This window comes from Dermacentor albipictus, chromosome 1, assembly GCF_038994185.2.
Source record: "Dermacentor albipictus isolate Rhodes 1998 colony chromosome 1, USDA_Dalb.pri_finalv2, whole genome shotgun sequence".
Classification (NCBI taxonomy): Eukaryota; Metazoa; Arthropoda; class Arachnida; order Ixodida; family Ixodidae; genus Dermacentor; species Dermacentor albipictus.
The window spans coordinates 192,927,700-192,991,142 of NC_091821.1; the positions used below are offsets into that span (position 1 = coordinate 192,927,700).

General features: G+C 46.4%; 1 protein-coding gene across 6 annotated transcripts; it reads right to left on the minus strand.

Annotated features, from left to right (window-relative positions):
- Positions 1-7,352: 7,352 nt before the first annotated feature.
- Positions 7,353-53,707, minus strand: LOC135898018 (homeobox protein Nkx-6.2-like). Of its 6 annotated transcripts, none has more exons than XM_070530701.1 (6): positions 53,667-53,707; positions 49,613-49,895; positions 44,341-44,482; positions 41,713-41,926; positions 14,206-14,375; positions 7,353-9,015 (listed from the first exon to the last, which is right to left on the minus strand). In XM_070530701.1, the coding sequence occupies exons 2-6, from the start codon at positions 49,618-49,620 to the stop codon at positions 8,794-8,796; spliced, it is 756 nt and encodes a 251-aa protein (XP_070386802.1). In that variant the 5' UTR covers positions 49,621-49,895; positions 53,667-53,707; the 3' UTR covers positions 7,353-8,793. The 6 variants fall into 6 exon arrangements, with proteins under 6 accessions (XP_070386802.1, XP_070386800.1, XP_070386801.1 ...); XM_070530699.1 differs by having other exon boundaries at positions 41,713-42,121; XM_070530700.1 differs by lacking the exon at positions 49,613-49,895 and adding an exon at positions 48,714-48,738 and having other exon boundaries at positions 41,713-42,121; positions 53,667-53,702.
- Between the last annotated feature and the right edge of the window lie 9,736 nt (positions 53,708-63,443).

A 63,443-nucleotide genomic window follows, 5' to 3' on the forward strand; every position in this document is an offset into this window, starting at 1 on the left:
AGCGTGGGTACCGTTCTGCTACGATAGGAGTTGTGCTGTTATACTTTGACAAGCGTTCAAACTGTTCGCTGCAGGTTACATTGCGTGACTATACTTGGTTCGATGGATGAGGTTTCCGCCCCAGAATAAAATAGTTTGGGCAAGTAATAGCAGCATACCTTACAGTCTGAATAAAGCTTGTCCAGCAAAGGGACTGTTTACGAACTGCGCGAGCGTCCTAAGCAGTGGTATGTGCTGGATTACATATATCTTTGTTCTATATGCCGCATGGTCCAAGCATACGGCATCAGTGGTTGTATATTTATAAACGTTGTGCGGCGTGACTATGCGAGGTCCTACTGCGGCGTTAGCCCGTTTTATATTGCTTTTTCGAGAAAGAGGATGACAACCGATTTTTTTTTTCGGTTGCGTTCGTTCCGTTCTCTACGACGCACTCACGTATTACGGAAATTTTGTCCTCAAAAATAGGCACCGCATTCTTTTTATGCGATCCATCTCATATATTATGGCTGTATACAGGCCAAAATGGCAATGCCGAAGCGCACAGCTTACGTGTGTATCGTGCTGGTTCACCGAACGCACTAATCGCTGTGTTGAGCAGCGCCATCGGCCTCATGCAGGAAGGCTAGCGTAGACATATGGTAATTTGAAGCCTACTAGCCTTGAAATGCGCGAGAACGATGCCGGTGCATCAGAAATATTTGATAGCGCTGCCGCTTAGATGTTTCTTAGTTGCCTTAGGTTGGCCGTTCACGAACGTGCGCTCTTATGGTTTATGTTTTACTCCCTATACACCAAGCGAGCAGATACAGATTTACCATTTCATGCTGCTAATGCAGAGACACCGGTTTTCTTTGTTGAATTAAAACCGATATAAGCAAAATAGTTTACAACACATGCACACCGCGACTGATAATGTACGTACACCGCGGCTGATAAAGCGCGTCACATTTTTGCGCCCCCAAGAGATATTTCCGCCTACTGTAGTTACCGATGCACCGAAAGGCTTCCCTGACGACCTTATATGAACGGACATGGCGTAAATTTCACAAATTACAATCTAAAACATCTCGAAATCGTTCCGCAGCACGCGACAGCAATACCTTCAAGCAGCGCCGCGCCGGATCGCCCAAGCCAGAGAGGAGGAAAGGCTTTCCGCGCGCCCTATCCTCATCGCCCGATGAAACGGTCTATAGTCGGTGAAAAGGGTCTGTAAACTATAGCGCTCACCGCGATCGCTGTGCGCATACGGAACTATAAAGTCGCATGCATGTTGAATGACCACGGATATGGATGTGATTTCTTCGGTTAGATTTAACCTCTCCTTTCCGCACCATCTCTAACTCGCGTTTTCCTTACAGTTCGTGAAGCGTACAGTATATATAGCAGATTTAGCATGTCATGTCTACGCCTACATTGTCTTGAAAACAAGTCCTTTCGACCTATTTATTTTGCGCTATAGTGCGCGTGTGGGGTGTCGAGGACGTAATCTGCACCGACGCCCGCGGTTCAGTCTCCGGTCCCAGGTCGAGGGCCGCATTCAGGTTCGCCGTTTCCGGCCCTTGCCGCAGCAGAAAAGGGGGCTGCGCGAGAACGGGCCCATCGCGCCGTCGTACCTTGTCGGACACGGCTCGACAAGGACGATCGCGCACCGTGGCATTCAAGTGGCGCCAGGGTCCAGATGGGGGCACAACGAAAAGAAAAAGAAATAGAAGTGGGAGGGGGGGGTGGAATTGCTTGCGCTGACATGCGATCCAGAGACTCAAAAGGAAGTCAATAAATTTCAATGAAACGCCTGGAGGGCTCGCCATCGCGCCGATATCCTCTCGAGAGGCGAAACCCAAGGCGGTGCCGGAGACCCCGGAGCGAGCGGCAGCTCGCGCGGAGGCCCCGCTCCATTGAGCAACGGCTTCGCGCGCCTTGCTCGGCACAAATCAAGGCTTTCTTTTCTCTGCGTCGCGCGCGCGAGCTCCCCGCCGCGCTGTGTGTGCCCCACACCCTCCTCATCGCCGTCGCCGCGTGTTTGCGCAGTCTCGTTCCATTGAGCCGGCGCGCTCGGCTGGGTCCGGGGCCCTTTCGGTTCCTCCTCGCTCCTTTCTCGGGCCGGAGAGGGCGAGGGATTAAGACCGGGGAGCGGTCGTTTGTCAAGCTAAAAGGCAGAAATGTCATCGAGTATTTCGGCCCATCGGAATATAATGTTGACTCGTTTGAATGGAAGGTTGAGCCCCTGGGCGATGGCCGCGCGCGCGCGCTGGCCGACGTTGCCCCATTTAGCGCTCGCTGCCATGCCCGCGCCTTTGTTATTTGACTTTGGGCTTTGCCAGAGTGGCCGCTTTGTTAAGTGGGTGTCATTGTACGCCGTGTTGCACAGGCAGTCGCCCCAGGGCCCGACCTCGGAAACCCGGTCCGTCCGGCACCTCGCGCCGCTTCTTCCGGCGCTCTCTCCGGCCATCAGTGTGGCCAGTCAGATTTCTGACTGCCAAAACGCGCCGCCGGCGAAGCAGCCGGCAAATGTGGTTGCCGATTTCTCGCTCATGGATAACTTTGTTTTGGATGTTAGTTTCGCTAACGGCCCTATAGACTGCGGACCATGGGCCGGTGTTATGTAGTGATTCTATCCCAATTATTTTCCTTTTCGTGCGCCATCAGTGGTTTCAGCAGCGTTCCGCCTACGTTTTCATCTCAATCCGCTCGCCGTGAGTGGTAGATGAAACGAAGAAGTAGAATCGAGTGAAAAGAATCGTTAGGTTATACAGGCTGCGAGTTCTCTGAAAACCACCCTATAAGCTCCGTTACAAGAAGTTCACGGCCAATATGCTACGCCCGTATTTCTTGCGAGTAATGAAGACAGTGAACCTACTTATTTAATCGTATCCTGATATCGCTCACGCTAAACGATTACACCTGCGCTGAGCCCTGTAAATAAAGAGAAAGGCAAGAAAATAAGAGACAAACTAACAGAACGCGGCGGATGTGACAACGTTCTGTTCTGCCGATCCGCTTGACGAGTCAGCGCATGCCAGCACTACAGTGTGCGGAGTGTTCCTTCGCCTTCCCTGCACGACGGCGAAAGCGCCTCCTCAGCGTGTCCAGATGTCCCCAGTTCTCGCTTGCCGATCGCGGGGCTCGGCCAGCCAGTGTGTACAAATTTTGCGGTATTAACTCGAGCGGCCTTTCAAGGAACAGGCGGCCATATGGACCCAAGCGTGACGCGACAAAAAAGGGCGGAGAGGTAAGCGCGGGGCGGAGGGCTCCGTTCCGAGCCGTGGGTGAGCCCGTCGGGTCCTTTGAGACGCGGCCCCGCTTAACTCGGCCTTTTCAGGCCGCGCTGACAGCCGTGCGTGCTCACCGTCGGGGCGCAGTGGTCGTCAACAGCCGATGATCGGCTGCCCTCCTCGGAAGTCAACCGGGCTGACACAATGCGGCCTGCGAAAACCACCGGCATCTCTTAATAGGCCTTAAATATAATGGGCCCGAGCGGCGGTCAGTACGCGGGGGGACAACGATTAAATCTTTTCACAGGCCCCGGTGCGTGCACGGAGCGACTCCGCGTTGAACGGCTACCAACAATGGACCCAGCCGGCCCCCCTCTCGCACCTCGCGCTTTCAAAGGGCGGCGGGGAGAGAACGAGCGCAGAGGCACGCACGCGGGGCCCGCACCAGCGATCGTGCTCTGTCGTTTTGTTCTGGTGCCGTTTCACGCGGCGACAATGTGCCGCAAAGAGGAAGCCCGGTGAACTGCCAGCGCCGGGCACGCCGACAACAACCGCTCGCCATTTGTTAATACCCGCTGAAGAGTCAGAGAGAGCTGAAGATTTATCAGTGACAAAAGTGCGTGCTCGCCGGTGGCTTTCTTTTGTTGCACAGGATGTTGATAGGGAGGCGATGAAAAGACGATCGCGCCGGCGGGGACACGCACACGCACTGGAGCTCGAGAGATATTTCGATTATGTGGTCAACCTCCTTTGTGCCCGCCCTGGCACTCAATTTGTTATGCAAGGAACCCGTTGGTGGCCAGCTCGCGCGCACCGCAGGTCGCGCCCCTCCACGTTTCTCACGAACGGCATCGCGCGCTCGCAGTGAACTGTGAGAGCGCACGCGGAGCGCCCGTCTGAAAGCGCCGCTATTGGTGCGCCCCTCGTATTACCTGGATAGTCGCAAAATAAGCTCCGCAGCGATAACCAACTCTCGTCATGCTTTCGGGCTACGTTGCGCGTAGTTCCGGCATAACGCCCCATTGTCTCCATTTTATATATTTCTTTTTGTCGCCTTTCCTTTTCGAACACGCACGCTTTTGTGTAATCTTGTTGTTTTCGATTCTTGATAGGATATCACAAGGGGCGCTTATCTTTGCAATTGCAAAGATAAGCGCTTCTATATTCTATAAGCGCTTCTGTATTCAATCTTTGTCATTCTTGTGAGTCGATTGCTACCTGAAGTGGCATGATGAGTGATGATTAATTTATATAGATAGGCGCGCTCTTACTAGTTCATGACCGCAACAAGATGGTCGGCAGAGAGTGTGGTCTCTAAAAATTGCCCAAATACCAAAAGGCGCATCTATACTTAGCTTGAATGAAAGTATAATAAACAGCTATAATGTTGGGCAGCCAAAGTATAGCGATGCCTTCCACTCGATTCTATGCCACTCTTGTCATTCACCTTCCACGGCCGGCTGATCCCATTGATAACGTGGAAGGGACGCCGCTCTGACCACTGAAAAAGCGCGAAAATGAATAGAACCTGAAAAGGCATCACTTCAAAATCGTGGCCGTGAGAATGAGTTATTACTCACTTTTAAAGGAGGGTTCGGAGTGTAGATTCTGAGTTCGTATGAATTATTGCGTCAGCTTCACTTCGTTCAATCTTTCACAGCACTTCATAGTCGCTGGTTAATTAACTGACCAAGTCATAGATGTGGCGGTAAGAATAGTTTAACTCAATACTTGCATAAAATCTTGGCTAAAGTAACGCTATTGGCAGCTTGTGCGGGTGTACTCCGTCTGGACTACGTCAACGCAGTGCGTATCTGTATAGCGTACCACGCACTCATTCCTAAAGCTTATCTCGACATTTTCTTCAAAGGCTCGGGTTTACATACTGCAATCACTGCTCGAGATAAAAACCGACTGCGTCTAATTAACCACTGGTGCTCCACCTCGTGCTACATTCTAATAGTTTTAATAACCAAGTTTAGTACGATTCAAGCTCAGCTTCCGCGTTTTTTTTTTCCAGCTTGTACAACAATGTTTATGGTCACTTCAGACAACTGTTAGTCCATATATTTTTTAAATTTGTAACTAGAACAGATCGGAGCTATCTGCTTTTGCCCCGCTAGCATCGGCTTGTCAATGCGGTGTATACTTTACAGGTGCTTTGTGTATGTTATTTGAATTTATATATGTTATTTCTTTTATCAGAAACGCTGTGGCAAGACTAACCTACGGGCACTGTAGTGCGCACATCTGACCCCTCCACGGGTGTGGTCGGCGCCACAGACATGCAAATGAGTGGAATGTTTAGACACACTGTATACTCATATGCTGTGACAGGAGGCTGAAACGAGTCGTATCTCTTCAGAGGAAAAGAACAAACTTTTATATGCCTTGGAAGATGCCATTTTTTATTGTTCTTATTGCTTCGGCAAAAAAGACACTGTAAATAACACATTTATGTTAATATACAGAACCAGCACAAAAGCCCAGTGGCGCGTGCAGATGCGACAGGAGAGCGACACTGGCTATCACGCCATTAGTTTTGATCCACGAGGGAGAGAGAAAAAAAATAAAATAAAGGAAATTACACAAACGTTCAGAATAACTTTGCATGGCACACACGGCAAGAATGCCACGATTTTCAGCGTACTCCAGCCATGTACTTTGGACGCCAACTGTATACATTTTCGAGATCACAAGGAACGCCGTTGTTGTGTAAAGCTTCGCCGTATCATCTAGACACGACAGTAGCTTTCTTAATGGGGCCTGTTGGTTTCTTCGTCCAGCGAGAAACATGCACTAATCATGCACTGAGGAAAAAAAAAAAAAGAAACGAAGACACGGAGCACCACGAGTTGTGCGTAGGGATACTTTTAGCTTTAGCGTGACGCACTAAGTCACAATATTTTGAATCGAAGACGTCCGCACGGCTTACGTCAGCAACTTCTGCACAACGCTCGGTGAACACAACGATCAGCACAAGGTTGCGAACTAGAACTACTGAACTTAAATATATTTTTAAACAGGAAAAAAAAGAAAAAAAGCGTCCTACCTCGTCAAGAAAGTTGTCACTTCCTCTCTTTTCCCAGTAATTATTTTTTCTCATGTCTTGAATGACATATCCTCATTTCAAGAAAGATGACGAATGTTCTACATTAGTTTCCTACACTAGAGAGTAACCATCCACGTGCAAGCTTAAGTCACAGCATCTATTTACATGTGCACGCTGGTACACTCGAAGCCATGTAAACAAAGGACAGAGTGGGAGACACATAACACGATGCTCGCCTGGGCTTCCCAAACGGGGTTTCACTCACGCTGTGTCCTATGGGAAAAGGGTTACAAGTCCGGCACAACCGACAGGGACATCACGCTATTTGATCTACAGGATTCCGCTGGGTGACGTTCCTCGGGCGTAGGGTGCGCTAACAGCAAGTCGTCGTGACTAAATGAACGGCTCGATTCTCACAACACAGCTTTTATATCCGCTTACTCCCTGAAGGAATGTTCTATAACCACTGCTGAATGAATTCACCCACAGTGAGCGATCAGATTCGACCTTTATTGAACGTTTCGACAATGGCAGTTGTATTCGCCAGGAGGTGAAGACAGTGCCCTGACAAAGACAACGTGGGCGAAGACAAGTCATAGCTAGCCCCGACGAATGCAAGTTCACTTGCCGAAACGGTTGTCTTAAGCTGACTGCTTTTTGTTTTTGTTCTGCCGATTGTTGATCAATCCAAGCCCCATATATCTGTGACCCATTTGTCTTGTTTGGACTTCAACGAAATAATTCCGGAGTTGCGGATGCTTTGTCACTGCGTCGGCTCATACCTTGAACACATAATCTAAATTGCACTTACTTATAGAAATATCTTACATTACTTTCGCAACGATCTGTAAAAAATTACACCACAAAGTACTTAGTCACATGCAAGAAAGTCGCATTCATGCATAACAATTTGTCCGCAGGCCCTTCACATGTGTTGTTCTGTCACACTGTTTGTACAGAACACATGAGTGTGCTGTCACGCTTGAGTATTTCGCAGTACCGCCATTTTCCTCTTTCGTGACGCTGTCCCTGCCTTCAAATATTCGGTTGTATTAAGTGTCCTTTGAAATCCAAAAAAGAATCAATAGCGCAATAATTTAGTTTATTAATCTCCGGAAGAATGTATACAGTGGTGCACGAACGCAGGGAAGAAACGCTAGTAGGCATTTCAGTTGGAGTTAAACATTGAACAACGACGCAACTATTGCAAATACATTGAGCGCTGACGAGTCATTTCAAGCAATTTTTCATGAAGAGAACATAGTGTTGAGCTTTCGTCAACAACAACTTCAAGCTTGTTTTACATCTTAACATTAAAAATAAATATTTAAATAGTGTTCTTTTATATGCGCACATATTGAGAATACAATTAATCATTCTAAAAGTATCAGCAAAGATAGCGTTCCTTCATTTTGCTCACTCAATTATCAGACCCTATTTTACCTTTCTCTGGTTGCACTTATACGCTGGTGCACGACAACAACGGAAAGCATGGACAGTAGCGCAACTACTCGAAACAGATATACCACGCATATCACATCGATCCCCATTCACTTGTCAATCGATGTCAGACATACACGCTAGGAGCGCTGCAATATTAACAGAACTTGGCGGTATCAGATGCATGCACGATACGTATTTCATATGAAAGACCTAATCAAAGAACCACGGCTGCATGCAACAGCAGATGCTTTCGTCATCAATCTATACAACGATCGCGCCACGCTGAGCACACGCGGGCGCATTGTCGACTTCCTCTGTTGTGCACTAAGGTCTGAATCCAAGCTACTCGGCAAGGCAACGTCTTCGAAGGAAACAGAGCCAAAAACGGGACCGTGTTTGTTCGCCACTCGCCGCGTCCCGTCTTTCGCGATGGTTCGTTCAAACATGTTGCCTCGGTTATCTCTCGCGCGTCGTCGGAAGCGTTAGTTCGAGTGTGACATCTCCAAGTGTACAAGGAACTGACATGTGCGACGGGTCGCGACGTACCGCGTTCTTTTATACACCGGTGGAAGCAAGCATGCCCGCGCACTTGACAGAGCAGCAGGACTCTTGGCACAGGCGCGGGAACCCACTGCCGACGGCCTGCGCCCGCAGGTCGCGCGCGAACTTGCGCTGCCAGCGTGCTGGGTGTCCAGCGGCGACGAGGTGCGCGCCGTTAGAAGGGCGCGACTGTGGACTTGAGTGCTCTCACTGGGCTGTGGCCAGGCGGGCGGCCCTCCCACAGCCTCAGAGTCCATGAAGGAGGCGCATGGAAGACGAGTCCCAAAGAGCAGGCGAGCGGACGCAGAGGGACAGCCGACGCCGTGCGCGCGCTTCGCACAGTCTTTGTCCCTTTGGTGATTCTTTTTCTCTCACTCAACCTGAGGTGTGGCACATTGGGCGCGAAAGCGCACACAGTCTCTTATAGTATGTACAGTCTCTGGGTCTCCTGGGAGAATAACTATGTACAGGGCGAACGATAATGCACGGGGAGGGGACAAGAGTATTGCACTGTGTGTGTGTAAGCGGATGTAGCCGGGACGCCTAAATGGAGGCTAAGCTGTCGGGCCGGCGGTCGTCGCGGTGGTGGTGCCGTAGCAGCGGGTCCTCTTGGCGCATTTTCTTGGCGTCGCCGTGCTCCATTTCCTGGTCTGACACGTCGTCGTGGCGCAGCTGCTCGGCCTCGTTGTCGTGCTTCTTTTTGGCCGTGGCCATCTCGGCGGCGTGCTTCTTCCGCCACTTCGTTCTCCGATTTTGAAACCACACCTGCGTGGAAAAAACATGTGCACCACTTGAGTGTCGTGTCGTCATCGATAAAGCCGATAAACAGTGCGGAGGTTCCGCGCTGGCAGACACCTCGAGTATGCAAATCTTTCACAGAAATATGAACAAGAAGAAGAGATTCGAAAGGACCATTGTGAATATGAGAAACTACATGCATATACGAACGGAATTAAGAAGCACAGTACAGAAAAGCTCTCTAAAAGCCATTTAAGACTTATATATAAGAAATTTATTCAAATACTCATTACGTCACACCCATTAGCAACTTTTCCATGGGCAGCCTACACAAAACACGAAAAGTAGATAATTTCTCATAACTGCAACTTCTTCACGAACAGGGTTACTTAGCCACTTCCTATGCTACAGTGGCGCCTGGATATCCCATAAACAAACGCAAGAGAATACGATGTCTTGTAGTTTTTGGCTGCGTATAAACTGGTTAAAGTGCATTAAAGGATGCAAATGAATTCGGCAGTGTCCGGCAACTTCCTGCTTATTTTGCCCACCTTTATTAGAGCGTTCGGTAAAACATTTACCGATCCTCTGTTTCCAGCGTAAAATGAGATGTGCCAGGCCCGCCATACCCACATACACGATAAACGAAAATGCGCTCAACACATTTCTCCTTGATTTCGGCAAATATGTTTCTTGAATATATTTATTTGCCCGGACTGCAGAGCACTAGAATGAATTACCTGGACACGTTCCATCTCCATCACATGATGAATTCATTTCGTGCATTCTGCTTCAGTGACTGATCTCTTCGTATTTTACCTTGTGCCTTGCATTGTATCTTGTACGCCTCATTTCTCTGTCAACCCTCTGAGACCCCAGTATGTTGGAATGAATGAATAAATGAATACCTGCAGCATGCTTAACATCGGAGAAAGCTGAGGACTGCTGCCCATAGAAATATATACTCAGCCCCCAAACTTTCCGAAGTGCTTGAAGGAACATGTACGTGCTTGAAGGTGACAATTTGTACTGTAGCTGAACTTCGTACTTTTCGTTGAATCTTGGGCCGGTAACTACAAAGAGCTCTTACACTACGATTCTTTGCTAGCGTAAATTCTAGCCAATCGTGATGCTGAACATATTATTACAGAAGGCGGCCAACCAATAGAAAAGCGCACTTACGAACGAAACGCTTTGTGAATTCAGCCCTTGAATCTTAAAGGGACACACCGTGCCATAGAATACAATTTCACGTGCAAGTTGTTCGGCGGATAGCTTTTACGGCCTCTAGAACAACCAATAACATCGCGGGAATTTCGAAAATTACGTCGTTTAAAGCATCTTATCTTGCATTGAATCAGAAGCAGAGGAAAAAAATAAGAACAAAAAAACCAAAACAAGTTCAAGGTCAAGAGATTGTGTTTCTTTTCCCCCTTTCGTTATTGGTGTGGCACCTACGAAAATATCGCTAGATTGAATATTAACCCATGCCTTGACTTAAGTCTGTTTTATTTCACGTAACAATAGTGAATTAACATATTGATGTGTTTTGTGACCTTAATCATTAGAATTTACGATGCAACTTCGAACAACAGCATCCCGCACTCAGATGAAAATGCCGGAAGGACAAGGAAAATATTTTTTTTCTCTGCTAAATTAGATTATTTATCGTATTAACAAGAAATTGTATTGTATTTTATACAATTGTATTCCGCCCATTCTGTAGAACGACAACGATGGCGAAAGTGTCACTTCCATCGAGACGCAGTCATTAAAGGACACTTGCCGAAACAACACGCCCCGCTCACGCGCCTGCACAGTTTTCCGAATGAGCAGACAGATACCGAAAGGCGCTCGATTTGGTGCCCATCGCAGCAGTAGACAACAGCGCTACACCTCCAGCACGCGTACGCCCTGCGTGTACGGCACAGCTTGACAGCGTTTAGGGTCCAATACATTCAAGGCAGAACGAATCGGCACGAGAGCCTCCGGGGGAGCGCGAGACAGACGAAGACGCACGAGGCGCGCGTGGGCCTCCGCGAGGTGGTCGCGCGAAGGAATAGCCTGGCCGCCTCCCGCGCGCGGTAATGAAAGCCACCGCGGGCATCTGTTGATCGTCCCCCTCCCCGTCCCTCGTGATTCGGGCCTCGGGACGAGGCTAGGGCAAATGAGGCCGCCCGCTGCTTCCCGTATGAGCGGCGGCCTGGCATCCCGCGCCGCTTCTGCACGCCCCGAGGTCTCGCACGCGACTGTTTCGCACAGCGAGAGGACATCTATATGGCGGCTCTCGTTGCCGAATGGAAGGCGCTTCTCTTGTCCGCAGATTGGCGGTCGTTAGTGGACCAGTAGGAGAGCCATTTCACGCCTATTCAGGGTACAACACGCGAGGCTGGAAAACGGCCTTATTGTCTTCTGATTGCCCACTGGTGGTTACCAGATGAGCCGATGTCCCGGCGACCTTCTTTTTTGCTGGCTCTCTTTTGCAGCTTTTTTTTGTTTTCTTTGTACGTGCGGGAACACCATCGTCCCACTGATAGCTTCTGTCCCGAGAGAGTTTAAGCCCTGCTGCTTCTTTGTATCAGCGATGTCTACGGTTATGCGGTCCTTGCGCCTGCTGCCTTTAGCAGGGCGGAAAGATTTACCGTGTGGGCAGGTGGTTTTCGTGTGGCAATAAGGCATGACTATAACTCTCCGTTACTTTCCAGGCTGTCCTGTTAAACCTTCATTCCCCACTAAGGGCAGCAACCGCCTGAAAATAAAAAGCGGGCCAAGTGCGGAACCAACCGTTTATTATATACCGTAGTGAAAGTCAGAGTTCTTCGATAATGATACTTCAAAACAAACAAAAAAAGTGAGCTCGTCAGGCTCGCAGCAACTACCCTGAGCGTCGCCGCAGGAAGACTTTGGTCCCGTGTTTCAGGAAGTTACACTTCCAAAGTGTAAAAATTCTGATCGTGAACGCTTCATGAAGCGGACAAGCGAAAGAATCATCACATGTATATAAGAAGACTCGGTGGCGTGCCTACTTTCTGAGGTCTAAACTTGTCAACTGCAACGCATATTCAGGCGATGATCTGTTTTATCGCCGATATGAGAACCCGCAGAGAGTCAGAAGAAAGTGTGGTTGCACTTTATTCTGTCTATCTGAAAGTCCTCTTAATTTTAACAACGCGCAGTTGTTTAGCATGTGTTTAGCACGTTAGGTTGCTCAGTGGCTATGGTGTTGGGTTGCTGAGCACGAGGTTGCGGGATCGAGTCCCGGCCTCGGCGGCCGCATTTTGATGGGGGCGAACTGCGAAAACACCCGTGTGTTTAGATTTAGGTGCACGTTAAAGAACCCCAGGTGGTCGAAATTTCCGGAGTCCTGCCCTACGACGTGCCTCATAATCAGGAAATGATTTTGGCACGTAAAACCCCATAATTTTATTATTATTTTTTTGTTCTTTGACATGCACACGGTACACGGACGTTCTAGCATTTCGCCCCATTGTAAAGCAGCCGCCGTGGCCGCTATCGAACCCCCGACGACGCATTAAGCAGCACGTCGTCATAGCCACTTAGCTATCCAGTGAGTAATACGACAGCTGCCGACGGGTATTCCGTATTTCAGGCAAGTGGGGAGTATACATGTGATCTAAAAAGAGAAAATATGTACAAATCCGACGCCATTTCGAAATCCATGTGAATGCGAAGCTTTCGGGTGCACAACGCATGTACTTTAATGTTTTAACGTGATATTTTTATGCGTATACTTCCCGTTTATATTGCGCGTCTGGTTGCTGGTGTCAAGGTTTGTTTAGCAACAGTGCAATGATACATACGCGATTCAATTTTTTCCGCTGCGGCGCCTTGCTTAGAGGCCATCAAAAATAGACTAATGAGTATACCCTCTGAGGGCCCTTTTATATTCCACAAGCGTAAAGTGAAGCTCCCCAACGTAATCTGGGGCCCTATACCTTAAAACTATACCCATCTGTTTTTATTCCAATCTCCTGACGCAAAATTTACGGAACCACCGACGCAAGCATCGGACGGTAACCCGAAGCGTTGTTTGAAAAGCCCAATCAAATGCGCTCCTCGTTCATCGGAGATCACTTCTTTTCTTTCAAAGCGAATAATATTGCCTAGGTTGAGCAGATTTTCTTATAGAATTGGCTGGAAAGAGGCGAGGAGATCGCTCAAGAGGAGAGGGGTTCGATAGGGCCCAGCTAGCACAGTGAAAGTGGATAACCGGATGAGATAGGGTAGTGCTGGCCTCTGCGGTTTGCCCGCTTCTCCTTAGTTAGCTCGCGGTGGCTGACGGAAAATCGGGGCGGGGTGCAACGGAACATTAAAAATGCCGCCAGAACGGATCCTCAGTAAAGAAGAGTTGGCAAAATGCTCTCGTATACATGCCGAAAGGGCTCGATAACCTTACATTGCAACGGAAAAATGTTCATTACATACGCAAATAAACCCATGCTTCCCGTCTGCGAGTAGCTAGTGCCAGAACAATCGGCGGGCAGCCATCTTCTATTCCTTTCGGAACGGGGCAGACTCCAGCTATTCAGGAAAAAATTCAGTTTTGTTCGGCATATTAATGCGTCTCTAACGCGCGCACGTCACTTTGACGTGGTGAGTTTTCGCGGTTTTGTGACATCGCGTGACAGACAGGCGAAGTGGGCGCAGCCCGAAAACGTTTGATCAATGGCAGAGTATTATGGCGAAAAGGGCGTCGAATCAGAAACAATTATTTTTCTTTCGTTCGGCCTAATCATGCGTAACCAGTGTGTAACGTCATATCAGATGGGGAGCTGTCGTGGCTTTAGTGACATCGCGGGAGAGAAAGGCGAACTGGGGGTGGCTTGGAAATTTTTCGACTAATCCTGGAGGACTGCTTGCAGAACTGGAATAGAAAAGTTTGGAATAGCTTTACGTTATAGCACCCCTGTAGTAGAAAGCCTGTACTACAAAGAACGATGTACTAGCATAGGGAGAACGAAAAATCACGCGCACGCACAACGCGCCGCTGAATTAGGCACTACACCGGCGGCGTTCGAAAGGGGATGAGGGAGAGAACGGTTGACGTCATTGTCAAACGCTTGCTCCCAACAGGCTTTGCGGGGGCGGAGCGGAGTGCGCGAATGGGGCTACCCGAATGCCGACGAAGATAATCCGGTGAGCGAGCTTATAAATGTTTTGTATTAACATGTACGCATGCTTGTTACGTCCACTCACTTTTACTTGACTTTCGGACATGCCAAGGGCGTAGGCAAGCTTGGCTCTCTCGGGTCCTGCGAGATACTTGGTCTGCTCGAAGGTCTTCTCTAAAACGTAGATCTGGTGACCGGAGAAGGTGGGTCGCGTGTGCTTCTTCTTGCCGTCCTTGTCCAAGCAGTTCTGGGCCACTGGAGACAAGAAGAGGACCACGTTCAGTTTATTCCCGCCCAGTCATTGTGCACGGGAAGGAGAGCGACCGCGGGGATGGCTTTGCCACAATACCCTTCCCCCCCATGTCCTTCTCGCTTCTTATCCTGTTCAGACCATTTTAGTTTCGGGGGATTAACGCCTCCATCTTGGACTGTTAACACCAGACTTCCAACGGCACCTTATCAAGCACTGCGCTTCGGACAATAATCTTGAAGCCGAAAAGAAAACAATCAATTTAGCCTCGTTTGGTGGTGCTCCGCTGCGTTTATTTCGAAGCTGCCCTGCGCGATAGCGACAGAATACTTACATGATAGCCAAATGATATTTTTTCTCTTTTTATGGCCGTGTTTACTGATTACAATACGCAAGCGAATCACATGTTCTTGCGTATCGCAGTCCTTCCTTTTAAATTTCGAAATATCGTTACACATGGTCCCTTGTTGCATTATGTCGACACGTGCAACAATGCCCTGCTAAAGAGCATCATTTCCGCTGTTGACTGTTTTCTTGATGAAACAGAGCAGCTATGGAGCGTTTTCATACTGAAATACTACAGTTAATCAATCCCTCAGACGTATACTATTCCTCGTGACGTAACTTCGCATTTGCCCATTCACTGTGCCAGTATCTCCTACAAATTCTAAAAATTCATCCGAAAAAAGAGCAAAAATGTCATTACCATTGTCATGCAAGCACGAACACTATAGAACACAATATGATATTTTGTTGTCGTTGAAGTTTCCTAAGGTATTTTCTTTTCTTTTTCTATTGTAATTCCTTTTTATCGTTCATTAACTTTCTGTAATAACAAATCTTTTACCTATCCCACAATTTCTACTTTTTACGACTTACACTGATCCATTTTTATTACACGGATTGCCTATATAACGCCGCGTGATGTAAGTCAATTTAAGTCCTTGGGTCCCAACTTTATGCTGCTGGTTTATTTTATTGCGTTTCTTATTAATAAAACAAAAACAAAATGGTCTACTGAACTGACTGAACGATTCATACAAGCGGTACCTGATGAAGCTTCTGAGAGCCCTCGACCAAATACATTAGGGACTACAACAAAGCAGATTTTAGCAAAATTAACACTGAACTGAACACTTTCTCACATTTTTTTCGTGAGACTGCTCCTTCTCGTACAGTAGATGAAAACTGGTTGTTATTTAAGAATAAATTATTACGGCTAGTTGAGAGACATGTACCTCTTGTTCGCATTCGCGGTGATTTAGGAAAACCCTGGTTTTCCAACACACTTCGGAGGCTGTCGGGAAGGAAAAAACGTCTGTTTCGTGATGCGAAACGCTCTAAATCTTGTTCAAAGTGGGACAAGTACTTCAAATGCCTGCGCAAATACACTAGCACTTTGAGACAATCCAAAAAGAAGTTCTTCCACCACGATTTGCCTAACATCATACGTGTCAAACCCAAGAAATTTTGGAATATTTTGAAACCAAACAATAGCTCCAATAACATTTCCTTGACTTATCCTGACGGTTCAAACGTGCCGCTTGATCAGCGGTCAGACGTAATGAACTCATATTTTTCTTCTGTTTTCACTCGTGAGCCTGCACTGAAGGACTTTGATTTGCCCATCCACAGTTTTCCCCTCATGTTTCCCATTACAATTACTTCTCAAGGCATTATGAAACTTATTGATAACCTAAAGATTTCTAGTGCCCCTGGGCCAGATAACATCACTGCTAAGGTACTAAAAGGTACGAAAGAAATTTCCAGTCATATATTACAAATAATTTTTACCCAGTCCATTACTGACAGTTCACTTCCAAATGACTGGAAGATTAGTAAAGTGGTACCGGTATATAAGTCAGGCAGCCGCTCTGATCCTTCCAACTATCGCCCCATTTCCCTAACGAGTATTCCCTGTAAACTACTAGAACATATAATATATTCGCAAATAGCATGTCATCTCGGTGATCATTCCTTCTTTTTTCACAATCAGCATGGTTTCCGGCCTGGTTTGTCATGCGATACACAGCTTTTTGAATTTATTACTGAACTTCACCTGAATTTAGACTCATCACTTCAAACTGACGTCATATATCTAGACTTCGCCAAAGCATTTGACTGTGTTCCCCATCAGCGGCTTTTGGCCAAACTTTCATGCCTCGGTCTCGACCCTCTCGCACTGTCATGGATCCGTTGCTTTCTTACTAATCGATTCCAGTACACAGCTATCGGAAATCATTTCTCAACCACTGCTAGCGTCATCTCCGGAGTACCCCAGGGGTCCGTCCTCGGTCCCCTTCTCTTTCTCATCTTCATAAACGACCTTCCCAACGGCATATCATCCAATATCCGACTTTTTGCAGATGACTGCGTAATCTACCGTCGCATTACAGACCCAGCCGACCATGCAACGCTCCAAAAAGACTTACATTCATTAGAAACCTGGTGTTCCAACTCTTTAATGAAACTTAACATCTCCAAATGTAAAGTTATGCAGGTATCCCGTAAACACTCTAACAAGAATCACTCGTACTTTTAAAACTCGACAGCCCTATCCACCGTTGAGTCGTATCGTTATCTCGGTATTACTATTAATAGCAAGTTGACCTGGTCCGACCATATAACAAAATTGGCTACCGACACTAATAAATCACTTGGTTACGTCAGACGTACCCTTGCGCTGTGCCCCTCATCCACAAGAAAACTAGCTTATGAAACTTTTATTCGAAGTAAACTTGACTACGCCTCAGCTATTTGGAGCCCGCACCAAGCTTACTTAATTAATATGTTAGAATCAATACAAAATCGTGCCGCTAGATTCATCACTTCCAGATACAGCCGTGAAGAAAGTGTCAGTGCGATTAAATCATCTCTAGGACTCGAACCATTGGTGTTGCGTCGGAAAATTGCGAAACTGTGCCTTTTCCAGCGACTTTATCATAACTTCCCCGAACTGCATGGAAGGCTTCTAATCCCACCAACCCGTACATCTCGTCGCCTTTTTAACTCTTGCAGCATCCAGCGCTTGCATGGTTCAACAGCTTCCTTTAATCAATCGTTTTTGCCTAGCGCCATTATAGAGTGGAACAATTTACCAGATAGAGTTGTCAATGAGCGCAACCCCATTATCTTCAAGCAGCTGCTTACTGATCACCTTAAACCCTAACCTCACAATGACCGTACTGTGCCTTCATTCTTTTGCGATTGCCGTCTCACATTGTGACTGTTCTGCTGATTTGCTTTTGCATTCTATTCAGTGTGCCTCTTGTTGTTGTTGTTGTTTTATTTTTTTATTTTTAATGCGAATCCACAGGCTGAGTCTTGTAAGAAATTGTAACCATATCTTTGTTTCTATCCTTTTCTTCTGTAACCCCCCCTTATGTAATACCCCGACAGGGGTCCTTAAGGAAAAATAAATGATGATGATGATGAGATGCTTGTGGCATTCGTTTCAGGCGAAGAGGCAAATTGTGCCAAATGTGCCAAATTGCGACTTGAGCGAACAAAATTGTGTGGTTAAAATGCGTATACTGTATAACGATTCCATAACGTTTTCAAGTCTTCTTGCCCTTCGTCATTGACACCCACATAGCCGTGACCCCTCTATCAACGGAAGCGGCCATTCCGTGTGCCGGATGATATGAGAAGAATGGAATCAGACGAAGAAGACAACCCTAGCAACTGCACTAGGTTTCAGCGAAGCTCTAAATACATCTCGCTTGATATACCCTCTATACTATAGACCAAGAGTAAGTGCGACTAATAAGTTACCCTGAACACGGGTGTCACTAAAAGGGCCACATTACGATCACAACCAGGGGAGAGCAGCCTGGTGACGTGGGAAAAGGCGATGACGGCACTTATGTGCTCGCTGGCATTGAGGAAGGCAGCGATACCCGTCACCAGTACGTATAATAATGCACTATCAGAATGAAGTTTACAAACGTTAAGATGTATTACAAAACAGTGATTTGCAACAGGAACTACCAAATCAGATATTTGAATGGGGCGTCCTTTACAAAGTATGTGCGAAATTACAAAGCGAAGCAACAATATATATATATATATATATATATATATATATATATATATATATATATATATATATATATATATATATATATATATATATATATATATATATATATATATATATATATATATATATATATATGAACGGAAACCGATGAGCCCGATTTTAAATAGTCATATATCACAAGAAGCCAACAAACAAATGACGCCAAGAACAGCATAGGTAAATTATCTGCAGTTCTTAATTGTATTACAGAAGTGATAAATCAGTGGAAATGAAAGTGGATGGGAAAATGGCGCCGCGGCAGCTCAAACGCGGCAGCTCAACCGCGGCAGCTGAAATGACCCTTACCAATTCAGCTACCGCGGCGCCGTTTTCCCATCCACTTTCCGGGGTATTCCAGAAGGCTATGCTTTGAGAACGTTCAGTCGCGCTTTTATGTCCCCAGCAAGCACGGCAAGTTTCTTAATGTTCTCGAAGAGCTTTGGATAAGCAGGGTGTCATTTCGGATTGCGAGCTATGTAATGTGTGTTGATTTTGCGATCAAGAAGATGAAAGGGAAAAAAAGGAAATAAGGAAAACAAACAAACACTGAGACACTTTCGCAAGCTACAAAAAGAAAAGAAAGAAGCTTTCCTTCATTGCTCTCTGACCTGCGTAATTTTTGCTTAAAACTCTGTGATATAATGCGCAGGAGGCAAATAAAAATAATTGTTCGGGAATACGTGTTACTCGTGAGAATGGTTTTGTGGACGCACTGCTCTGGATGTATACTTTATTTAGCTGAAGGGTATGGACTCTATTGAAAACGTGCGCACGAAATTGCAAGTAAAAGCCAAGGAATACACAAAAGCGGCGAGACCCATATTGCGGTGAGCTATCGCAGTTTTGTTCGGCCCCCATGCCAAGAATATTTTCCTGTATACCGTGACATGCTACTCTAGATGACAATGGCAGCCAAACGTCTATGATGACGTTTACACGTGTTTTCACGGTCCACTACATCATTTACGCCGGGGTCTGCCGATCCTAGTTCTCTTTTTGGTAGCACCAGGGCGTTCTTACATCCGCATGCAAATGAGCAACCACGGCGCAAAGGCTGCACACTCCACAGCGCCGCGCACTCGTCGATGATTTCACTGCGGTCGCCGGGTCTCGTGAAGCGGCTTCGAAAGCGAGGGGAGCCGCGGTGAGCGATTATTTGCTGCGCGCACTTGGGTGGGCGAAGAATTGGCTGCGAACGCGCTCCGCGGGCGCCCGCTGTCGCTGCCGAGCCGGGGGGGAAGCGGCGCCGCAGCTGCTTTGCCAACGGCTCTCGATATTGGGTTGCGAATCGCAGGACGCCATAAACCAGCTCCAGTCCTAATGCACACGCGCATCGGCTCGGGGTGCACGGGAGGGGGGGGGGCGCTTGGGGGGAAAGCCTAGCCCCCTTCCCCCGCATTTTTGACAGCTCGCTGGCCCGGCGTCGCTCGCCATAAGTCAATGCGGGCCGCGCAGAGCCGCGCGTCAAATATATGATATTGACATGTCTCGACACCGCGCGGCCCTGTTGCGATAGCGCCATGCGGCTGTTTTCGCTACTTTTGTGCTTGGCCCGCGCGTGTTACACGAATTGCGGGCTCGCCGGTCGGCGTGCGGCCGCACTTCCCCGCCGCGGTCTCCTTGCTCGCCGCAGTGGTGGTTTGTTTCGTTCCGCGTGCTATAGACACGTGTTCTGTCGATAAGTGGATGCGGGAAATGACTGGAATGATTTTCTCGCGGTTAAGGCGTATTGAGCGGACAGAAGACGGAAAGGCGCACGGATGTGTGTGCGCGCTTGTGTGATATTACGCACAGACGCGCGCGCACACGCGCTAGAGAAACGCGCACGGCTTCCACGCGCCAATGGATGTGTATATCGGCACGCCGAACTGACGGACGGGGCACGATGATGAAAAGCTGTTCAGCACAGTTTAATAGCGGCGAATTTCAATGTGTACCCATACTTGTCACGTGTCGCCAGCCGGGCCAGCCGCTACTGTGGGTGGCTTCGGGCGATATGACGCGCTCTGCGTCGCAGCTGGTGCGATTCTGTTTATAGTTGCGCGATTTCCGAACGGATGCGGATATTATTCTACTCGTGTGGCGGTGCACGACCGCAGAAACTGTAAGTTCTGCGAGGAGAAAATATATATATATATATATATATATATATATATATATATATATATATATATATATATATATATATATATATATATATATATATATATATATATATATATATATTGCACTTTTGTAGCTTCAGCAATGAAGAACTGCAGACCACCTGATAACCTGGCCGGTGTGGAATATCACGCGCTTTACGTGCAATGATCATGAATCTATCCAAGTGCTCAAACATACAGTCTTTGCAGCTGCATTGTATATATGCCTTTAGCGCACACGGAACACTATATCACGGTTACAGCAAAGTGAACGAAGCTGAAGTAATAAGGCGAAGCTTTCAAGCTTTTTTTAGCCTCTTCTTCCCACTTTCGTGCCCGTTTCTAACCCATATCGACTGCACAGGTGCACACCGAACGCCGCGCTCCCACAACTCAAGAAAATCATGCCACAAGATGTATTCAGGGTGTTTCACGTAATTTGAACCAAGGATTTTTAAAGAAGTGGTTAACCGCAACTGAATGAAACCAACGACATATGGTTTGCTGTCATGTGGGTATGCAAACTGCTTATTAACTGTACTTCCAAGTGCGCTTCGTTACGTTGTAGAGGGCATTTCTAAACGACCGATCCAATTTTTTGTGGCAACGTACATGCTGCGTGGTGATTTTTTCCGCGTTTAAAGAAAGCGCACGAAATATGAAATAAAACCGCGTGACTGCGCTCGTGCGCTATCGTATTGCAGCGTCCGCAACCGTGCGTCGACATTATCGCTTATCGGGAACGACGGTGCTTCCTTTCCGTGTGCCACCGTCAAAGATGCTGACGTACTGTGAAGCCTTCGAAACGCCGTCGCTTACTTCGCCACGGTCCACGCACACGGTTCTTTCGCACGAAGCACGGTTTCGAGCGCTGCAATACGATAGCGTATGAGCGCAGTCACGTGGCTTTATTTCATATTTCTCGGGGTTTCCTTAAACTCCGGAAAACATCGCCACGCAGCATGTACATTGCCACAAGAAATTGGATCGGTCGTATTGAAATGCCCTCTACAACGTAACGAAACGCACTTGGGCCTGAAGTGAATACTAAAAAAAATGCATAATTGATGTTAGTTAATTAACTAATTAAGCGTAATATATAAAATGCCCTATAAGGAGCGCCACATGACGGCAAATCATATGTCGTTGGTTTCTTTCACTTGCGGTTAACCACTTTTTTTTTTAAATCCTTGGTTCAAGTTAAGTTAATTAAACACCCTGTATAGTCTTGTATCGGCTTATACAGTGCCTAATTCGAACCACACATCCTGCACCCTTTTCGCACCCTTAACTATCATGGATATCTATAATCAGCCCCAGTCGACTATGGCGTTTTACTAGAGGTTGTGCGTTACATGTGTCCTACAGTTCACTAGCGTGATTGATGACGCAAACGCACAGTGACAAGCGATTTAAATACGCGGAAATAGTCAGCACGGTATCTTTTGGCAGTTGCGTTTCGCAGCTGCTCGCCTGTATTAGACGACGCGATACCATACGTCGAGATTCGGTGGACATATCGATATCATGTTCACCAGAGCAATTGTCAGCATGCGAGCCGTTAAGTAGGCGTCTTTACAGTCTACAGACTGGTATTATACGCAATCGCGCAGGGATACGAAACCAAAGACTCGTCTTAATGTGTAAATAAAGACACCTGCAGCTTGTATGTACTACCTGGTGTTGTTTTTACAGCGAAGCTGTTTACCTGACGGACCTGCGTGAATAAGCCGTATGCGTGGATCTTGGCTGGCTAAAGTCCGTAAAGTGAACGAAAAAAAGATAACGAACGATATTACGGCGCACAAGAAAGAAAGGACACGTGATTTCACCGCGGGCCTCACCTGCGCAGTGGGGGAGCGCACCCGCGCTGGCCGCCGTTGCTGCCGGCTGCGTCTGCTGAACGTCTGCCCTCAATACAACGGCGCGGCAGTTGTGGCGGGAAAACACGGGGATGTGCGCCGCGGTAGCCACCGCCGTGTGCAAGAACCGGATTGTGCATTGCAGAGGTAGACCACTGCAACAGTTGCAACTCCAACAAAAATGGGAAAAGTGGGAAGACCACGCATTGTGTGCACGGACGAAGAACAAGCCGAGTACGAGGAGAGGCGTCGACAGCAGAGATGTGACTATGACCGACGACAACGCGCCCGTGTGAAAGCGGAGCATGCGGCCAGTGGCTTTACCTTCGAAGGACGTCAGCAAAACCAGATGCGAGATTCTAATCGTCGGCGTCGAGCGCAAGCTACCGATGAAGATCGCGCACTGGAGGCCGCTCGTAAGCGTCAAGCCAGGTGGTTCGAGGCAGCGTCCAAGCGGCAGAAGCGTGAGTTGCCACATCCTTCGAGTTTTGCCGGGGCGAATTCTGAATTAAAAAAGAATGTTTCTGGACGCGGAATTTGGCCACAGTTGCTTGGTCTGCGATGGACAGCTTCGCTGGCTAATCCGCAACCGTATGGATGGTTCGGCCCGAAATTTTTCACCTTACCATTTTCCAAAGCTAAGAAAGCGTCGCTTACAATGTGAACAGACATCAGGGATGTGTTATTCATAATTTTTTTCGTTATATAATATCTCCAACAGCTGCACGGGGAAGGAAACCATCTCTGCCATTAAGAGACCATAATTGCATACTGTATTTCATTAAAAAAATAACAACTGTGCAGCTTCTTGAAAATTCACGCCGACTTCCCTCTTCGTCTGTTCTGACTTCCTCTAATATGTGAATTTAAAAACAATGAAACAACTGGCCGAAGCTGTACTTATACTAATGAGATATAAAGCTGCGTGCTATACAGTTGTGCTTCTTGTAAAAAATTAATACACAAAACTAACGATGTCATATATAGGAACACTAAATTCGTTGAGTGTTTCACTGCGGATAGCTGGTGCTGACACTTGCAGAGCTCTCATACGACCTGACACGATCAGATTTTTTCTTCCTTTTTTGTGTGTATGTGTTTGTTTAATAATATGGCGATCATCCATTTCTATCCTGCATGCTCTTGCAGGATCAGGCGCAACCTCAGCATATTGAGCACAACGTGTGATGAAGCACCCTGACACTTGGTAACGAAGCCAATATCGCAAGCTGCACAAATCCATTACGCGCAGAATTGTAAAGCAGGCTCCGCATTTCGTAACACAGTGACAGAAGCTGCACTGAGGCACTCCGCACCGAGTGGAAACGCGGTAAGATGCAAACATTCCATGATTCGGCGTCACATCTACATTCTCTTTCATGTTACCATCGCTGTGTTACGACAGAACGACTGAAGGTGACGCAAGGTGATGTCCACGCGTATAGAGATGTCACAAAATCACAACAGAAATTGTAAATCCTCGCACCCGTATACCCACATTTTGTATATATGTGTATGTTTGTGTTTTTGTCTGTGCTTGTGCGAACTGAGAAATATTGTTTCCATGCCACCCGTTTATTTTTTTTTTTGCTTTTTAAAGTGTTGGACTGGGCGAATCGGAATTGTGAATCCGTATTCGTTAATCATGGCAGAAATTCACATTCATAAAAGGACACAATGACACAGCGCTCTTTGTATACGTTTCTTTGTGTCGTTATATGAATGTGAATTTCTGCGCTGGTTATATGAATTCGTTACTTTGTTCAAATGAATAAAAAAAAAATTCTAGAAGAGCACGAATCGCCGGAACTATTTTCGTATGAGAGTGAGGGCTGAACGGTTCTGTGGGTTAGTGCAAGGAAAGAGACAAACAAGATTTAAGGAAAGGCAAGTGTGAAAAAAAAAGAGATAAAAAGGAGGCAATGGGCGGAAGAAAGAATTTTCGAGTAGAAACTTCTGCGTAAGGAGGTCATGCATGATTCTAGGCCTTATGATCTTTCCTCTTTCCTCCCCTCCTTCCTATCTTCCATTTCTGTGTTGCTCTCACCTCCCTTCTGAAGAGTAGGCAAGCGTTGTGCGTGGCCCTTCCGGTGGTAGTTGCCAGCCTGCTTCTCGCTTTCCCTTTCCTGTTAAATGTATGTAAAACAAATAATAATAATTTTGCATTGATCACTTCCGGCGCATGTTGATTGGTTAAGCCGTTGTCGGAAGCTGGTGAAACGAAAGCAATGGCGTTGTTTCCATATCACACGCAGTCATCGAGTGCACTGACATAATCCTCGTCGCTATAGTGATGCGCCGCGCTGAACGCTATGTCAAGCTAGAGCAAATGTATTTCCCAACGTGATGGACTGAGAATGAAGCCGCAGCCGTGAAGGAAGCCGTTGTTCGGCGAGCAGGCGCCCACCGCACCTACAGTTATACGCTCCGGAACGGCCTGACAGCCGCGGAGAAAAGGGACAATTTATTGCATAAGCGCGCACGGCCGGCCCGAGTGTGGCGCGGACACCCGAGTAGACCTGGTGGGCGGTTATAGACCGGTCGGCCAACCACGGCCATCATTTAGGGTCCGTAGCGAGCTGCTGTCCCGCACAAGGCGAGCCTGCTGGAGAGGTGGTGCCGTTAACCACGCGAGGACAAATGGCGGCGCGCGGATAGATGGCCGCCCATCTTCGCCCTCCTCTGCCGTGTAGCGCCGGTGATTAATCGCCGGGAAACGAACACCGCCAGGTCCGAGTAAATTTTCAGAGAGGCCCTCGGTGTTGTGGCGTGCGCCGGCGGCTCTCTACGGGGAAAAGGGTTTGGCTGCAGCCGCCCCTTTTTTCTCGTACACACGTTGAATGAATGCACACTGGCGGCGCTTACGCACTTGCAACGCTGGAAACGCCATCGTGATAGATCGAAGTGACTGATTTGTTAGAATCATATAGGCTAGACTCGCCGAAACGGTGGATTGTAAGTGGTTCTGTTTAGCTCGTAAACGAGAAGACATGGGGTTAACCGAGGGGACCGATTTTTTATTAGTGATATCATAACAAGCCAACAAACACTTGACACCAAGGACAACATAGGGGAAATTACTCGTGCTTAATAAATGAAATAAATAAATGATAAATAATGGAAACGAAAGTGGATGAACAAACAACTTGCCGCAGTTGGGGAACGATCCCACAACCTTCGCTGTTTAGCTCTTGTCACTTTACCCACTAATGAAAAGGAAAAAGACGGTTCTTGCATCTTTTTCCAGGTATACCGTCTGAACGCCATCTAAAGTAAAAATAGCCAGCTTTCACTCGTATTGATTAATTTGACTGTTGTGTTCAACATCATCATATCCATCGCTCAATTTCTTGGGGGCCATTCTCTCGCCGTCAATGCCGGAGTTGTTGACTGCTTATAGATATATATGTGGATTACAATAAAATCCCTACAAGGTCGACTCTAACCTAAACGGGAATGATATATGATGTCGGCCTGACCCACGACGCATAGCACCAACGCGTAAGAAAGTTCTCAGCTCTAACACCAAACTTTAAGGACTGGTAAATGGCATCACAATTTAAAATGCGTCAATGACAACTCCAGCCATATACGCTATCGAGCAGACCGTCGACCGCCTTCATCAGGGCTTCTGCCGTCCGAGCTTATGAAGGGTAAGTTCGTTCCGAAATAGGTGATCCACTAACAACATAGTAGAAAAGCACAACGCAAACCACATCTCGTGACAGCACGTGAACAATGCCACGCAACGAGTAAACATGTTACGCTTCTTATTCTGCACTCAAACTGCCTGATCGACTCTCAGCATCGCCGGTGAACTGACGCTCTACAACGAGAGAGAGAGAGAGAGAGAGAGGAAGAGTTAGAGGTAGGGAGGTTAACCAAGGACGAAGCGTAAAATACGTTCTTTGGAAAACAGTCGAACGTTTTCGTGCGCCAGGGGTGCATTCAAAAGCGTATGCTTTGCCACGTGAGCTCCCCTTCTATATATTCGGCCATTCAATTTCTTCCGTGCCATCCGTGACTCAAGAGAATAGGAAACTCCAGCGCCGCAAAAGCGTAAATAATGGGCGGAATGAAGGAGCACCACGCCCGGTCTGATTTGCGCACCTGAACTCGCCGCGTGCTATCGTCTGTGGATATAGTGCCGACAACCGGCGCAATTACATCAGATATCCCTACATGCCGCAGCGAATCACGCACCCAGCCATAATAGTGCACTTTCGAGGGCTTACGAGCGCCCTGCTGGTGCAGGTTTTCGGGCCTGGCCACTGCGTGGTCGTTGACCTCCGAAGCCGGTCCCCGCTCGGATACTATCACTAAAAGCACTGTCGCAATTGCCGTTCAGCGGCATAAGTAATGTTTATGAATCAAAACTCTAATTTAAAATAACGGACACAATGGGGCCATTCGCAACACGAGCGACTGTTATAGATGAAACACTCCTAACCGTCGCTATCGTTAAGCAATGTACGCCGATTATGAAGTGCCTTTAAGTCGTTGAACAACGTCTTGACTGGCACAGTATATAGATATATCCAGACGGAGGCGGGGTGGGGGGGGGGGGGGGGGGGAGGTGAAGAAATGGAGAAGACGTATGGTATCGTCATTGGACTTAGTCTAATTTCTGGACATTTTCATCACATAGTGCATCAGTTGCACTGCGATGCCAGTTCATGTGTCGACCTCATTTACGAATTGTGTGCGTTGTGTATACTCTTACTTGTGTCAGTAAACGGCATGTGGGAAGCAAAATCGAAGCTTTGAGTGGCCACCGGTCTTCAGAGTGGAAGCGCGAATGACCGGCAATAAACTTTCTCGGAGCCCCGGCTAGAAGAAGGCCATCTATCAGCGAATGATAAGGAGAACCCGAATCGATATGTCGCCGGAGAAGCAGCCGGACAAATGGGCAGACCCGTTTGACTGATCACGCTGAAATGTCCCGCTCAGCGCAGCGGAAAGACTGCGCTTGCGATTGATGGTCTATAGCTGGACATGCAGATGCTTCTCATGAGCTCCGAATGGACAGGTCTTTATACCGCGGGCGCAGCTCGCTTCTTCCAACGACTGCGAAGCTGTCATCGATTAGAGCCACGATCAATACAGTTTGCGCCAGCAGTCGGCGCAACTGCCTAATGAGCCGCCGTTCCGTCCTGCACGAGGGGCTTGCGCGTATTAAGGTTGCAGAGTGTCGAAACAGTATACTGGATAGTTAACTTTCCAAACACGTTGCTGTATAGAAATGGGAGCTCCTTTGTTTCGTCCTTATATATAACCTATCAGTTTGGGCATTTCTTCCAGCTTAACAAGCAAATAATGTATATTTCGATCGAAAATTGCGCAGAATTTTGTGCTTTCAACTCAAAATGAATAACGACATACACGCATTGGCAAGTTGTCGAAAGTCCCCCCCCCCCCCCCATATCGAAGCATTTATACACTGTATCGTGTCAACTTAAATTTTCAATTTCTCCGATGGCTTTCGCTTTTGACCCGAGGGCGAAAATGAAGACATGCGAGGTTAAACTCTCGCTGAAACATATAAACAAACAAAACAAGCGGCATATAAAAGTAATGTTTCACGAATCATGCTGCAGGGCAAGACAACCTTGAATTCTGTTTTCTTTTCCCTTTCTCCGATATTTATTTACATGGGCACACATCGCTTTTTCAAGCTTATTTGATGCTTACGCGGGTATACCGCTTCTATTGGACAGGATCCTCACCCTTCGGTATAGCAGCACTATATACGTGTGTCCCATGTAACTTGAGTCAAACATTTAAAATATGCAAAGGCCAAGTAGCTAGACAGAACCAGGTTATTGTTGTTTGCCGTCGCTTGTAGATACTCAGATTATTATTTTTCATTCCGCATTATTAGATAATTAGTCTTAATGAATTATTCAACTTATGAAATATAATAATTAGGCGAAAAGTGTTAATGAGAAAATTGTGGAGCAGCATGAAAAACTCCCGACGCAGCTTTCTGTTGCTCAATATGTCCTACATAAAAGCGTTTTTCCGAGCCTGAAAGTAGCCCGCAAATACACGCAAAACTGCAGCGCGACTGGCCGTTCGAGGCACTTTGCGTGTGTTCATGGGCTTCTTTCACGCTCGGAAAAACACTTTCATGTGGGACCTATTGAGCAACAGAAAGCTGTGTCGGGAGTTTTTCATGCTGCTCCACAATTTTCTCATAGACACTTTTCGTCTAAGTATAATATTGCAGAAGTTGATTCATTAATTAGACTAATCATGTTATTAGGCGGTATGCAAAAAATAATCTGAGTATCTCCAAGCGATGGCAAACATTACCTTGGCATTCACATATTTTTAATGTTTGGCTCAAGTTACGTGGGACACCCTGTATACTCTAGTAGACGATGCGCAAAGGACGTATACAGTACAAGCGCAGCGACGTCCGGAGTGTGCACCTCGTTTTATTGTCGATCCTGATGGTACGACATTGACGTCGCCGCTTGAGTACATGCAGCAATATACACTCTTTCAATGTTCTGGTTCGAAGGGAGAGCAATGGTGTCTAATATGTTTATCATCACAAAACGAAATAAGTACAAAAAAGGATGAAAGAAAAAAGAAAGCAGCGCCCTTTAGCGAAAGCGTCACAAGGTGACAGCGCGCAAGCACAGGCGTACGAAGCGAAATATTGTTCTCGCTCAACGCTTATCGACGTCGCGGCACTCAAATTCTGTCTCGAAACATACGAAGACGGCGTCCACAGAAAAGCGAAAGGAACGAAGAGAGGACCATGTGCTATTTTCTCCCATTGCAATATATACGAGTCAAGAGCGAGACAAAGCAGGAAAGGCGTTTCTTGGCAGAATCTAAGCGGGCGTGTGTGTATGTAATACATACATGAACGCGGACCGACAGCGCTAAAAGAAGCCGCCGAGAGAGATGCTGCGTTGTGCTGCTGCGTCCGCGATCTTGCAGCCTCTCCTCGCTCGGCGAAAAACATCTGAGGCAACAAAGCCGCGGCAGCCCAAGACGTACACCGGCGAAGCGGATCGCAAAGAGGAGCAGCATCGCATTACATAGACAGCGAGCGCTGCTGGACAGACCCATGTGGGGCCTGCTTGTCAGTGCCAGTTTTTCTATCTACTCCTGCTTTTCATTTTTTCTTTCGCGGAGCCTGGAAACAGCACTAAAAATGCCGGACTTTAGCTTTCTTTTTTTCCCCTATCTTTCTTTTTTATCTCTTGTTCTTTCGGTTGTCACGGCCTCTGTTCTCGCCCAGCAGAGTGCCTTTAGCGCTTCCGGGCGAGTACCGTTTTTGTTTCAGCCGGATTAATCTATACGCGGCGGTTGCCCTGGCAACGCGAGGCTGGACGTCTTCGGCGAAGCTGTGCGGAGGCGGCTCTGTCCAGGGAATTCTAATGCGCCCCTTATCCTGAACCGCACGCATGGCGGCTATATAGACCAGGCTGCGGCCCCCATCACCGAACCCCTATGCACTGTACCCCGCCCGCGACCCACGCGGCTGCGGCGGAAAAGTCATTTCGGGTGGCTGCTTTTCTGCCGGCATGCGATGACTTAGCGCCGCAGACAAGACATGAGCTGCTACACGCATAAGTTCTTGTTCAATTTTTTTTGCGACCACGGAAACGAGCCGACAAACAAATAAAAAATTCGCACGCGTCAAGGCTACCGAGCCAACATTTTAGGTATGGTGTCTGTGGATTTGACTAGCGCGAGACCTGTTTCAGAACCTGCGATATAAAATGGCACCTCGCTTCAGGTGAAGCTTATGTTTGTGCTGTTCGCGTGCACATACGACAGTTCTCGAATACCGCGCACGTAACACACGATAATAAAGGAAATGCGTTTAAGTATTTAAGAAAATGGGCGCGGCGTCCACGCGCGCGGCAGCTGCTGCACCTCAACTCTGGGGACATAAAAAGGGGCAGTTTTTCACGCACCCAGAGGTATCCTGGCAACCACGAGTGCGACCTGTGCGCCGTATGGCTCCGCTGGCCCGTCAGCCAGAAGCTTTGCGAAGCAACTCGGTGTGCGCGCGTAAAGAATTCCCCGCATGCGACGAGAAAAGGGAGCCGGGCCGCTGTGGAGCGTGGCAATAATGATGTGGACGCGGTGATTGTGGCCCCCGGAGATGTGGCCTGTACACGGGCGTTGCGCTGCGGAATTGGAGCTCGGGCCACGGACGGGTTCAACGGAGCCGAAAGTGGCGCCCTTAAAGGGCTATTTCTCATCGCCCTATTACGGCAGTAATGGCCCGTATACGCCAAGGCTCGCCGCCGGGACCATAACTGCGGTGCGGATGGCACGGTCACGTCGCTGACGCGAAGCCAAAGTGGCGTTTATGGGCCTCCGATTCGCGTCACAAATGCGGATACAAGGTTGTTGGTCATTACGACGCTTCCGAGGCGGTCGTGACGGGTTTATACGAGCGCTGTCAATGTGCCCACGCTCTTCATGAGCAAGACAATAGCTGCTACGCGAGGAAGGCGATTCCGAAAGCAATATGGTATACTGTGAGTTTATTGTTGACATTATGGGCACAGGAACGCGCTGTTTTGCAGCAATAAAAAGCAACTGTGTAATTCTATAACGCTATCGGAAAACAAAGAAAGGCAGTTAATAACAATGACACTAAAATCTAGCAATCGTACACGTCACACAATATAAACTGAGCCGGCATGACAGCCCTGTCATATAACATAATTAATTAATTGTGCTAATTTACTAAATGAGACTGAGTATTGAACTGAAGCATTAAGTACATATCCTCGACCCATGACATCCCCTCCCTTCCTTCTTATCTAATGTCGCAACAAAGACCAGTGGCAAATTCGAACGAATACCTAAGTAGCACTTCATGGCATTGATGTAACTTGAAGAAAAAAAAAAGCATTTATTTTCAAATCGCATTTTTGAAGCGTCTTTCCTTTTTCTGTGTATTATTTCTTTTATTTCACCGGGAGCTCCTCTAGAAAGATCGAGCCCACCGCCGCCGCCTGATCAGAGAACATTGGTAGGTTGTCAAGGCGACCGCGCTGCATGGGCATACGCTGCGCGCGCCTACAGTATGATAGCATGCATGACCCGCGGGCCAGTGGCACCGCTGTGCGCCAGACAGAGGCACTCATCACACAGCGCCCGGCAAGCTTCGACAGCCCCACAGTGCTGCTCGGCGCAACTTTGGACCGAAGCACGCCTGGGTCGCCCGCGAGGGACGGAATAACTTTGGAAGCAATTTTACAACTTCTAACGGCGGCTTTCCAACAACTGGGCGCACGAAACTTTAAACGCGTGCCACTGCAGTGGCCATCCAAGATATGCGCGCCAAGCTGGTGCGCCTAGCGCGTGGCCCGGGCTTCTCGGGGACTAATTTGTCCCTCGTCATGGGTCTTTCATTAAACCTAAGGTCTGCGTGGCCAAGGCGTCCAAATCGCTTCGTTCATTAAGTCGGTCCTCTCGCAGCGCTCCCTTCGTCGCCCCTTGCTTGGGCCAAATTTCCATACTGCGGGCCTAGACGAGATGAGAGGCCAGCTTGGGCCAATCACCAGCCACCCGAAGGCCGTCACGTGACAAAAGGGGGCCAAGGGAGGCACGCAGCCCGCAGTGCCTTCGGCGCGCCGCCAACGACTTCATTTAAGCGGCTCGCGTCGGGTTCGGCGGCCCACCGGCACCTTCGCTGCTCGAGGAGAACAAAAGCAGCGAAAAGATTGGGGCGCTCGTTATAAAGCCGCCGAGAGGATCCTTGTAGGGGCCGCTGCTATCGGTTGCGGAGGCTCCGCTGGCGTGCTGATAGGCGGCCTCGTCTTTGTTCTGCGGGCATTCAGTTAAGTGTCAAGCGGTCAGCCTTTGGTGCCGCCAGATGGCGCCGGAACGATCCTCATTTGTCCGAGCTTAATTTATTTGCGTCCCCCTCCGCTGTTTCTCTCCAGTCCGCGCGCGGCTGTCGCCCTCGCCCTCTTGGCTTACAGCGTCAAGGCGTGCGCAACAAACACGACCGCGCACGATGGGCGAGCTGATCGGCCTTCCTCGCGAGCAGGGGCTGCTCGCAGTGCACTCACTGGACACGCATGCATGTCACGTTGCTTTTTTTCAACCCTTCTACTATGTCGGTCGCGCGGTCTGAATGCCATTGGTCACGTCAATGAAACCAAACGCGAACAAGGTCCCTCTGAATTAATTTCGTGTTGCGGGGGTGCGTGTCCAACGAAATGGAAAGAACAAAAAAAAAAAAAAGCTTCCAAGTCTCTTTGTAAGCTCTGGAAGAACGGCGCGCGTGTTTTTTTTTTTTTTGATGAATTACGTCGGTTTTCGTGCCTTCATGAGAGAGAGAGAGAGGTTACACAACACTTAATTACGATAATAAGCGAACACTCAACTCTATTACACACAAACGTATACGTCGTGTTCTTTGGGAATGGCAGAGGATCGTCGTATACGTGCAACGTTTATAACGCAAAGGAAATGCGTTGGCGTGAAACCCATACATCATTTTTCTATTGCTGCTGAACATGGAATTGCGGCTTATGGTGCTGGCTCGGATTTATGGATTTATTGTATGAGTTATCGATGAGGGATTTATTGCCCCACTGATAGTAATCGTATCGGTGGGGCGCCCGTGAAGAAAGCGGCGTTGCCAGGGTGTATCACTGAAGATAAGACCGGTGGCTGTGTTTGTAGACAATAAATGTTTAGCTTACCGATAAGCACGCTGCCTAGCACAGCTGTCTTCAGGATGAGACCTATACGTTTATACACCAGAACGCGGACGTAGCAAACTGGGACCGCATTTTTGCAACAACCCATCCATTTTCCAGTCTTTTCGCTCTTAGTCATTGGCCCGAAAGCCTCCGCACTGCCATTGTCACCAGGATCTGCCACTCGGCGCGACGCATGATAAGAAAAATGGAAAACGAAGTGGAGTGATAAAAAAATACGACCCCAGGTATGTTTCCGTTTCACAGAAAAAAATATCCCAAGTTAGAAAAAGAAAGTTGAGTTAATATCAGGCTAGCGATTACGCAAAGAGATATTATGCTTGATACAGCAAAATACGCGATCTTAGAGCCTATAGAGATATCTCACCTTTAAGCAGCTTTTGGCTTTTCCAGCGTTGCCTTCGTTCGACATGTTCTGTCGCAAAGTAGAGCACCGTACCCACCGATCATCGGCTCAGAAAGCCGTGAAGGAACTTTTGTGCTTTCTCAGAACGTCTGGTTTGCGAGAGCAGCTTTAACTCAATTACTGTCTGTACACGTATCTATACATTCTCTCTCCTTTCTCTCTCTTGCCCTTCTCCCTACCCCCAGCGTAGGGTAGCCAACCAGACCCTTGACTGGTTAACATCCCTGCCTTCCTATATATTCAACTCTCTCTCTCTGTCGCAAATGCGCTATTGATCGGTTTCTAACTTCTTGACGAGTTTCCCGTTTATGTGTTGGTGCTTCCACTTGCATATTCATCATGGTACAGAAAGGTTCGGCTATGCAAGCCCGCAATTCCGCCTTAAGCTATTGTTTCGGAAGATATGTGCTCGGCCTGTTAACCACACATACAGCGATGAATAATCACGTTGCAGTTCGTTATTTGTATCTCTGCCGCCATAGCGGAATAGATGCAGCATGTTGAGATATGTTAATTTCTTGGGCGAATTATAAGCTCCTATATATCTAAGATGAATACGAAAATATAGTTAAAGAGTGCGCCCAAATTGCTCCTGCATGTCCAGAAGGGAAAACGTAAAGAAAACGTCCATCCTCCGTCATCATACTATTAAAATAGAATACGCGCTGACGCGAGCATTATTTAATGCGCGGGCATGGGCGGGATAATGTAACGATTGTATTCCAATGCTATTTCTTCTTGCGTTCGGTCAGGGGTCAGAACGGTGCATCGACGACGGTACCACTGCTATCCGCTGGTCGTAAACGGTGGGTGATAAAAAAAGAGAGAGAGAGAGAGAAGAATAGAATCGAGTGAAAGGAATCCTTAATTATATTCGCCCCAAGAAAGCGAAATATCATCATTTGTTTCAGTATAATCCTCTTCCAAGTATAATTTGGGAATTTGTAGTCTAAAAGGGGGTGTACTATCGAATGTTGCCAATGTTCCGTAAAAAACAGAGGCGCTACCATTGCAGATGGTAAACCGAAAGAAGTGCTGCATGTTTTGGCCTTTTAAAAGCACGAATTAGGCTCGACTTCCAGCGGTGGTGCGTTTTCTTTCGTCTCTCTTATTAGTTATTAATAACATTAAGCTGATCGCCAATTTAACCGTCATTTGTTATGAATTGTACATTTCAACAAAAAGAAGCAGAGAATTTTCTCTTTCATCCTTACTTGATGGCCTCACTGTCTTTTAGCTTCATATGGTTGCACCTATCTGAAACGGTGCATGTGCGATCGCCTCTAGCAATCCTCTCGAGCGACTTGTCATCCATCGCGCTCCTCTGACGGAGAGAATTAAAGGCGGTCAGGATTTGCGGCTTTAAGTGTACACGGCCTGGAAATGTGCCTCAAGTACCATGCGCATATAGCATACATGTGTACAGCTCTAGAAAAACAATAGCATGAGGCGGCGTCATAGTGTATCAGCAAGAGCCATTTATATTCAATCAGCGAATACCTATACCTCGCAATAATCACGGCGCCAGAACTGCACGACTAATGAGCCCCCTATAATAGTTTTCAAAGCTGCCATTACGTGGTGCATGAAGATAAAATCGGGTTTCCTTCCATTACGTGTGGAAACGCAGGTGGCGGCGTCGTTTAAGTCTGGTGCGGGCGAGCGCTATTAAGAACAAGAAAGAAAAGACAGCAAACGCACCGTCGCATTCGTGTAACTGTTTGATCGATTCACGGGGTTCAAGTTCCAAGGGCTACACAATGTGCTATGAAAGACGACGTATACAGTGTGGGGATCCGGACCAATTTTCACCGCCTTGGATTCTTCAACGTTCACCTAAACCTATAGGTACAGGGACGTCTTGGCATTGACCCAATGCAGTGGCTCATGGCTATGGCGTTTCATTGCTTTAAGTATGCAACTATATACGAGCTTCATTCCATGCGACCGCCTTCCTGCGAAAGCTATGTGCGGGGTGATCATTTTTAAGTTTTCTGGAATTTTTAAAAAATCGCCTGTTGTATATTCTTGTCCTTGAGCTGGATTATTCGAAAAGGCTGATATTACTACGCGAGAAATCGAAGCACATATTCAACTACTTAACATCTTAATGCATTGCTTTACGGCAAGTATTGCACTTTTGCACTTTACGAACTGTATCTTGTAAGCTTGGAAGACGTATCCACTTGAAATGTATTTCCAGGATGACACCAGTTTCGAGATATTATTTCCGAAAGTGGGGAGCAAAATACATGGGCGTTCCAGTTACTTTTGCGCTTCAATGCATAAAAGAGTTTCTTGTAACAATGTAAGTGTAACAACTGCCCATTCTTACGGCAAGTTTGCTGGCTCACATCTCCAATTTGATTCCATTCTGGCAATTAATGAAGAACCTAATTACAGAGTTTTGGTAAGTTAATTGAATATGTGTTTAGATTTCTCGTGCTAGTAATTTTCACCTCTATGAACAATCCAGCTGAAAGACTAGAATTATGTTAACCGCAACAGGCAATTTTTTTTAATTCCGGAAAACTTAGAAATGATCATCCCGTATATAGAATTTAAAAACGACCATGAATAGTGATTTTTTGTGCAAGCCATGGAACTTCGAGTGGTCGAAACTAATCCAGAGACCCCTAAATACAGCGTCATTGACAGCAAGGCTATTGGGATACTGCGTAAAATTGTGTCTATTAATTTAACGTTTTTGCATTCCGCCTCCGCCTGAAGGTGCCTGCTGTTGACGCGAATCAACGTCATTAGCGTGGTTCGCAATCAGAGTGCATAAGACCTAAAACACAATTGGACTTCGCATTTATTCATTTTTGTGGTTTTTGCCTTTCCGCTTTTGCGATTCATGTTTCCAACTATAGAAATTCCAAGTATTTCAAACTTTCCATTATGAGTTTTGAAAGAACTCCCAGCTTTAAGCCTGCCTTACGTCGTGATGACAGTACACTATATTTGTCTGCGCAAAGTTGCGCAAAACAGTCCAGACGTCACGGACTCGCTCACTTAACCCTCGCTTATGTTCTTTGATAACTAGCTTCGCATCACCGCTATCTGGAATTGTCAGTTTATAAAAGCGTCGAAATGTACGAAGCCTCTCGGCTCATGTATACGAAGTCTACCAAAATTATCCCTGTATTTTTTTCACAAAAAAAAAATGGCCCAGATGCACCCACGAGGATGGCTGGAGATAGTGCTCACTATAACACAGCATTGCTACTGTGAGTGTACAAAAAAATTTGTGGTCCCACCGAATTAATGTCAAACCTCACCCCTTTCGATTGACGTTTTACTTACTGCCATTAGTCTTGATATTTAAATTTTACACATAATACAACAAAATTTACAGGCGCAATTTTCTCATTTGCGCATACACCTCGTTAAAAAAAGTTTGCGAAGTGCATACAAAACATCGATACAGTTCGGTAATTAAAATGTCCCCCTTTTCTCGCTATACGGAAAGTACTTGGCATTGATGTTTGTATAAAATCACGCAAACAGAATGCCTCATCACAGCAAGTACATCCCTGCTTTCGCCTAAGCACCCCCCTCTCCCATTGCGGTCTTCGCTCACTCTTCACTGAGTCATCAGCAAGACGATTCTGCTATCTCCAAAAACTGCAGCGCTTTTTTATTGAAATTGCAACTGCTAATCCTGTCGTCGTATATGAAAGTGTTGTTAGACAGTGAGTGTGTATGCCTTGTTGTTGTCAGGCGAACCCAGCTTTCCATGCTGCGTTTGACGCAGGAACAGCCGTCACCCTCAGTTTTCAATCGTCTGCCAGTGGCAAAGGTGGTTCCCAGCAGAACATATATAGAGAGTGACGACTGAGGTATAGCGGGCAGAATTTCGAAGGCTGAAGCAAAATCAAGCACGACGGACACTTGTGTCCCTTGTATTGCTTTTCACTTGACCTTATTTTAGCTCAGCGGAGCTCCTGCGTAGTACTTCTCATTGCTCGACGAGTAATTCCTCTTCACTATACAAATGCTGACGCTGTCACTGCAGCAGCAGCAGCCTAGAACAGACTCTTAGCAGGCGTTTTTAAACTGTCATTCAGCGTACACCAACACCGTCTAATGGGTGGGAGGATATGTATTGTACGCTAGCAACACATAATGAACGGCCAGATCTTGCTTTGTTATGTTGAATAAAGTGTTCGAAAGTTACATTTGCCCACCGCGTACTAGTTCACTCGGCTACTTCAGCACTATGTTTGGTCTGAACGAAGAGTAATGCCGTTCCCTTATTCCCCCGATATACCGAAATGCAAGTTTATTAAGAAGCTCCCCATAAAGCGCGTACACATGACGTCTGTCAAGCACATACTGTGTGTAAAGTGAAGAGCTGCGTTGTTCTCTTTTTACCTCTCGCCCAAACGCAGCGCCTTCTTGATTACTTCCAGGCCTACTCGTAATGCCACATAAATACGAACTTTGTCATTCACCAGAACGGTTTTATATAAATATTTCATTCTTTAGTTCCACGAATTTTTGTTGTCTTGTGTCAAGAAGATGTTTGGAATATATTTTGATTGATCAAACAATATTTGATGCACTGCGTCGAAATAAAAGCGCATTTATAACATCATAATGTTACTAGTATTGACATTGAGATAATAATTAGGTAACGTGAAATGAAAACGCATATTTTATCCTTTGCCAGGCGTACTCAACTGCCAGCTTGTTGCCCTTATATACTGGGTGATTATTTTTTTATCTTATCTGATTGAGCAATCAGACGATAATTCCGCTGCACAATAAATTTAAACGGCGAACGCAGGCAGCACGAGCACTGAGTGCTGCATGTTACTCAAAAATATTTATATCAAGAAGCATACGAATTGGCGAGAAAGAGTAATGAAAGCTATGAAACAAATTCGCTTCAATTATGCATTAACGTTGACAGAACATAATTCTTCATTTGAGCTTTTGACGCACTTCGCCTGCTTGAGCTTCATTTATGAAATATATGTGAAAGAAGATACTTTCATTATTGCTCTTGTTGTTTTACTAAACGAGACATAGTGCAAGCAAGGAGATTAAAATTACGGCGACTAAATAAAATAGCCTTGGAATATCGTGCTAGAATAGCGCTACGTAAGCATTTAAAGAGCAAAATTCTGGAAACGTCACAGGCAAAGCTTCTTGGCGAAAGCCTATAGCAGCGCGTGGAGAGCATAATACAAAAATCCCGTGCATTCATTGATTGAGGAAAAGAACCCACAGGGAACAGAGGGTAGAGACGGGGTGGGGAGTGTGCTCAATTACGATTAGAAATTTAAGCGTAAAGCCACCCACAACAGTGATATGCGCATGCGCAACCACACCATCTCTCGCCTTCTCCCTGAAAATCCCTAACCCCACAAAAACGCAGACGTGTGCTGTAAGACAGCCAGAAACATGACGCAGTCTACCAGTATAATTTAATGTTCAAGAGAACCTTGCTTTTAGGGGTTTTTTTTTTTTCTAGAGAAGAAAAGTGCCTTTGCCTCCACAAGTTCCTTGACGCCGACAAAGGATCTGTTTTGCTTAGAAGCACGAAAAACAAATGATTTGTCGGAGCAACTGAAGTATAGTGCATTACATTCTATATGCAATAAAGCTGAGGTACAATTTATATCCAGCATTAAGGCCGGCCCATAAATGAAGCGCTTATAAACTTGAGAACGATGTCAGAGCATATCTGCCCCTGCCCTTGATATGTGGTTGCGAGTTGGTTTTTCAAGACTGTCATTTCAGGACACGACAAAGACAAGGTTGGTAGAGAACTCCAAGATGAAACTCATGTTTCTCGACAAGAAAAAGCATGTAAGCGGAAGTTTCCGAGGCAGTATACGGCAATGAAGCACCTGACTTTGTGTGATCTTGTCGTGTTTGAAATAATATGATGCGACATTAGTTTGCTAAAAGAAAACCAGCTAACAGACACGAGAAAGAACAAACCACGAAAAACCTGGCAGGCTCGCAATTTATATATATATAGGAGATGGCAGGGACGGCCATCTTGTCTGCTTCTCTCCTTTACAATTATATATGTATATTAGATTACTTTGTTTAAAGTAAAAATGCACCAGCTCATCCACTTTACTACGTTAACGCACTTCTTTGTGTGGAGAGCTCGTCAGCAAGCTATTATTTTTGTTTTCCTTTTTGCTGCGAGTGATTAGCGTGGTTTCGCATGCAAGCATTATTTGTTGGGAGCTGTTTCTTTTTTCTTAATAATATTGTAGTTGAAAGTGAACTCCCCGTCATCTTTCTTTCTGCTACGTTTCCTGTGCTGACTGCACAGGAGACTTAGTAGGAAGAACTAGTAGATTAACGAACGAATTAGCTTGCTTAACCTCTTTCATTTGCACCCTCAAGGTGCCAAACAGCAGTAAACCATCTTAGGACAGACCAGACGCAATTATGTTTGCAGTACATATATGCTGCTCACAACGCACGCAGTGAGCATGGTGTGAAAGTGGCACATGGAGGACGTCATTTGCGCCGAGTTAAGCTCACCTGTGCAAGATTCCTAATCTCTTCGGAAGAACATGCAGTGTTATTGAACGGCATTCGCTATGGAATGCGAACGGCCATGGTATATTGAATAGTAAGCTATGCCGTGTGATTGAAATATTTCGAGGACAAGCAGGCAAAAAAAAAAATATATATATAGCTGCCAACGTGTACTTACATCTAAATAAATCACCCTGAGTTTCCAATGCTCCCCTGTGTGGCAGTTGGTACCGTTCCTACTCTGACAGGATATGTGGGGACCAACAGGCACGTCTACGCAACGAAACAACGGTATGTTTAACGAGGCCATATTGGTTTGAACTAATCTGTTGACAGCCATCGCGACCCCCAAAGTATAGTTCGGCTTTTACGAGTACAGTCATCAGCAACAAACAATGTTATTACTGTTGTCATTACAATTCCTTCTCTTTGTGTGTTGGTCGTAATTACCTAGTGAACTGCATACAGCAAAAGGAAGCAGGCTGCCAAATACAGGGGTGTGCTTTCAGGAACACGTATGCTTGACTGATTGATTTGATGGGGGTGAAAGTGTTGGCAACTGTATCGCCTGCGCGCTCTTCAACAGCAAGTTGCTACCTAAAGGATGGCTCGAGTGCTGTAGTATAGAATAAATCTTGAATTGACTCGAAGATGTTTGCAACTTCAGGAAAAGCAGTGCATTTCAAGACACCGACCGAGTTATAAGAACCATGTGAAAGTTAGTAGGACATCTAGTTTTTGCCTAAAATGTGTGGTCTCGCATTGCGAAGCGAAATCTTTCACACCGTACATAGATCTGCAGCAATTCTGAATAATTATGTCAATACCGAAGCGCTTGCGTATCTTGTTGGAAAAATTATGGGGTATTATGTATTATGTACTTGGTTCAATAAAACCTGAGAATTGGTTCTCTAAACGAGCTGTTTCGTTTGCTTTCGTTACTTGGTGTACGCTTGACAGTAATCGTGACACTGCGCGGTTATTGCATTTTTGCCTTTCATTTACCGTTATTTTATGTCATGCAGTCTCGGGGACAGCCATAACGACTTCTTTGAGGTGATTTGTGCTTATACAGCGCCCAACAACGTGGTCAGTATGTCCGGGCCCGGTAAAGCTAGAAACCCTTCTCAAACTCCTCGCCACACCACCCGGGAGCGGTGTGTCAAAGCGGGCTTGAATTTTACCTGAAGCGTGCGATGCATGTTGAGCGCGCAGTTAGAACATGCAAGAGATGCGCTCTGAAAAAGCACTGAAGTTACGAAGTTGGGGCTGCCAGCCACCCACGCCACCCATGCAGAGGCGGGCGTCGGTGTTTGGCGTGCCGTGTGTTACGAGAGGAAGCATCACTTGAGCCAAGGACGCTTTACACCCAGTGTTATGCGACGTGGTACCAACGGAGATTCCCATCACAGAACATTAGATCCGCGCTCACCGAGCACGTGCGTTGCATTAGATGAAGAGCATGCACGTGCCTTCGAGAGAAACGTGGGGGTGTCATGAGACTTGGATTTTGACCAAAGGTATGTGGCTGCGGGGATTCAAAAACCGAAATATTCCTCATTCCAAAGGAACAGTTTAGTGACGTACACTCGTGCACGCGAAAGCAGGTACAAGCGCTCACCTGAGGCAGACGCAAGTCGGTCTCTCCAGAGCGCCGGGTTCTGGACCACGCCGGGCCAGTAGAGGTGCGGCCGGCCGGGCAGCTCTGCCAGGCCCATCTTGTGCAACGCGCCGTTGGCCGGGTTGAAATAGACGCCGGCGGCGCCGAGGCCGAAGCGGGGCAGCCCGATGGCGCCGAGACCGGCGGCGGCCGCGGCGGCTGCGGCGGCGGCTGCCTGCGGCCGCCCCAGGATGTCGTTGATGCCGTGCGGAGTCCCCGAGGCGCTCGAGTAGGTGCACGAAAGCGAGCCCTGCGCCTTGAGTGCCGGCGAGCCCGCCGAGTACGACGCCTGGCTGGCGCGGATGTCGGTCATCGAGTGGAGCGCGGCCAGCGGCGGGCTGCCCAGCAGGAAAGCGTTGGACCGGGACGACTCCATGTTGAGCATGGACAGCATGGACGAGGCGCTGCTCGCGGGCGTATTCGTGCCGGCGCCCAACTCCAGCATGGCACGCGCGCTCTCAGCAACGCGGAGGATCGCGCCGCGCTGCTTCGACCATGGGCGTCGTGCGTTTGGCTGCCGAGTGCCGGCGACCGCCGCGCGCCGTGGGCAGGCGCCCCGCGGCGGCGGGGGGCGGGGCGCGCCGCCCCATTGGCGGCGCCCGCGACGCCAATCGCACGCCGCCGCGCAGCCAATATGCCCCGCGCGCGCGCGCTTATGGAGTGCGCGCCGGTGCCCCTCTCGCGCGGCGGGCCTCCTCTCAATAAGCGCGGCCGGGCTGCTCTTCTTCGCCCCGTCGGCGGGAGACTCGAAGCACGCCTAATGAAATCCCACCAACTCCGGTCGCGTTGCGGCAGCAGGAAGTGCAATGTTTGAAAAGCGTGGAGATCGTCAGTGGCTAACTAAGCGGAGTCGAACGCCACTGCTCGCGCAGCAGACACACCTGCCGGGCGCCTTCTCGTCTGTTTGCTCGTTTGTCTTGTAAACTTTCCCCGTGCTTGGCGGCCCGTAACAGTATTGTATGTTATCGTAAGATGATTAGCCAAATGCCTGCGGTAGCAGCATGTGTATAAGAATCACGCTTGCGAACGCTGGTGTACAGTACAAACCAAAACTATGTGATAGAAGAAGAACGTTTTTATCGTGATGAAATTATGACACTGTGGGTGGAAGAGCTTTCCTGCAGAAGATTTACCAGTAAGGGTCCTAAGGTTCGATAATGAAGTTTCTTGTGACTGTATAGCGTCGATCACATGCTTCACAGATGCTCAGTAGCGTGCAGGGTATATATATACGTACAACGTTTTTTACAAGAGAGGTAAAAGTCGGGTAGACTGCATGTTATAGTCGCGACGGAGTCTGTAAGTATTGCCGTCCAATGGTTATACTGTGCAGAGCGCTAAATATGCTCACCTAAGAACAAATTATGTTCTTGAATGAATTGCCTGGCTTCTACTTTTCGGTTAATTAGAAAGAAAGTAATAAAAACAGTCTGAATACGTATATATCTTTATAGGCGCAACAAGGTTGTTTGAAAAGGTTTTCAGCAAAATAAAAACGACAAAATGAAACGCTACATAGTTATTACTGGACTAGTTCCACATTAGGAGCTAATTTTTTATTCCAGAATAGATATTTTAATAGAGGTGATGGGCCAAGCCGACGCATTTATTATGAGCAAAAGAGCTCACCAAGAAAGTGTTTTCAGTTTGCTGTCTACGTTCAATGCAGAAGTAGAGTATAGCTACCAGCGATAGCCCCGGCGGGGATAAACACATCCATATATGAAGCCATTATTTGCATATGGACGTCGTACAAGTTACTAGACATTGCTATAAGCATCGACTGAATGATGCAATAAACGATTATTTAATGATAAAGAATGTGCAAATCTCAGTTGCGAAATCAAAGATATTACATTTCACAGAAAAGTACAGGCAATGTAAAGAATTTTAATATCGAACTCGTGCTGAAGTACCGTTGCTCGGTGTCATTTTGGATGACGAGTACCAGCTGACGTGGACTTCACTGTCATAAACGGTCTCCATCAAAATTCGGTACAAGGAGGCCATGGTAAATCATAAAAGAAAACAGCATTGTATACTCCGTGGGTGACAATAAAAAGTAAAAATAAAGTAAGCAGGACAGAAGTAACGGACAAATCAGAAAAAAAATTCTGGGCCATAGACTACACGGAAAAATATACAGGCAGCGGTGTTTAAATTCTGTGTATCAGCTACGTGCATAAATTTAACAGATGGTGTTGAACACCACCCTCGTCAATTTTATTTTGGGCAATGCGTGTTTAACTGAATTGAGTAACTTTGGGCCTTTAAAGCAGTTAGCACGAAAGCGAGTCACTGTCTGTCTCTCTGTCCCTCTATCTTTGCAACTCTGTTGACGAAACCTTTCGTCATAAGAATTTCTTGGTATATATATATATATCTGCAGGGCATTTTCACTACCGTCTCCCACACTATATATACCGCGCCTGCGGCATACACCCGTTCTTAAAGGAAGTGCTCTGGGCACAAACTGTTTTGCGTGACATCAGCTCAGAGCTTGTTTCCAGCTCCGAGTAGAGTGCTTCAAGGAAAGTGGCAGCAGCCCATTCATTAACCTTCCCTTCCTCGTAGCCTTCTCGCACATACCGCGCGCAGAGCACTGGGAAGGCGTCCTTCGCGGCGGGACCTTGGCGAGCTCCGTCGGGCGCTGATCCGACGCGCACAGGCCATCACCAAAGACGTCATATAGGAGCCCCGGACTAGGGGCCCCTTCCGGATTTCCCCTTCCCTGTCAATAAATATGTTTTCATCATCATCACATTCATTAATACAAGCTCTGCAAAATTGCAACACACAATGTAAAACGATCTGTCATTTGCCGCGTGAAATATTACATCTTGTCTGCCGCGGGCTCATTTGGTCGGATGTCAGACTTCTATACAGCTCTCACAGAAAACCAAATGACACCCTGATGTTACATGGCACGAAAGAGCAGCACATATACAGGGTAATCACTTTTACGTTTTATGGAACTTTTAAAAAATGGCCTGTTGCAGATAATTCTATAGCCCTCGAGCTGGATTATTCAGAGAGGCGGTCATCACTTGCACGCGAAATCAAAACAATTATTCTAAAAATTAACAAGAATCCACTAATTATAGATTCCATTGATTACTTTACGGCACATATTGCAATTTACGAGTTCTAGCCGGTGAGCTTGTAAGGCGTATCCACTAGGAACGAATTTCCAGAATGACGCCAGTTTGTAGATACATGTGAGCCATCAAACTTGCCGTAAAATTCACTGTTGTTCCACTTACTTTCTTAACGAAACGCTCTGTTATGTATTGAAGCACAAAAGTAACTGGAACGCCCACGTATTTTGTCCCACACTTTGGGACCTAATATCTCAAAATTGGTGTCAGCCTATAGAAGTGCGGTCTAAGTGGATACGTCTTGCAAGCTCACCGAATATAATTCGTAAATTGCAATACGTGGCGTAAACGAAATAATTAAGAACTTAATTAGTACACTTTTGTTGATTAGTTGAACATGCGTTTTGATTTCTCATGCTGATAATGTGTCCGCCTCTTCGAGTAATCCAAGTGAAGGAAAAGAATTGTGCTATATGCCACAGGCGATATTTAAAAGTTCCATAAAGCTTAAAAATGATCCCGCTGTCCGCAGACCCGAGCTGCTTGCTGCGGGTAGTCAGTTGACGGTGACGGAAAAGTCGAGGGCCAACATGCAGAGGAATCAGTTTGAATGCGCCCTGAGGCTTTAGACTTTTCATTTACGTCACATGCATCAGCAGTGTTCGTGTAGATGACATCGAGCCCTTGAAAAGTCACAGTCACAGAATCGGGAACTTTGAGCACAAAGTTCTATACAAACATTAAAGCTATTCGTATACTAGCAGATATGTGAAAACCAAATGACCATATTATTACTGAAGGTGGTCTGCCAACGGCATGCAGCTGTTAAGAACGACAAACTTTGTGAATATGGCACCTGCTCAGAGATGATGACGAAGAAGATGACAATAATATTCGCTCTATCTGCCCTCGCCCTCTTAGTTGGCATGCGCCACAGTTTTGTGGTCATCATCATCACTAAACTGAACAATGAACTAGCGAAAGTTGTTGAATGGTGTCAGTTAAATCATTTAATTTTAAACCCTCTCAAAGCTCAGTTCATGTTATTTAAAACAAAGCAGAGGATCGTGCCCTGTATCCCCAAGTAACTCTCGACAGTCACCTTACTCCTGCAGCGGATTGTGGGTTGTTCCTTGGCATAAAAATAGATTCTCACTTGAAATTTACTAATCATATTGCGTTTGTTGAACAGAAAACAGCTTTTGACTTAAGAGCTCTCATAAAATCACGTGCATTCTTTTCAGATTATTATCTTTATACTTTGCATTCATTCATAGTCATATCACCTATAGTATTGCTTCCTGGGGAAACACGTACAACTGCCACCTCTCGTCTATTCAACATATACAGAACCAGGCTATTCGAATAATCACCAACAGTTCCTTTTACTCAAATGCTCTCTCGCTACTCCAGGAAAACTTTATACTACCTGTATCTGGCTTGCTTAAGTATCATCTAAGTATTCTCCTTTCTAAATTACTTAACGAACAGCTTCCTTACGAATTTGTAGACTACAAATTACTCACTAATACCAACCATACTAGGTTCGCGCACAATTACAACTTTTTATTACCTAAATGTAACACAAACTATGGAAAAATGACATCCTCATTTTCAGCATTAAAAATATGGAACGACCTACCACATTCACTTAAACTATCGTCATCTTTGAATGTATTCAAACATGAGTTTAGATGTTTTATTTCTTTTTGTGAATAGCTTCATGTCCTATAACATGTTATCTGTATAATTATGCTTTTTGATATATGTACTTTTTTGTTTTCTCTTGCCAATGTATTGCATTACGCGCATTCATTTGTTTTTCTTGTACTTTCTTTTTGCTGTTTTAACCATATTTTGTACACATCTTTTTTTTTTCTTTTTAGAACCGAGGGTCCCGTTGCAGTCATTGACTTTAGGACTCTCGTCTGCACACTATATTTGTAATTTACTCATTGTTTTTTGAATGAAGAATAAACTGAAACTGACACTACCTCTGAAACGAAGTGGAGGCTCGAGCTCCTAAGTTAGTGCATCAGAAATAAAGCTGTGCTGCTTGAATTCGAAAGCGTATAGGCCGAGTAAGGCGCAAAAAGCACGGATGCAGAATGGATACATAAAGCAGGACGGTGCACGTCCTGCACTACCTGTCCTTTTCATGGCGGTGTTTTCTTGCCTTGTTATTTGATCTATACGCTCCTTGGTCAGGCCACCAAGGGCGAAAGCCCCTAAGGCCGCTCCCCGTTAAATAAATTAATGATGTGATGGGCGATATATATATATATATATATATATATATATATATATATATATATATATATATATATAATGCCCCGAGAAGATATCCCAGAGAGGGGTTACGTTTTCTCTGTCTCATTCTTCTTTTCTTGCCTTGCTGCTTCCAGCGTCTTAATGTGTTTATACATTTATGCACAATATGTTAAATTATTTTTCTCTTCATTGCGTGCGGTTCCATTCCTTTCCACCAATCCTTCCTTTCCTTTCCGCTGCAGGCGCGAATCGTGACGCGTAAGGCTAGGCCTGTGACGTCACCTTTGTTGCTGAGGGGACTGGCTGCTCCGAGGATAAGGGCGCGCGGGCTTTTACTTGAAATTAGAGCGCAGCTGTTAATCGCCCGTTCCTGCGGCGAGCGCCGGCGTCCTCGTAACCGAGCGAACGAGCACAGCGAAGGATGAAAGAGTGAACATGGAGAGCGGATCAAAGACGGCAATAGCGAAGAGAGCGCGAGGAGGAAAGCGGAGGAGGTGGTTATGGCGAAAGCGTGAGAAGATAAGCGTGGTGCCGCGCAAGACGTGCTTGGCGGCGACGATGACTGCGACATGGTGGTAGAGCAGCCCGCGTCGTCTGTTCGCCGATGAAACCACCTATACCATATATGGAAACAAAGCACTGCATGAGCGAAGGTCTGTCTGCGGGGGCTTGGGCCCTATAACGTAAAAATATACAAATGTTTTTATTCCAATCTCCTGGCGGCAAATTTCCGTAACCGCCGACGCAAGCATCGGGTGGTGACCCGCAGGGTTGTCTAAACAGACCAATCAAACGCTCTTATCGTTATATAGAAGGTCACTTTTGTTTGCTTTAAAAACGAATAGCATTGCCCACACTGAATGACTTGTCTTATTTAATTGGCGGATAAGAGGCGAGGGGCACGCTCAAGTGGAGAGGGATTTGATGGGGTTGAGCCAGTGCACTGAAAATCGATAACCGGACGAAGAGGGTGGTGGTGGCGCCTGCGATTGGTCCGTTTTCCCTTACTTAGGTTGCGATGGCTGGTCTAAAATCGCGGCGGCATGTAACGGAAGGTTAAGAATGACGCTAAAAAAAATCTTCAGCAAAGAAGATTTGGGTCAGCGAGGTCGTAAACGTGCCGAAAGTGCTCGAAAATGCTACTCGGCCACGCGAAAAGTTTTGTTGTACGCAAATAAACACATGCTCTCCGGCAGGTGCTAGTAGCCAGTGCCTGAGCGATCGGCGGCAGCCATCTTTTATTCCTTTCGGAAGGGGCAGCCTGCGGCCATTCTGAAAAAAATTAAGTTTTGTTCGGCACATTAATGCATCTTTAACACGCACACGTCACTTTGACACGGTGAGTTGTTTTCGTGGTTTTGACGGCGCGTGAAGGCGGGTGAAGTGGGTGCAACCCAAAATCTTTTGACCAATATCCGAGGGCTAATGGCAAAAAGGCATCGAATCAGAAATCGCTATTTTTCTTTTGTTCAGTCCAGTCATGCATAATCAGAGTGTACACGTCATATAAGATAGGGGGGGGGGAGCTATCGCGGTTTGCGTGACGTCGCGTGACTGACAGGCGCAGTGGGGGCGGCACAAAAAGTTTCTTACCAATCGCGGAGGGCTCATTGCAGAGCTGGAATAGAAAAGTTTGGAATAGCTTTACCTTATATTCCCCTGCTGTGAATCGCGTCCACGCATCGCCCACCCGTTGCCTCTCGCGATGCCCCGATTAGCGAGACAGTCACATTTCGCTCTGTTTGCAACGTGCCGCACGAGACAGATTGTCCGCGCCAGCCAATATATCGCGAAATGAAAAGACTTATACAGCTGCGCTAAAACTTCGCATTAGGGAGTATCGTAATCGCCGGCGAATTATTTTCAGCTGTGATCACCGCTTTCATCAGTGTGATACATTGCGGGCACTGTCATCATGACGTAATCTGAGAACTGCGTTTGTTTGCTTGAAAACTTGAATAGGCGCCCCTAAATAGATGTTTGCCTTTTTCTTTTCATGTAAAGTTCGTTAAAACGATAAATAAATAAATAAATAAATAAATAAATAAATAAATAAATAAATAAATAAATATAGACGCACTTGACTAAGGATAAGAAATTTGTTTGAAGGGTAAATCTTTGTATATGACAGTGGTGTAGGTCTGACTTAAACTAGTGATTCGTAATGTACTTTATCATGACGCAATAAAAAGAAAGAATTAAGCAAAGAAAATATGAGCATGATTGTCGAAGGTCTTAATTAACACCAAAAATATTAAGCGAGTATCCCGATAAAGAGACAAAACGAAAATTGTGTGGGACCATCGCACGAAAGCTCAGGGCACTGCATATAGCGTGCGCCAGTAAAAAATTTTGCGATGACCATGTACCTGTGTTCCCGACCGCAGACTCGTTTATCATGATCCTCAGTGCCAAATAAATGATAGCGTCAGCATGCGCACCCCCGACCATTTGCGCTCGTGCTTGCGACTAAAGCAGAGAATGCGGCGCACCTGTCCATGCAAACACTGCGGTGAAACCCACAACCGGGACTTGGAGCGATCACTCCGCGGTGGTCTACAGCCCACCGGAGGCTCGCCCCATGTTGAGAGCAACAGTGCAGGCAAATGAAGCCGTCATAAAGCGGGCCCCATTTTTCAGTGTGGGCGGCCCTTATGCACACTCACTCCGCTGTTTGCCGAGCCCCAGCCCGTGCTCGGCGTCGCCCCCTCCGCCACGTACGGCAACGTGACGGCAGGCGCGGGTGGCGCGTTAACTCCGCGCTTCCCTGGGAACCTGCGTGACCGCCGGCGCACGGTTCGTTTTATTCATCGCCATGCTGGCGCTCGCACACGCGCGCACAGCGCCTGCAGCTCCATTGGCGAATCCTGTTTGCTGATCATTCTCGCCGGCCCCATTATGGTGATTGTAGGCGCCGTTATTATGTCCTCCCAATAGACACATATATATCTCTAGACGGCGTTATAGATAGCCCGGAGCGTTTTAATGCGCGAACATTCTCGCGCGGTGGCCGAGTAAACGCTAACAAGGCGGCCCAAAAATCGCCGCCGCCCTCCGCGTGCTCGTCCTCACCCCTCGTCTTTTTTGTTCGGTTCCTCTGTGGCAGCTCTCTTTCCTTGTCTGGCGCGTTTTTTAGAGTCGGGATTTGCCGAAAGCTAAATCCCCATTTTGCAGGGATCCCGCGTGTGGCACATACTCGTCTGGCAGCTCGGGAGCGGGCGTTCCTGTCTATAGCGGCCGCTTATGTGTACATATATATATGCGTATGCAAAGAGGGCCGGCGCGCATTGTGCCACGGAGCCTTCTTTTAGAGCGGACAAAGTGGGCACTGTCGCCGGCGCACAATGGCCGCGGGTCGCAGTGTTTGCCCATCGGAGCCGCGGTAATCCTTCGGTTGGCATCCTTTCTCGCTCCTTTGAAACGGAGCGTCGATCCCCGCGGAGTCAAACGAATCAGACGGTTGCCTTCTGGGCGTCTCGGGCTCCCTCGCCGTGCGCTCCATTGTGCGCGCACTCTCTCGAACAGCAAAGCTCCCTATGCGCGAGCGCGGCCTCGTTGCTTGCGTGGCATACATGCTCTGGTTAGAGCGGGACTTGATCTTCTATGCGTTAAAGCGCGCGCGATACAAGCGCGCACGAAAACGATGATCCCGCGATTCGCTGCGCCTTATATGGCGGTAAATCTTGGTGGTCGTTGGACGAGAATGCGCATGAAAAGCAGTGTCGTCGACCCGTGGAGGGAGGAAACAAACTATAAGCGGGAGCATTGCGTCGCGCAGCAGCCAGACTTGGCGAGCCAACTCTGCGTGAAGCTATATTCCCTCGCAGTACATCGGCCCAACACGTGAACTCTGGGACGCAGCGTATCGGCCGAGAATGTTTGGTTCGCGGTAGTTTATAATCGATGCACATTTATTTGGCTACTCTGCCGTGGATTCGCCAGCAGAGCAGGAGCACTAAAACATACAGCGCGATCTGACGTGCGATCACGGGTTAGGCCGATTCGTTTGGCTTGAGTCGTGTTGCGCAACGCTCCCTCCTAGTTCTTTTTTTTTTTTCCTTCCTCGATGCGTCGACCTCGCGGCAGTATACACCTTTCATCGCATTGCCACCGTCACCACTGGCATGGATAGCCCCGCGAGTCCGATATACCTCGTGGCAGGTGTACTTTCGACTTTTTATTCTCTTTATTTCGTCTATTTTTTCAATAGCATGCAAGTAGTTAAACAGTTTAATGCCGGTATCGGCGAACGCTGAGAGCCGCAAGCTTGCTGCGCCGAAGGAGGGATGCACGACACCATAATGGTGCACGTAATTTAACCTGCCGCAGGCAACAAGGCATTACGCGGCAAGAACGGAGACGATCCGCAAGGCACTTCTTGACGGAGCCGTGCCATTGGTGACGGTGGCAACAGGCGGCGGTGAGGTGGACGTCATATATAGGCGCTCTTTTTCCAAGTAAGTTTCGTGAGCCTTCGATGGTGAAATATTTGTTCCGGTGGCTCTTACACGAGTTTGTTTAACGAAACTCTTACTGCTCAGCTATATACAGGGTGTTTCAGCGAACACTTTGCAAAAACTTTAGAGGTTGCCAGTGGCAGATAGCACAATCTTAGTTCGTCAGCTGGTCTGCTCGAATAGGCGGACATTACTTGAAAAAAAAGAGGAATACATAAGACTAATTAACAAATGTCACTAAGTAAGTTTTTAACTAATTACATTGTATATGGCCCATATTGCAAATTACTAATTATAGCCGTAGAGTTCGCAAGGCGGATCCACTTAGAACGAAATGTCAGGATGACACCTGTTTCGAGATATTAATTCCCTAATTTTGCGGAGAAATGCATAGGGGTGTCAGTTACTTTTGTGTTTCAATGTATAAAACGACTTTTTGTTAAGAAAGTAACTGGTTTTATGCTAAACATTCATTCTAAGTGGATACGCCCTGCATACTCATCGCTACAATTCGCAAATTGCAACAAGTGGGTAAAGTAATTTATAAAGTTGATTTGCCCATCAACTTCCGTTATTTAGTTCAATATGCGTTTTGATTTCTCGGTCAAGTGTCCGACTCCTTGAATATTACAGCTCAAGGCATGGAATTCTGCTATTTGCTACAGGGGATCTTTAAAAATATGTAAAACTTAAATATGACCACCTAGTACGTATCTGCACATTAAATGTGGCCCGGCTGAACCTGTAGGCAAGGCAACTGTTGTATAAGCTATATATTCACTTACTGGCGTCGCCAAGGGCTTCTGCGCTCAGCCAGTAAAACGGCACTTTTAACGATCACGCGTAAACGACGACATTGTCTCTCATAAGAAGCCAACAAACACTGACACCAAGGAAAACATATAGGGGAATCACTTGCGCTTAATAAATTAAATAAAGAAACGATAAATAAGTGGAAATCAAAGTGGAGGAAAAAACAAATTGCCGCAGGTGGGAAACGATCCCACAACCTCCACATGATGAAATAAAGAAACGATAAATTAATGGAAATCAGAGTGGATGAAAAAACAACTTGCCGCAAATGAAAAACGAACCCACAACCTTCGCATGCGAAGGTTGTGGGATCGTTTCCCACTTGCGGCAAGTTGATTTTTCATCCACTTTCATTTTCACTCATTTATTGTTTCTTTATTACATTTATTAAGCACAAGTAATTTCCCCTATGTTGTCCTTGGTGTCAGTGTTAGTTGGCTTCTTATCATATGACTAATACAAAGCGGGCCCCTCGGTTAACCCCCCTTCTTCTCGACATTGTATCTCGTGACTTTTGACGCATAAGAGCATACTCGAGTCAGCCACCCCAAGTTCCTTGGTGTGGCTACATTATAGACCGAGAGCCGTATGCGCCAGGCACACTGCAACGCCAGAGAAAAAAAAAACAGATAACTTTGCCTGTGTTCTGAGCGGTGCAAACATATATGGAACACCTGAAAGATCCGTCCCTCTTTTTGTGTTAGTCGCAGCGTATGCAGTGCCCCAATGGTTTTAGGAATCAGTCCTTCTGCAAGCCGCATGCTGGAAATAATGTAGGCTGAATCGCTTAACACATCTCTCGGCCTAACCCACTCCATGCATCTATTTAAGGGAGAATTGCTGTGTCTTACGGATGCCTGGCCAAGACCTTTCTTGCCTAACAGCCTTGATATGAGCTTACGGTATACGGCACGAGGGCGCAAGTATAATCCTCTGTGCAACTGCAAACATGGATCTGCTTTTGGCTTAAGTAGGCACATCAATCACAGAACATCTTAAATTTCAGCTGGGCTAACAGGAATTCGCGAGGCACTCAACCCATCTGTATTGGAGTACCGCGTTGGCGGACAATAATTTGCATTCTATAGGACAGCTCCGCAAGAAGTCGGATGTTCTGTGAAGAGAGAAACGAACCTGCAGGTCATTATGGAAATAGCTTTGTTGTATGCTGAAGCACACAAAAAAGGCCACGTCATAGTGCTCAAGTGGATACCTGCAGCCGTTACGACGTCTTAAGAAATGAATCGGCAAGTATGCAAGGAAGGCTTGTACATACCCTGTTACTATATATGCGCATCACTTCCTCTTCTGCTGCCATCTGTGCGACGTCTTTTAAACCGACAGCTAGCGCCACCTACGTGACGCGTCCTGATTTTGTGCAGCCTGAATAAGCACAGCTCCACTTCTGCACACGACTATATGTTGGTCCCGTGTGCGACTCGCTCCAGCAACAGCACAACATAGGCAGCACCGATTACAGCAGCATCGATCACCAGCAAGATTACTTCTCGAAAGGTCTAGAGCGCCACAACATAAACGACAACTCGGAATGGATAGAAACGGTCGCAAATACACGCAAAGTGCCTCGAGAGGGGAGCCGCTCGGCAATATTGCGTCTATTCGCGGGCTTCTTTCACGTTAAAAAAAACACTTTTATGTGCCACGTATTCAGCACCAAAAAGCCTGTATTGGCAGTTCTTCAAGTCACTATACAATTTTCTCATTGACGCTTTTCATTTAATTATAATATTTGAGAGTTGATTAATTAATTCAGACTGATGTAATTAGGTAGAATGCAAAAAAAAAATATCCGAGTATCCCCAAGCGCCCCCAAGTGGCCCCAAGTATCCTCAAGTGGCCGCATTTCGATGGCGGCGAAATGCGAATACACCTGTGTACTTAGATTTAGGTGCACGTTAAAGAACCCCACGTGGTCGAAATTTCCGGAGTCCTCCACTACGGCGCACCTCATTATCAGAAAATGGCTTTGGCACGTAAAATCCCACACTTTAATTAATTTTTTTTTATCCCCAAGTGATGGCAAACAACATTACCTTGGGTCTGTCCAGCTACATAGCATTTGCATATTTTTAAAGTTTGGCTCAAGTTACGTGAAACACAGTGTATGGAGAGCATGCTAAACATCGCAGAGGCGCCCAAGTGGCGGTGAAGTTTATAGAGTAGACAAACTGCGGGCAATAAAAAAAAAAGAAAGGCTACAGGGGGAACAATGCTCGCTAGAAGAGTTGGGCATTCCAGTATAATTCCCTTGTTCTCCAAGTGGCGGCTGCAATTGAGCCGCGGGAAAAGGGTGCTGTGGCGAGTTTACTCTGTTGTTTGCTATATAACGCCGTGCGCGTGCGTCCTATGTTCCTTGCCGCGCCCTTGACAGCCGTGCGTATTGAGCGGTGGCAAAATGGCGCGAGCTGTTACTTTTAAAAGTGAAGCTTTTTTTTTGCGAACCTGGCCGGCTTTTGTGACCGCGGCTGCGATCTGGCTGTTCTCTTGCCGAACAGACCAATCAATGACGGCGGAGTACTCGCGCCGCTGGCAAAGAAACCGACTGGCAAAGAAACCTCACGAAATACGAAAAATACTACCTGACTGCGCTCCTACCCGGATCATAAAGCAGCGCCCTCAGATTAGCTGATTGAAAGCAACTTCTGTGCCTGTCGCAAACCCGAACAGACAGCGCATCACCTTGATAGATAGGGAAGGAGCACCAACAGCGGGTCTCGAGGCTTTGCAGCTATTTCTTGCTCTCTCTACGTCACACTTACTATCCGTCTCTCAAGGCCGGCTGATCACATTGACAACAAAACCCCTTGATAACGTGGCCGAAGCGCCGATCTGACAACGCACGAAGCATGCACGAGAAGCAATGGAATAGGCATGGAATGTTTCAAAATTACGGCTCTACTCGTACGGCATCGAAAGAGTGCGCGCGCAGCTATATTTCGCACCAGAAACTTGCTTCGGACCAAAGCCAAATTAAAGTGACGGTTTTAGTTTTCATGAAAGTGTATGCGTGATGCAAAAGCAGGTTCGTGGCAAAAAAATAAAACCGAAACAAACAGACCGAGAAGCGACCCACGTGTAGAGAAAAGGCGAAAGTGATGCGTTCAGGAAAGAAAATATACCACTTCTAAATGAGCCGAATTGGCAATCGGCATGCCTGCACAAATAATACAAAAAGTAACACCAGATTTTAGCGTGCCCTTATTATCTATGAATTCGTAAGCCCCGCTGAACACCAGCTACTGCCTAGAGGACGTGTTCGAATAGGTCTCCTTCTGCAGCTACGCAGTACTGAGTCCGCTTTATCACATATTCAGTGGCTTTCTTGATGATGGACGCTAGAATTCTACGGCAGGCATCAGTCATCTTTGCGTTGAGCTAATCTGACGTCCGTCTTGACTATGTAAGCGCGATCTTTCACATAACCCCAAAAACAGAAATCGAGTGCACTCGATTTTTCAGTCAAGTGTCCGGCTCCTTGAATATTACAGCTCAAGGAAGGGAATTCTGCTATTTGCCACAGGTGATTTTCCATGGAGAGATCATGGGGATTTCTCCATGGAGAGAGGTTAGGCGACCTAGCCGGCCAAGTTACACGCCTGTGTCTTCCAATCTATTGCGCATGAAAAGTCGCATCCAGCCAGTTTCGTGCTCCCTGGTCTTAGTGATCATTCGCTCTTGCACTTTACATCAACATATCCTCTCCTTCAGTCCAGGGCAAACATTAAAAAATTCGTGACTATAAAAGAGCTAATTTTGACCTTGAATTCCTGGGCATTTACTCCAGAACTTTGACCTTCGAGATGTTCAAGAAAACTGGAAAATATTTACTACGAAAGTAAACCAACTCTTTGACAAGTATGTACCTGCTAGAGAAGTGGTATCACAGAATAATGCACCATGGTTTACTAATACACTTAAACGTTTCTGTAATAAAAAAACAGCAGCTGTTTCGTTTGACAAAGCTCCGGAACATTGCTGAATGCTGGGAAGTGTACTTTAAAGGCGAAGAAGATTACCTAAATTCTGTTCGTGAAACTAAGACATCTTTCTATGACTCTACTTTACCAAACTTGGTCTGTAATAACCATAAGAAATTCTGGGGGGAGGGAAGAGATAAGAAGGCAGGGAGGTTAACCAGAATCACGTCCGGTTGGCTACCCTACACCGGGGGAATGGGAAAGGGGGAAACAAACATAACAGGGAGAGAGAGGAGGGAAGGAAATTGCAGTGAGTTCGATGACGTGTGTGGCCTTACGGAAATTGCATCAATAGTCACAAATGGCCGCACAAGCCCGTCGTCCTTAAGAAGCACAAAAGTGCCTTCACCGCTTTATGGGCCGACAGGCGATGGGGGCGGTGTTCCAGCAGCACCTGCACAGAAAGCGGCCGATTGTCCAGTTTTTGAAAAGCTTTGGCAAGTTCTTGTCTCGCAGGGGTGTATCGTGGACAGTGGCACAGTAGGTGGTCGATGTTTTCTTACGTGCCACAGACCTCGCATGCTCCACTGTCAGTCACTCCAATTAATTCTGGAGCATTGTTAAGGGCGATGCAAGCTACCTGATATCTCTGAATGATGATTCAGGCGAACCCATACCGTCAGCTGATTGCCCTCTCATATTTAATAGAGCTTTCACTACTAATTTTTGCTCTCATTATCCAGACGATCTTCGCACTTTCTCTCACTGAACTCTTCACCCTACGTCTCCTGTCTCGATAGAATCTGCTGGTACAGCAATCAACTCCCTGAAATTGTCTTCCTCTTGTGGCGTACATAACATCAACTCAAGATTTCTAAAACAAAGAAAGATGTGGTCAGCTCTTTTCCTTACTAAGATTTTTCAACAGTCACTTGATCATGGTTCCTTACCGTCGGACTGGAAGATTGGGAAGGTGGTTCTTATTCATAAATCTAGTTACACGCAATGTCCTCTTCACGCAATTTCACTAACGAGAATTCTTTGTAAAATTATGCAGCATATGCTTTGTTCTAACATCTTTAACTTCTTAGACTCAAATAACTTCTTCACGGGTGCTCAACACGGCTTCCGCCGGTCCTACTCATGTGACCCACAACTACTACTTTTCGCGCATTGCTTGCACACACTGGACTGAAGTGTGCAAGCTGACTGCGTGTATTTAGACTTCGCCAGTGCGTTCGATAAAGTATGCCATGCACTTCTGATTGTCAAACTTTCAGCATTGAACTTATATCATAAATTACTAACATGGTTAGAATACTTTCTTACCAGTCGACTTCTGTATGTCATGGTTATTGATCACGATTCTTCACCATCATATGTTCCATCTGGCGTGCCTCAAGGCTCAGTTTTAGGCCCATTGCTTTTCTTAATTTACTATAATGATTTACTATGTTATGTTTCTTCTAATATTCACTGTTACGCCGGCGATTGTGTTGTATATCGCGAAATTAACAGTGAGCACGATATACACATATTACAATCTGACTTAGATTCCATAATGGGCTGGTACGATAAGTGGCTTACGGAATTAAACATTATTAATGCAAATTAATGCGTGTTTCTCGCACAAACGAACGCCGCCCAATTTATAAATTTAAAAGTAGTACACTCGAACAAGTTTTATGTTATCGATATCTCGGAATCAATATAATGTCTGATCTAACACGGAAAACTCACGTCGCCGTAATAATTAATAACGCAAACCGAATGCTAGGATACTTACGTCGAAATTTCAGTAAGTCTCCGACAGAACTAAAATTGATCCTTTATAAAACCCTTGTGCACCCCCAAATGAGAATATGCCGCTGTTGTTTGGGATCCTGACCGTGATAACCTTATTAATGCACTTGAAGTGATTCAGAATAACGCCACACGTTTCATACAAGTCAATTATTTTCGTACAGCCAGCATAACGGCAATGAAAGTCAGTTTAGCGTTGTGTCAGTTATCGCTATGCAGAAAAGTTTTTCGCTTATGCTTATTTCAGAAAGTCTACCATCATCATCATCCACACGCTGAGCTCATCCCTCCCCCTATGTACCTTGCTTGATAGTTTTATCAAGTATGAGCCCGTCATGTTTGCGTACGCTGGAAAGTGCCCAGGCGCAGATGCTGAAAACATGTCTCGGTGTTCCACGTTGCACCTCAACCTATGGAACAATTGAGGAGGCTCGCGTCACCCCTTTACCTGTCTATCTACGATGCGAACCTCTTCGAGTATTCCTGCGACTGCTTTGCCGTCACGGACGTCATCCCTTATCGAAACTACCCGATACACGGCCGGACTCCACTTTTTCAAGAGCCGTTAAATGCCAAGCATCTGCCATACCAGCATACTTTGCCCCGGCTGACCTTCCACATATGCCCCCATGGGTAATGTCCAAAATACCGGTACGTCTATCTATTCCCGGAATCTCTAAAAAATCGCGAATACCTACCGTCGGCCTCAGACATTTCTCACTTGAATATATGTCGAAAGAATATGACTCCGCGGTGAGCGTGTATACAGACGGCTCGGTCTCGTCGTATGCGTCTGGTGCGGCTTTCGTCGTGCCTGCGCATCAAGTCATTCGACGGTTTCGTCTGCATAACAAGACGACTTCAACATCTACGGAATTAGTGGCAATAAGAGAGGCCGTTAAATATATTGTGCGACAGCCTCCTCAAATATGGACAGTTTTCAGTGACGCAAAATCGGCTCTTCAACTACTTAGAGTGGCGTTGAAAGAAAGCGCTTATAGAGTGTTGGCTCTTCAAACTGCCGAGCTCTACACTTTAGCGCAAGAAAACGGCCACCACATCACATTTCAGTGGATCCCTAGTCACTGTGGTATACAGGGCAACGAACTGGCCGACGCCGAAGCGAAGAAAGCACTCGAAGAACGAGAGTCCCTGCTTTCAATTCCCTTTTCAAGAGCGGACGCCAACTGTCTCCTCTCCAGTGTCATCCGCAAATTGACAGCAAAGCACTGGGACAATCCAGATAATCGCCACAGACGACTCCAGAGATTGGACCCCACCATGAATTTTAGGCTACCACCGAAAATTCAACGAAGCGATGCCAGTCTTCTGCACAGACTAAGGCTGGGGGTAGCGTTTACGCGCGGATACGTGCACCTCATGCGACGCACCGAGTCTCCACACTGTGAGGTGTGCAATGTGACTGAAACTATAGGTCATGTGCTTTGTGACTGCCCTAAGTTCGTGGAAGAGCGTGATAGGTTGGTCAAGGACCTTACGCGTCTCGACAGTGCACCGTTGTCGGAGGATATTATTTTAGGCTCTTGGCCAGACGCTCAGTCGAGTTTTAAGGCCATCAAGGCATTACTGAACTTTTTAAAAATTACAGGCCTGGACTGCAGACTTTGAGCATGCCCAATTGCTTGCCATATTTTCTACATCTTCCTTCTATCGTCATCGTCACCCATCATGCACCTCTTTCTTCCCTCTTTCTTTCCCACTTCCCCTTCCCCCAATGCCGAGTAGCTGGCTAGAGGAATATACCTCAGGCCGACCTCTCGGCATTTCGTGTCATTAAACTTCTTTCTCTCTCTCTCCTCGCAGGTACCACATTAGTAAAGTAGGGTGTGCATCCTTTCGCACAAGCACATTTCTACACTCTTTCATACCGAACACCTCACATGACTGGAACCACCGTCCTGCCATATTGTTTCCATCATGGATCATGTTTTGTTCAGATAATCCTTATTTGCATTTTTTTCATTGTAGCTAACCGCGCCATATTGCGAGTCATTTTCTTGCATCACGCTGGTTGTTTTTTGTTTTGTCGTTATTTCTTGTATAGACCCGCCGTGGTTGCTCAGTGGCTATGGTGTTGAGCTGCTGAGCACGAGGTCGCGGTATCGAGTTCCGCCCACGGCGGCCGCATTTCGATGGGGGCGAAATGCGAAAGCACCCGTGTACTTAGATTTAGGTGCACGTTAAAGAACCCCAGGTGGTCGAAATTTCCGGAGTCCTCCACTACGGCGTGCCTCATAATCAGAAAGTGGTTTTGGCACCTAAAATCCCATAATTAGTTATTTCTTGTATTCTGCCTTAATAGTTTTTCTATTACCATTTCTTTGGATAACATTGTATAACTTACCATTCTTTTGTAACCAATCCCATCTACAATGCAGTTGCATTTGAGGGTATTTGGAATAAATAAATAAATAAATAAATAAATAAATAAATAAATAAATAAATAAATCACGTGATGTCAATTCAACAGCAAGTCATACCCATACAAACAATATAAGTACCTCGCGTACACATAAACCAAGGATAGACTTGCTCGTAACCAGCAGCAACTGGTGCGGCGGCCCGGGAGACAGCAAGAGCCCCAGGAGCCCTGGACTAAAGGCGCCTCCCGCACAAGCAGAAAGACACCTGCTTACCCTTTTTTTAAAAAAAATGTTTCTTAAATAAATGTTTTATGCCCTCACAGAAAGCTTCACTGTATATAGATTCCAACTCGCTGGATCGGCTACATTTTTTTATGGTCTTACAGCAGTCGTATTGTAGTCGCTGTGCTTGAAGTGTACGTCAGCCACGAGTGTTGCTCCTTCTTTCTCATCTTATTTCGACAAAAACCCTTCGTAGCAACTTTTGCTTCTCCTTGCTGCTCCTATGTGCTCGCGATCCTTACGCTGCTTTTATTTTTCACTAAACTATAGCTCACGAAAAAGAATGTGGCAATGCTTGCCGCAGAGTTGCAGAGAAGCTGGAGCCTGGATTTGCTGGAACTCGGTTCAGAGAAACCTTTGGACAAACGAAACTATGCGTACAGGGTCACTAGCTTTCCAATGTTTGTTTTTCAAATTGCTTAGACGTGGTATGGAAATTGCGAGGTTCCGCAATAGAGAGCAACCATCTTATATCTCCACTCCATCTCTAATATCCTTAAAATTCTTACCCCTGATGTTACGACGCTGGTATGGATGAGATGACATTGATTAATTCGTAATGCGCATTTCCGCGTGTCGCTTACGCGGAATTCGCTTTATCCGCGAGAGGAGGATAAAGCAAAAGAGCAACAAAAATGTGCCCGAAAGTCAAAGTTGTGCCGAAGTAAAAATGACAGCCGGCCGCCACACACACACACACACACACACACACACACACACACACACACACACACACACACACACACACACACACACACACACACACACACACACACACACACACACACACACACACACATATATATATATATATATATATATATATATATATATATATATATATATATATATATATATATATATACACAATGTAAACGAGAAGGCATCGCTGTAGCTCAGTCCGTGGAACATAGCACGCGTAATGTCAAGGCTTTCAATGCCATCTTCATTTCATCTTAGCATTATTAGACTTTTAGGCTTCAAATAAGTAAACAAATCATTGCCCCTATGCCTTCGTTGGCGTCATTAACTATTATATATTCAATAACACACACACACATAATATATATATATATATATATATATATATATATCGAGAGGGAGAGACGTCTAGAATTCGGCAGGTTTGATTCCTTCAGGTAGCGTACGAAAGTTTATTAGTCAGCTGCCTGCTCATAAAGTTAACGTACTACGTGGCGCTATCGCTCAAAAGGATGTGCTACATCCGCCGCGATGGCCTGAGTGGCACTGGCTAGCACTTCTGCTAATAATAATAATCATCATCATTCATCATCATCATCAGTTAATGCACCATATGTTAGTATCGGTACAATGCAATGATTCACAACTTTTCTTTTCAACGATAGCGGTAAGGTTTCGTTCATGATTTGATAATGGCTGCCACATGCACTTCAAATCGTCTTAATTTTTCTGTAATTTTTTTTCTCTTGGATTTCCTACGAGTAACTGACCTAAATAAACGTCCTCCTGCACAGATTCTAGAGGGTTACTGCCGATCACGTATTCTTGTTCTGTTGCCAAGCTATTGAACATTACCTTTATAATCTGCATATGCATCTTCAACGCTACTCTTAGACTTTCTCTGCTAAGGTCCTTAATCATTTGTTGCAAGTCGACCCCACCATTGCTGAACGGGACAATATCATCTGCAAACCCAACGTGGTTGAGATATTCTTCCTCGATCCTCACTAGTCTGTCCCTGTTTAAGAGTGAATAGCATTAGAGACTTCTTGCCTGGCCCCTTTCTTGATAGGCATGTTTCAACTTTTCTTGTGGAGAATTTAGAACAGATATTTTCCAAGTTTTGCCAAGATATTCATGTATGCTTCCTGTACTCCCTGATTACATAATGTTTCCATGACTGCTGGTATCTCTACAGAGTCAAATGCTTTTCCATTTTCATAATCCATGAAAGCCATATAGATTGGTTGATTGTACTCCGCAGATTTCCAAATTACTTGATTGATGACATCGATGTGACCCATTTACCCTTTCCTGAAGCCAGCCTGTTCCCTTGGTTGATTGAAGTCAAGTGTTGCCCTGATTGTACAGGAAATTAGGTTGGTGAATATTTTATACAATACTGAAAGCAAGCAAATCGACCTGTAATTCCTCAATTCTTTAATCTCCTCTTCTTTTGGAATAGTGTAATGTTGGCATTCTTCCAGCTCTCTGGTACACTTGAGCTAAAAAAATTATGGGGTTTTACGTGCCAAAACCACGATCTGATTATGAGGCACGCCGTAGTGGGGGACTACGGATTAATATTTGGTTTCTTTAACATGCACCTAAATCTAAGTACAGGGGTGTTTTTGCATTTAGCCCCCATCGAAATGCGGCCGTCGTGGCTGGGATTTGCTCCCGCGACCTCGTGCTTAGCAGCACAACACCAAAGCCACTAAGCAACCATGGCAGGTACACTTGAGGTCGTGAGGCTTTGCGTATAAAGAGCCACACAATTTTCAAGTATAATATCCTTTCCATCTTTGGTTAAATCGGCTGTTATTTCATCTTCCCCTGCCACTTTTTCCCGGAACCATGCCTTGCACAGCCATTCTAACTTCATCGCTAGTAACGCAAGGAGCTCCTGTGTCCTGTTCCTCGTTACTTCTGATGAAGGCTGCA

What these genes read in the sequence shown, in the direction of transcription:
- LOC135898018 (XM_070530699.1), bottom strand. An exon ending in TTCCCAGTGCTCTGCGCGCG is followed by an intron (nt 42,122 to 44,340) that starts GTATGTGCGAGA and finishes CTCAACATGGAG; the next exon opens with TCGTCCCGGTCCAACGCTTT. An exon ending in CCGACTTGCGTCTGCCTCAG is followed by an intron (nt 14,376 to 41,712) that starts GTGAGCGCTTGT and finishes TCTTGTCTCCAG; the next exon opens with TGGCCCAGAACTGCTTGGAC.